This window comes from Acomys russatus, chromosome 13 (assembly GCF_903995435.1).
Source record: "Acomys russatus chromosome 13, mAcoRus1.1, whole genome shotgun sequence".
NCBI lineage: Eukaryota > Metazoa > Chordata > Mammalia > Rodentia > Muridae > Acomys > Acomys russatus.
Genome location: NC_067149.1, coordinates 49,941,858 through 50,013,018, shown reverse-complemented (window position 1 = coordinate 50,013,018; position 71,161 = coordinate 49,941,858). Strand labels below are relative to the sequence as shown.

Genomic DNA, 71,161 nt, shown 5'->3' with positions numbered 1-71,161 from the left:
GCTTGTTCACTTGTACACTCTATGTAAAAGGCCTTCCAATCCAGATATTGTCCAGAGGATAGGCATGCCTTTACTAGGCTCATCCAATCTGAAGGGGTCATGCAATACCTATGTAGACTTTCCAGTTGGGCGGTAACAAAGGCAGCTGTCACTCCATAGGTACCAATCTTTGGACAATTTTAAAGTCCAGGGGCTCATGATATGTATTGCCCTGCGCATACTGAAAAACAGGAAAGCACTGTTGGGGTCCGTGCCTCTCTCCACACCTCTGGGCAAAAGGTACGTCCTGTCCCCGAGCCGTTCTCTTGAATGTAGGGAGGAGGCCGAGGCAACTCAGATAGAGGCGGCCCAGGAGCCGAAGGTTCCACCCCGGATTCTAGCTTCTCCATTTTCTGGATCAGCTTTTCTACTTTCTCTTCTGAGTCTTCCCCCTCTGAATCTGATGATATTACAGATTTTGCAGATTTTGCTCTCAACAAGTCTTTAAGTGTGATAAACACAGGGCTGAATGGTAAATTTCCCATTTTACTTTTGCTTTTGTCCGCTGTCGGGAACTTTATCGCTCGTACTGAGTCTTTATAGTCCTACCTGGAACCTTATTGCCTCCGTACCTGAGAACCTTATTCGTCCCTTGCTTACCAGGGAACTTTATCGCTCGTACCAAGTCTTTATAGTCCTAACCGGAATCTTATAGTCTCTGTATCCGAGAACTTAGCTTGTCCCTCACTTACCAGGGAACTTACTAGTCGACTGCCCTGACCACCAGAAGTTCTGAGCGCTCGTAAATGACAAGGGTCTCCGTACGGGCCACCACTTGTCGCGACCCTTCCGACCAGCGGAAAATAAGGACACGACCCGAGCGTTCTTCTCATGGAGTTTATTCAGGAACCTTTTCAGCAAGCTTCTTCTCCTGCACCCCAGCGCCCCTCTTATATCCTCTGCCTCACCCAATCAGCAGCTCTTACGTCGGTAGCTCCAATTGGTTCCCGACAAGGCGGGGTGCATACATCAGAGCAAAGCACGGCCCACAACCCAAATAAGGACTTGTTTACCAGCCAGGAGCAGAATTGCAAGTCATCTTGCCTGGCAGGTTGCCAGGAGCTTCAGCTTCCCACACCTCACTTTGTAACTCCTGCTGCCTGAAACTTGTAATCCTCCTACCTCAGCTTCCCAAGGGCCTGTTTTACAGATATGAGCCACCTGCCTGGTTGATGGGAAAGACCTCTTTACCTCAGGCATGGACCTCATCTTCACGTGGTGAAATGTGGGCTAGGCATTAAGGCCTGCTGCACTGTCACTTACCCTAGCCTGGAGCACAGCTTCTCCCAGGCATTAGCACCTGTCACCATCTGGCTGTTCACGCCCTGTAATCATTTCAAGGCTTGTTTGCGGCTCTTTTACTTTCTTCCCAGATTGCCTGCAGATGCACACATCCATGCCCATTGCATTCCATCATGTTTCTATTTATTAGCAAAGTATGTTTGTATTGCAGAGGTCTGTATGAGTGTGTGTGTGTGTGTGTGTGTGTGTGTGTGTGTGTGTGTGTGTGTGAATCTACAGCGATTAGAAGCTTAACTTATTCTGATATTTGGCATAGCAGAGTTTATCCACATATCAAACATAAAAGAGATACTATTTTAGATTAATTAAATGTATTTTTACAGTATTCCCCCTCAAACTCCCCACCCCAACTTCAGCTGTCTTACTTGTTCTTTGACAAATACATATGTATACAAAGTATTGCATTGCTCCCCCAACACACACACACACATACACACACACTTATATTTTCCCCTGTCCTGGGGATTAAACACAGGGCCTAGGACACAGTAGGCAAGTGCTCACCACTGATGTACATCACTAGATCTTTTATTACTTTTTATTTTGAGACAAGGTCTTGCTACCTTTCTCAAGTTGGTCTTAAAATTACTCTGTAAGAGGCTGGAAAGACAACTCAGTAGTTAAGAGTTCAGTTCCCAACACCCACTCTGTGTGTGTGTGTGTGTGTGTGTGTGTGTGTGTGTGTGTGTGCGCGCGCGCGCGTGCAGACAAAACTCTTACACATAAAAGAAATAAATCTTTTAAACACCTCACTCTACAGGCCTGGAGAGATGGCTCAGAGGTTAGGAACAGTTTTTGCTTTTGCAGAGGACACTGGATTCCCAGCAACCACTTTCCAGTTCCAAGGGATCTAGCATCCTCCCCTGGCCTCTGTGAGGACACATACAAATGTGGCACATGCGGCTGGGTGTGGTGGTGCACGCTTTTAATCCCAGCACTCAGGAGGCAGAGGCAGGCAGACTACTGTGAGTTCGAGGCCAGCCTGGCCTACAAAGCGAGTCCAGGACAGCCAAGGCTACACAGAGAAACCCTGTCTCGAAAAAAACAAAAACAAAAACAAATGTGGCACATGCATACATAAAAATTAAATAAGTTTCAAAAGAAACAAAACCAACTCAGGCAAGCACAGGCAAGCCTCCGCATTCTAGCGGCTGGGATGACAGGTTCCTGCAAAAGACATCTGCGTTCCAGTCTCTCTCCTCTGACCTTCTGCTTTTCTTATCTGCGTGACTGAGCTTAAGATGTGACTCAGGGAAAGGAGCTTCCTGTGCAGTCAGATAGCTGCCTCACTCCTGAGTTCCCTTTATTCTGGGAAAAGTAAGCGCTCAGCAACTTCATGACTTCATTTCGGCTAAGTGTGGGGACCAGATAGGATTTGTTGGGACCTCGGAGATCAGTTCTGGAGCCTTCTGCTTCCACCTCAGTGGCTTCGGTAAGAAAACAGATGAACCTGATAGTTTGTGCTTGGATTAGCCTGCTGTGCTATTTATGTACAATGGTTTCAAGCTCGCTACCTTCTATTTCCTTCTATTCTTTCCTCACATTTTTATTTTTCAGAGGGTCTTACCATGTAGCCTTGGCTGGTCTGGAACTCACCAGATAGACCAGGTTAGCTTTAAACTCACAGAGACATATCCTTCTGCCTTTGCCTCCTGGGTGCTGGGACTAAAGATATGCACAACCAAACCTGGCACTAAAGGTATGCACAACCGAACCTGGCTCCTTCCCTAAATTTTATTTCCCCTGTCTTAGCCCCATGTCTACTTCTCTCTCTCTCTCTCTCTCTCTCTCTCTCTCTCTCTCTCTCTCTCTCTCTCTCTCCTCTCTCTTTCTCAATACTGTACATTCTATTTGTCTATGCTCTTAATATTTTTATTCTGAAAATGATGAATATTTATGTCATTTATTCCCTTTTATAAAATAACTGTTTCTCCTGACCTCTGATTCTGTTCTTTCCACTAGTTGGGTTTCTTCAACCACTGATCACACATACACACATTTATTTGTATATGTATGTGTACACCTATATGTGGATTCTTGTTCTCCTCTCTCTAAATTTCCCTTCGGCTCTTGGAGCCATTCCTCGACTCGGCAAGTTCTATCATCCCATAATTATTATTTTATTTGGGTATCTACTTTTTGTTCATCATAGATAAATTTTAGTTTCAGGATTTTATATTTTTTTAAGTACTTCTGGCCAACTCAGTCCTGAAATCTTTAAATAAATAAATAGATAACTACTAGCCTTAAACAAAGAAGTTTGGTTTTTCCCCCTCAAAACTTGGAGAAATATAAAATGTTATCTTGCTCTGGATGGCTTTTAATGCCCAACTTGCATGCACACTTTCAAGGCAAATAATTTGTGATATTTAAACTATGACTCATGGAACTCAGTGTGAAAGCCACACAATCTCCAGAATTTCAGCATCAAAACCTTCACAGTGAGGGAGATGTCTGTGTGTTCTTGCGTTCCTGGCAATCTCTGAGTCCCCTGTTCTCTTAATTGCTTACGCGTCCTGCGCACTAAGGTTGGGATGGAGAGTAGATCAACGTTCTAGTCATTTGTGTTAGGGAATGGTAAGATTTGGGGATCTGAGTAGAAAAGACAGATTTTAGGAAGTGAATCATTTCTCCTTTTTTTCATTTTGTTGACTCGTTATTTTAACTTCTGCTTGCCACATAAGACCTAATGGCAAACTTTATTAAGCTCAGTAGAATTACTTCCAAATGCCTGGGCATACGTAAGAAAAAAAAAAGTGTTGTTATATCCAGGAAAAATTGGCAATATACCCAGGCGTGGTGGTGCATGTCTTTAATCCCAGCACTTGGGAGGCAGAGGCAAGCAGATCACTGTGGGTTCCAGGCCAGCCTGGTCTACAAAGTGAGTACAGGACAGCCAAGGCTACACAGAGAAACCCTGTCTCAAAAAAACAAAAACAAAAACAAAAGAACAAAAGCAAAATTTGGGAGTTTAAAAGCAAGAGACAACATAGGGACTAAGGAAGTCATCTGGGTAAAAATAAAAAGTCTAAGCACTAAAAATTTCAATGTAACTGAAAAATTTAAAAGTTAAACCTGAGCGGGGCATGATGCCATAGGCCTTTGATCCCAGCACTCAGGAGGCAGAGGCAGGTGGATCTTCATGAGTTCCAGGACAGCCATGGCTACATAGAGAAACCCTGCCTCAAAAAATAATTAAACCTGAAAAATAAGCATTCTCCTGGTCATGGTGATATATGTATTATAATCCCAACATTTGGTAGACGGAGGCAGAAGGTCTCCAGTTTGAAGCCTGCTTGGGCTATATGATCAGACTTCATCTCAGAAAAAGCAAAAGAAAACAAAAGTGACCATCCATCCATACACTAAATGCTGTGGAACAGGCCTTTATAAACAGGTCTTCCGTTTACCACCAAATAGCTTAGGGCCACTATAAAAAGTACAGCATAAGATAAAAATATGCCACCCCAAAGAGCGTATCAGAACAACACGCTTACATAGGCATGTGCACAAGTGTGTGCACACACAGACAAGTGAGAGACTGAAGAATCAATAGGATATTTTAGATAGAAAGCATGTGTTTTGATGAGGAAAAATTCAGTGTAGAAAAAGGAAGAAGCCGTACAAGGGGTATATCTCTAAATGGAAATCGTTAGCGTCTGCTTAGGAACATAAAGTGACATTGCTCTGAGGGGAGGAGACATGTGGGAGGGTGAGGTACATCGGTCAGTGTTCAGAACTAGGGGAGGACGTCACAGAGAGCAGGAGGACAGGGCTGCTAAGTACTGCATTGTGGACGATAGAGGAATCTGTCTGGGTTTGAGTTCCAGATGCAGTTTGAGCAGAGTAATCGCAGCAAAAGACAAAAGAAACCCAAACTGTGAAGAAGAGAGTTAAGAGTGATGATTGTTCAGCCGGGTGGGGTGATGCACACCTTTAATACCAGAACTGGGGAGACAGAGGTGGGAGGATCTCTGTGAGTTCGAAGCCAGCCTGGTCTACAAATGGAGTCCAGGACAGCCAGGGCTACATGAGAAACCCTGTCTTGAAAAACCAAAAACCAAAACAAAACAAAAGCAAAAATGATTGCTCAAACTGGGCATGGTGGCACATGCCTTTAATCTCAGCCCTCTAGAGGTAGAGACAGGCAGATCCCTGAGTTCCAGGCCAGCCTAGTCTACAAAGTGAGTCCAGGACAGCCTGGAAACCGTGTCTCAAACAAACAAGTAAATAAGAAAGAATGATTGTTCCTAACAATCAGCCCGCAAACAAGCCATCAGCCTTGAAAGAGAAGCTCTGTCAAAATTAAGAACCAGTAACACTCTGGTCACTTATGAAAGATAGAGAGAAAGTTGGAAAATAATTTGATAAAAACTTGGTATTCCTTAAATCAAATTTTGCCAGCTGGGCATGGTGGCGCACGCCTTTAACCCCAGCACTGGGGAGGCAGAGGCAAACGGATCTCTGTGAGTTCAAGTTCTACAAATTGAGTCCAGGATAGCCAGGGCTGTTACACAGAGAAACCCTGTCTTGAAAAAAAATTTTTTTCCCATGTAATGTGGCAGCGTAAAGTGAAACAGTAAGTTTAGAAAGTACTGTGGGTTAAGTCCTTAGCTGCTTTCCTGGGTGGCTTTCTCTCAACTTGATACAAGGCTAGAGTCATCTGAAAAGAGGAACCTTATTTGAGAAAAATGTCTCTGTCAGACTGCTTTGTAGACAAGTCTGAGGGTCATTTGCTTGGTTAACTTTGATGTGGGAAGAGCCCAGCCCTCTGCTGTCTCTGGGCAGTTCCTGGGTTGTGTAAGAAAATGGGGTGAGCTGATTATTACAGCAACCCAGCAAACAGCATTCATTCCCCCTTGGCCTTTGCCACCTCCAGGTGCCTGACTTGGCTTCCCTCATTGGATTTGTGACCTGGAATATGTAAGAAATAAATCCTTTCTTCTCCAAGCTGCTTTTTTGGCCAGTGTTTTATCACAGCAATAGGAAGCAGAAAAATAAAACTGTAATGTTTAATAATTTATTTATTTTTATTTTATGTCTGTGGGTGTCATATTTTGGAGTTACAGACAGTTGTGAAGCACCATGTGGGTCCTGGGAATTGAACGTGGGTCCTTCAGAAGAACAGTCAGTGCTCCCAACCGCTGAGCCATCTCTCTAGCCCAAAACTGTAATATTTAAACGCCCTAAGGGTAGACACAATTCAAATTACTATTGTCCAGATGACTAGATGAATAAAATATGCTACACATACATAATGGAATGCTTGGAGACAGGTTCTTACTATGTATCCCACACTGGCTTTGAACTGGTGGTGATCCTTACGCCTTGTGACTGAGTGCTAGGGCTATAGGCATGCACCCTGAGGTGCTCTCAGCCTTTAAAAGAAAATTCGGACACATCTCATATGTGGTGGACATTATGGTCAGTGAAAGGACACAAAAAGAAAAAGATTGACCTGGATGTCACAGCTCCTGCCTATAGTTCCACTACTTGGGAGCCTTAGGCAGGTTCAAAGCAAGTTCAAAGCAGGCCTGGGTTATGGACCAAGACCCCAAGACACACACTCTCTCTCTCTCTCTCTCTCTCTCTCTCTCTCTCTCTCTCCTCTCCTCCCCTCTCTCTCTCTCCTCCTCTCTCTCCTCTCCCCCTCCTTCTCTCTCCTCCTCTCCCTCTCCCCCTCCTTCTCTCTCTCTGTCTCTGTCTCTCTCTCTCTCTCTCTCAGCTTTTGTATGCTATTGCTGGTGTGCTAAAGTTTTCTAAAATCCATGGATGACTCCAGATTAGAGACAGCCCAGAAGTTTTGTTGTTGGTCTCCTCCCTTAAACATCTGTTCAGTTTGAGCAACAGACCCCAACTGAGTGAAGAAAGAAGCTATGGGAATGAGGAACAGGCCGTACCATAGCAGAGCTTGCTAGCAACGCCCAGCGAGCCAGCACTCAGAAGTCAGTGGCAGGAGGGGCACGGGTTCGAGGCAGTCTGCTCTACAGTATGGTCAGTTGGAAGTCGGCCAGCTTGGGCAACGTGGAGGCCAAAATGCCGCTGGGTGAGTGAGGCCCGGCATGTGCAGGCCCTCGACTCAGTTTCAGCACAGCAAGACACGAACAACAAAAAGCAGGGGAGGCATAACAAAAGAAAGGTAATTTCAGCTGACTTGGACTTCTAAATGAAGTTGCCTTTTTGATTCACAGTTAAATCAATATTCTAGATCTTAAATTGTCTACCAGAGAATGCTGCTGTACGTCTATTCTGAGGAAGGAATGCAACCTGGCTCTGCCAGGGCCTCTGGCTTTGAGAGGGGGCGTCACCATACAAGGACTTGTAAGAGTCCATATTTTTTTTTTTTTTTTACAAAGTTACGATTAGCTTTAACGTTCTCTTCCTCTGTTTGCAGGCTTGGCAATGGAGCCTTTCCTTGCTGACACCAATTCAACTGACCTACACTCGCCACCTTTGCTTAAACCCCAAGACATTCTCTCCGTGGTCATTCTGGCCCTCACATGTTTATTGGGACTGCCAGGCAATGGGCTGGTGCTCTGGGTGGCTGGCCTAAAGATGAGGCGAACCGTGAACACAGTTTGGTTTCTCCATCTCACCCTGGCCGACTTCCTCTGCTGCCTCTCCCTGCCCTTCTCCTTGGCTCACTTGATTCTCCGAGGACACTGGCCCTACGGCTTGTTCCTATGCAAACTTATCCCATCCATCATCGTCCTCAACATGTTTGCCAGTGTCTTTTTACTTACTGCCATTAGCCTGGACCGCTGTCTGATGGTACACAGGCCAATCTGGTGCCAGAACCATCGGAACGTGAGGACAGCCTTCATCATCTGTGGATGTGTTTGGGTGGTGGCCTTCGTGATGTGTGTACCCGTATTTGTATACCGTGATCTGTTTGTTACAGGCAATCATAGCAAATGTAGCTATAACTTTTACTCCCCCGGGTCATTTGATTATTTGGACTACATGTACAATCCAATGCTACCAGAAAGCAATTCTACTGTCAACCCCACTGCTCAGCAAACTGGAAAAATGGATGACAGGTCAGGTCCTTCCTCATTCCCAGCACATGATCTCCATGAGACAGCTACCACTGCCCTCCGGGCACAAACATTCCGAAGATCTCTCGAAGATTCATTCCTTCTATATGCAGGGAGACTACCTAGTCAACAACCCCATTATGGTGTAGAGCCTCCTAGTGTGCTCGAACCTGTCGCACCCAGTGGGTTTCCTGTTGAAGATCGCAAAACCAACACACGCAACGCCGATGCTTTTCTCTCTGTTCATATGCAGCTTTCCTCTACTTCTTCAAGCAGTCATTTATACCACCCTGAGCTGTCATATGATTTCCAGGATGATTACTTGAGCCAATTCATGTATGACAATCATATGTCAGCACCTCTGGTGGCGATAACCATCACAAGGCTGGTGGTGGGCTTCCTGGTGCCCTTCTTCATCATGGTAGCTTGTTACAGCCTCATTGTCTTCCGAATGCGAAAAACCAACTTCACCAAGTCTCGGAGTAAGACCTTTCGGGTTGCCCTAGTGGTGGTGACTGTCTTTTTTGTCTGCTGGACTCCATACCATATCGTTGGAGTCCTGTTTCTGATTCCTGACCCAGACAGTCCGTTGAAGGAAGCTGCGATAACCTGGGACAACATGTCCATTGCTTTAGCATCTGCCAATAGCTGCTTCAACCCCTTCCTTTATGCCCTCTTGGGGAAAGACTTTAGGAAGAAAGCAAGACAGTCCATAAAGGGTGTTCTGGAGGCAGCCTTCAGTGAAGAGCTCACGCACTCTACCAGCTGTACCCAGGACAAGGCTTCTTCAAAAAGATACAATATGAGTACCGATGTGTGAAGATGTGGCCCTGGAGACCTAGGTGGACATTCTCAGGTGAATGCTAGCAAAGGATGACATCTGAGCAGGACACTTTAAACGATCTAGTGACTCTTGGAAAGAAGTCTCTGACTAGCAACATCAGCATCATTTAGAAACATTAAAGACGCAAATTTTCAAGCTCCATCCCAGATGTCTTGACTCAAGAATCCCTGGCCCATGGGGACCAGTGAACTAACAGGATCCTTGTTTCCAATGTTAAGTGCTACAGCCATTTATTTGGCTTAGTCTATTCCTAGCCCCAACTAAGCCACGTGTGATGAATAACCTCCTCATCTGTGTTCAGTATTAATCTTCTTTCCTTAGCAACATCTAAATCGTCTTCTAGTTTGCACGGAGGGTTGCTTTCATTGTCCTGAATGAAGCCTAATCTTGTATTGTACAGCTTTGTGGCGGGGGTAGTGGTTTTTAAGTGCGGAAAAAATAAAAGACACAGAAAGAAAAAGCCTATGAAAGCGAGGAGTGGTGAGTTAGAGACCAGGACAGAATACAGTGCCAATTGCCTGCTATTGGAAGCACTCTGGGTTAATTCCAGTTGTCTGGATTACCCCTAAGTGAGCACAGATACACGTGTACACTCTCCTACTCCTGGGGTGTTTTGGAAGCCGTGGTTTGGAGTACTCGCATCCCCATGTTTTCTGCTTGTTCATAGCGCCATCTATGTCCCATTTCTTTTATTTTTATTTTTTGTTTTGTTTTCATTTTTTCAGGACAGGGTTTCTTTGTGTAGACCAGGCTGTCCTGGAACTCAGAGCTTTGCCTGCCTCTGCCTCTTGAGTGCAGGGATTAAAGGTGTGTACTACCACTGACTGGTAATGTCTCATTTCTTTCTTTTTTGTCTGTTTCTCTTTTTTCTTTTTTTAAATTTTTTTTGGTTTTGGTTTTAGTTTTGGTTTGTTGAGACAGGGGGTTCCTCTTGGTTGTAGACCAGGCTAACCTCAGAGATCCACCTGCCTCTGCCTCCATTGAGCTGGGATTAAAGGCCTGTGCTTCACCGCCCGGCTACAATTTTTTTTTTTTTTCCCACACACAGGGTCTTGCCTCTCCAGCTGAGGTTGAGAGTATGCAGCATGGTGCCTGGCCCCTCTTCTTAGTCTTCTGCATTAGACTATGTGCCTCATACAGAATAAAACAGTGTCCTAAAGATGCCTTTCCCTTCACCCCAAACTCCTGTCAAGCTGAAGAAGGAAAGGGATGATGGGTAGGACCATAATTCTTCAATTCACGCAGCGATCACTACACAGTTGACAGCACTTTCAAAAGATTGTAAACATGAGTCTGGGTATCTTGCATGCCAAAGGTGTCAGGTCACTCTGGGATTTTTTTTTTCCAAATTATTGTTTATAAAGGAACTCATTTTAAAGGACTAATGAATAATGATCTACAAGAGGCCTCTTCTCCAATGCCCAGTAATTCCCATCTTTCTCTCTCACTTCAAAGAGAGAACTTTTGGCCTGGAATGGTGTCGCACGCCTTTAATCCCAGCATTTGGGAGGCAGAGGCAGGCGGATCGCTGAGTTCGAGCAGCCTGATCTACAGAGTGAGTCCAGGACAGCCAGGGCTACACAGAGAAACCCTGCCTCTAAAAACCAAAAAAAGACGGCAGGGGGGGGGACACTTTTGAAAGTATTTTAGCTTTTCTTCTGCTATTTACCATGATGTGCCTAAACCATGTGCTCACACTGCTGTTTGATTGTTTTGAAAGATTTTATCTATTTTATCTACTTCAATATTTCCACCCAACTTTTCAGTGTTGACTAGTGAGTATCATCCATTAATTTCTTCATGACCATCTGTTTTTCATTTGCTTTTGTGGTTGGGTTTTATTGGCTTTTGAGCCAGGGTGTCCCTGTGTAGCGATCTAGCCTCACACTCAAGGGTCTCTTATTACAGTACTAAGATGAGCACCGTCCCCCCAGCTGACTACACAATTTTCTTGTCAATACATTCCAGTACCATACAGTTTTTCTTTTGTCCTTTTGTTTATATTAGCATATATTTGTTTATATTAGCATATATTAATTGTACATCTTAATAAGGTTCAAAGTTACTAATCTACATGTGCACATGGCATTCACACTTCTAGCCCCAGACTCCTCCTAATCATTATTCCACTTTCTGGTTGACTTAAAAAAACAAAAGAACAAGGTCTCAAGAATCCCAGGCTGGGGCTGGAGAGATGGCTCATAGGTTAAGAGCACTGACTGCTCTTCCAGAGGTCCTGGGTTCAATTCCCAGCAACCACATGGTAGCTCACAACGAACTATAATGTGATCTGATGCCCTCTACTGACCTGCAGGTGTGCATGCAGGCAGAGCACTGTATACATAATAAGTAAATACATCTTTTAAAAAATGAAAAGAATCCCAGGCTGAAGCTGAGTGGGTGATGCTCACCTGCAATCCCAGCACTTGGGAGGCACAGGCAAGGGGATTGCTGTGAGTTCGAGGCCAGCCTGGTCTACAAAGAGAGTCCAGAACAGGCTGACCTCAAAATTGCTATGCAACCAAAGATGATTTTGAGATTCAAATCTTCCTGTCTCCACCTCCCATGCACTGAGATCACAGGCAAGGACCACTATACCCAGTCATATGCGGTGCTGGGCTTCATTCATGCTGATTAAGCACCCTACTCACCGAGCTACTCCCCATCCTACAGCACCCCCGTTCCCGCCCACCCCCATGCCACCCCTGCCTGTGCAGGTGACATTTTTGACTCTCATATGTGGTACTCCTGTGTCCATCTGTGTCTTTCTCACACAACGTCCTCCAGTTCCATCTTTTGTGCTGAGAATGCCAGAATTTCACTCATCGTTATGGCTGATTAACACTACATTTTGTGTGTGTGTGTGTGTACCAATGGCCATTATCCACTTAACCACTGACCAACACCAAGGCTTATTCTGAATCTTAGCTATTATGCATAGTACTACACTCAACCTTTAGTTTAAAAAAAAAAAGGCAACTCCCACCATCTTCGAGTCTCATGCATATACTTTCATGTGTTAAATCATTGAAAAGTCAAGCTTGTCTGTACAAACAGGCTTATCTAAGATGAATGAGTCAATCTAATAAGACAGAAAAGGGAACACATTTTAGTCTTTTAAGACATTTGTTCGGTTGTTGAGGGAAGGATCTTAGGCTACAACTGTTTTATAAACTATTGTGTGGAAAAATGTCAAATCACTAAAAAATCTTTTTTGTTGTAAGGTAATTTGAGACATAAGATTGCAGTTCTAGCCTTTAATCCTAGCACTCGGGAGGCAGAGGCAGGTGGATTGCTGTGAGCTCGAGGCCAGGCTGGTCTACAAAGCAAGTCCAGGACAGCCAAGACTACACAGAGAGACCCTGTCTCAGGCGGCCGGGGTGGGGGTGGGGGTAAGATTGCAGTTCTACAGGTGGTCATGGTGACACATACCTTTAATCCCAGCACATGGGAGCCAGAGGCTAGCAGATCACTGTGAGTTCGAGGCCAGCCTGATCTACAAAGCTGTAGAGTCCAGGGAAGCGAAGGCTACACAGGAAAACCTTGTCTTGGAAAACAACAAAACAAAAAAGGGCTGGAAAGATGGCTCAGAGGTTAAGAGCACTGACTGCTCTTCCAAAGGTCCTGAGTTCAACTCCCAGCAACCACATGGTGGCTCACAACCATACATAATGTGATCTGATGCCCTCTTCTGGAGTGCAGGTTACATGCAGGCAGAGTACTGTATACATAATAAATAAGTCTTCAAAAAAAAAAAAAAAAAGATTGTAGTTCTACCTTTCCAATGTAATCTGTTTCTATATTCAATATGAATAAATGTCTTTATCCACAATGCTCAGATCTGTTTAATTCTTCTCTTAGGTTTTAGTTTTTGTAAATGAGCATTTTGCCTGCATGTGTGTCTGCGTACCACCTGCATGCCTGGTGCCAAGGGAGGTCAGAAAAAGGTGTTGAATCCCTTAGAACTGAGCCACTATGTGGGTGCTGAAAACCAAATCCTGGTCCTCTGCAAAAGTAGGACATGCCATTTCCATAGGCTCCATCTGTGGTCTTGTTGGGTGACCCCCCAAACCTGCAGCAAAGAGAATGGGCCTCATGCTGAGTGACTAAAGACTTACTCCGATGGGACTGTCAGTCTTCTGGTGCTCTAAGGCTCTGCGTGTCAGTCCCTGGGTTATTGTAAAGGGCAACAGCGTGAAAAATCTTGGCATGCCAGGCAGTGGTGGCGCACACCTTTAATCCCAGCACTCGGGAGGCAGAGGTCAGCAGCTCTTTGAGTTCAAGTCCAGCCTGGCCTACAGAGTGAGTTCCAGGACAGCCAGGGCTACACAGAGAAACCCTGTCTGAGGGGAGGGGGGGAGAAAAAGAAAGAGAAAAATGCTGGCATAATACTTACACTGAAATACAGTACTTCTGGCAATGGCTGGTTTCTCCCAGAGCTCCCCACACAGTTTGGGATTATACTTTAAAGAGCTTTATATTTTAAAAAAGGAGGGGGAAGCTGGAGAGATGGCTCAGAGGTTAAGAGCACTGTCTGCTCTCCCAGAGGTCCTGGGTTTATTTCCCAGCAACCACATGGTGGCTCACATCCGTGTATAGTGCGATCTGATGCCCTCTTCTGGCGGGCAGGCACACATACAAGCAGAATGCTGTATACAAGCAGAATATGTATATTGTATACATAATAAATAAATAAATCTTTTAAAAAACCAGAGAGATTTACAATTAGATCTTTCACCTCAGATTTTAAGACTCTGATGAGCACTTTTTCCTATTCTATACTCTCATCTCTAGAAGGTCTGAGGTAAAGGCCCAACCTATCCCCTACCATATAGTACCCTGATTCTTTTTTAAATTAATTAATATAATATATACAAAAAGTAAATAAGGCTGAGCATGGTGGCAGATGCCTTTAGTCCCACCACTCAGGAGGCAGAAGCAGGTGGATTGCTGTGAATTCGAGGCCAGCCTGGTCTACAAAGCGTCCAGGACAGCCAAGGCTACACAGAGAAACTCTGTCTCAAAAAAAAAAAAAAAGTAAATAAATAAAAATGTAACAATATATTTTGATCATATTCTCTTTCCTTCCCCAACTCCTCCAAGATCCTCCCTATCCACCCAACTAATTTTGTGTTCTCTCCCCCCGCCTCAAAAAAAGAAAGAAAAAGAAAAAAAAAGACAAAAGTCAAAACCAACACACAAACTAAAAAAGGAAAATTATTGAGACATAAATAAATAAATAAATAAATAACTGGGTGTGGTGGCACACTCCTTTAATCCCAGCACTTGGGAGGCAGAAGCAGGCTGATCACTGTGAGTTCCAGACCAGCCTGGTCTACAAAGCGAGTCCAGGACAATCAAGGCTACATAAAGAAACCCTGTCTCCAAAAAAACAAAACAAACAAACAAACAAAATAAAACATAAAGAAGTGCACATAAAACAAATATGAAGTCTGCTTTCTGTTTGGCAACTACTCCTGGGCGTAGTGCCTGCCCTGCAGTGTGGTTGATACACCTAGTGATACTCCATTAGGAAAAAGTGATTTTTTTTCCTTCTCAGTGGGTACCAATTGCAAATAGCTTCTTGGTTAGGGGTGGGACTTTGTGTCCACTCTGTACAGTAACATGCAAATGAGGTGCACCTGCTCTACCCACCAACCTTCAACAAGATTTAATAGCATTTTAAAGACAAAATGTTAAATACATGTAGAATTTTTTTTTCCTCTATCACCCTTACAAGCTAAGAAAACCCAGTGGTGGGGATGGGTGAGAGGTTGACAGGGTGCTGACAGGAGCCAAATGTTTTCCCATTCCTCTTCTCCCACCCTGACTAAAAGAAGGTAGAGAAAAGTACAAATAAGATTTAAAACAAAACAAAACAAAACAAAAACTAGAAATGTTCTTTTCTTTCTTTTTTTTATTAAGAAAGCATGCCAAAAAAAAAAAAAAAAAAAGCCAAAAAACAAAACAAAATAAAAACAAGTTGTGAGCCCATACACCCCCTTCCCAGCCTGCACCAATGCAAAGCGTTATGGGTGGTATAAAGAACTCGCCAAACCAGAAACATGGGGGTTGAGGAAGGGCAGCCTAGGATAGGTGGACCAATACCAAGTGACCTCTCCTCTTGTCCTTGTCCTCTGCGTTGTCCCTTATTTCCTCTGACAGGCAGGGGCCCCTACAGCTTTGCACATATCACCCAAGACAACAACAACAGCGACTCCATGTCCAGCAACACCGGACCAACGCAATAAAATGGGTTTCTTTCCACTTCACAGAGGGGATGGGAAACTGAGGCCCAGACGGAATCGGGTTTTCCTGGGCCACTCTGCAAGCCTAAGCCTGGAGGAGATCTGGAACCTCAGGGGCCCTGCGGCCACCCTCCCGTCTCCAGCTGCCCACCAGGGAGACTGGTTCTCCAGACAGGGAGGAGCCAGGGGCGTTCAGAAACACAGTGGCCCCTAACACTGCGCAGATCTGACTGGGAAGGTGTTCAGAAAAGAGGAGTGGTACTCTGCAAAGGCAAGATCTTGAGGAAACCGAAAGGAAGAGGTGTAGACTACACCTGACTGGAAAGGATAAGGACGTGATGTCTACATGGGCACTGGGCCCAGCGGGAAATATTGCATCAAACTCAAGCCTGCCACACGCTCTCCAGTACAAATGCACATTGTGGTGGAGAGCGCTTTTTTTTTTTTTTTTTTTAAATATTTCCCTTTTTTTTTTCCCTTTACAAAGGCTTCAAAGAAATAAAGTGCTCTTTAGTGAACTGCCCTATCTTGCCCTTTACTTAGCTTCACTGGACTTCGACAGTCTCATACGTAAACCCCCTTCTAGAGGAACGGAAGGGGCTGCGGGGGGGGGGGGGGGGGGGGAATAAGAACAGGAAGCCCAGTATCTTGGAAATCGCGGGTAAGTAAAAGAATGTGAGCAAAAATTTTAAAACTACCCAGAGATTGGCCTTGTCTACGCTATACATTTTGTCCATTTCAGAAAACTTAGTGAAAATAAAATGGAAGACTGGTCTTCCCTCTCTTAAGTCAAAGTCAATAGACATACTCACTAAGAACTCCACGGCAACGAATCGTGGCCACTTCCTGTTCATGGAGATTGCTCATCCCGATGCCCGGGAGTGCCCGGTGCCCTCGTGGAACTCTGTCTGCACAGTGTTCATTTCCTTCTTACACTTTTCGCTATCTGTCACTGACAGGGATGTCAAGAGAAGCATCTCCCTGTGCAGTTAAACAGAAGCCCCCCTCTTTCCACAGGGCCACGGCAGTCCCTGCCTTCTCGCACCTTCTATGCTACAGGTATGAGTCTGCTGTGACAGGTGGAGAAAGGTTTCTACACCACATCTAGGACAGGAAGACACCAGGAGCGAGAACGGCTTTCTTTTGTCTTTTGAGAATCCCAACAAAGGGAGTTTCGAGAAATCGAGACAGGCGGATGATTTGGACAAACAGCGATAGGAAGACAAAATCGTATTTGCTGAAGGAGAAAAGATGATGGAAGATAATTTAGATATGCAGTGCTAGCCACTGTTAATTCTCAGGAAGAGTTATTTTTCCAAAGCTAAATGCTTTAAATTGAAATTGCTTCCAAGAAGCTGAACCCATGATGAACAGTGGTCCTCACGCCCTACGGTACAAGCTAGGAAGGAAGAAGGCGGCGATGCTCTGGGTAGCAGTGATGGCAAAGCACACCCAGCCTCGTGCTGATCTGTACCCCCACCACGTCCCCATAGCACTCTCCTCAACCCAGCCCTCCAAGGCAACCCTCCATGAGGAGTGAGCACGGCCAGAAAAGGGAAGCCTGGCTCAATAAAGGAAGAGCTCAGAGGACACAATTAGCACCACTGAGTAAAAGTGCAGCATCACGGCTGCCAAGCAGTGTCTTAGACCCCCTCTACTTACTGAGGCCTCTCCAGGCCAGCCCTGGAGACAGACAAGAACAGAACACAATCTGGAGCTGAAAGGTGGGGTCAGCACTGCACTTCTCGGAGAGAAAGGTCAACTAGTATGGGAAGTCTTTCTCTACAGCTGCCACGGCCTCATCGTGCAGCCTGAAGATCTGAAATGGACAAAGGGAGGGCAGAGTCCATGGCGAGAGGGCAGTAGACTGGGCAGTATATAACCAATAATAATAATAATAATATAATTAGAATAATAATAAAAGAACTAGAAGGGAAACAGAAGATCGAGGAGAGGAAGGGGGTCGTCCTCGGCGGCATCCTGCAGTGGCTTCTCTGGCAGAGACAACAGGAAGAAGCTATATATATATCTATATACAGGTTGGGGGAGGATGGGCGGGGACTGTCCTTCCCCCGTGGCCAGAATTCACCGCCAGGCTGTGGGCTGATGTCCACGCTGATTCATTAAGTGATCAAGTCCCAGTCGAAGTCATCGGGAATCTCCTCATTGGCACCAGGGGGGACAGGTGGCCGAGGAACCATGTGGTGCGCTGTCAGGAAGAAAGACAGACCATAAAAGAGGTTGGGTGAGAAGCAGGTCCATCAGTCCAGACGGGGAGTAGGTGCTCCTCTGCCCCAACGGCATCACCAAGGCCCAGGGAGCCTACAGCTCACTTTGTTTTTCCACGTTAAAGAGGTTTTTGTTGTTTTGGTTCGATTTGGTGTTTTTGTTTTGTATTTCTTCCGAGACAATGTTTCTCTGTGCATCCTTGGCTGTCTTGGACTCACTTTGTAGACCAGGCTGGCCTCGAACTCACAGAGATCTGCCTGCCTCTGCCTCCCAGAGTGCTGGGATTACAGGTGTGTGCCACCAGTATGTGAGGGTTTTTTTTTAAATTCTTCTCTCATACACTACATCTTGACTGCAATTTCCCCTCCCTCCATCACTCCTCCCAATCCCTTCCCTCAACTCCCCTCTCCTGGAGAGCAATCCCTCCTCTAGTTTCTTTATTTAAAAAAAAAAAAAAAAAAAAAAACCAGCAGGTCTCCCAGGCATTTTCATCATTTTTGGGCACAAGGTCTGGAAAGATGGTTCAGAAGGTTAGAGCACTGACTGTTCTTCCAAAGGTCCTGAGTTCAATTCCCAAGACCCATATGGTGGCTCCACTCCCAGCACCACAAAGCAAGGCGAATTTAATTAAATAAAAGTGCCTTCCTTAGTCTCACCTGATGCTCATCTCATCCTTCAGCCTTGGGAACCATGACACCTAGCCCATTCTAGCAGGTACAGACAGGACAGAGAGAGGAAAGGAGAGCAACACTGAGCGATGAGCATGTTTGTGTCAGCTCTTACCTGGGCGATTGTATGCTGCTGAGTCCTGGGTGGGGATCGGGTACATTGGTGCTGGGCCAGGATAGAGATGGGAGGCTTGTGGGTGCCCGTAAGAGTTCACTGCCAAAGCAAAACAAGAGTCACGTGACTGCCAGGTGGTGGTGGCTGCGCACAGCTTTAATTCCTGCACTCGGGAAGTCGGCAGATCTCTGTGAGTTCGAGGACAGCCTGGTCTTCAGAGTGAGCTCCAGGACAGCCAGGGCTACACAGAGAAACCCTGTCTCAAAAAAACAAAAAGCGGGGGGGTGGGGGCTGGAGAGATGACTCAGAGGTTGGGGACACTGACTGCTCTTCCAGAGGACCCAGGTTCAAATCCCAGCACCCACATGGCAGCTCACAACTATTTGTAACTCAAAGATCTGACACCCTCACACATACAAGCAAAACACCAATGCACATAAAGATTTAAAAAAAAAAAAAGCTGGGGGGCTGGAGAGATGGCTCAGAGGTTAAGAGCACTGACTGCTCTTCCAGAAGTCCTGAGTTCAATTCCCAGCAACCACATGGTGGCTCACTACCATCTACAGTGTGACCTGACACTCTCTTCTGGCCTGCAGGTGTAATGCAGGCAGAGCACTGTATACATAATAGATAAAAAAAAAAAAAAAAAAAAAAAAAAAAAGCTGAGTGTGGTGGAGCATGCCTGTAATCCCAGCACTCATGAGGCAAAGGCAGGTAGATCGATGTGAGTTCGAGGCCAGCCTGCTTTATAAAGTGAGTCCAGGACAGCCAAGGCTACACAGAGAAACCCTGTCTCAAAAAACCAAAAAACAAAAAACAAACAAATAAATAAATAAAAAGAGAGAGTCACGTGACTAGGGACTACTCTATTCAACAAAGCAGGAAGAAGGGAAAATGTGTTTCCTTGTTCCTCAGTCTCTCTCTTTTCCTGTCTTGTTTTACGGATCCTGTATGCAGGAAGCATTCTGCAAAGCCACCAGTCCTCAGTTCTTAGGGTGAGAAGGGCTGGACCCTAGAACCGTGAACTACCAAAGATATGAGAACTACCAGAAACAGGATCATCACATCTGTTTTCACTGGCTAGACCGCGCTGTGATTCAGGGGATGGTTATTACTGGGACAATTTGGGATAAAGGCTTTCTTGAACAAATTCCCTTCCTGGGGGCTGGAGAGATGGCTCAGAGGTTAAGAGCACTGGCTGCTCTTCCAGAGGTCCTGAGTTCAATTCCCGGGAACCACATGGTGGCTTACAGCCATCTATAATAAGATCTGGTGCCCTCTTCTGGCTGGCAGGCACACATGCAGGCAGAACATTATATACATAAGTAAATAAATCTTTAAAACAACAACAGATGCCCTCCCCTTTTAAAAAGTTATTTGATCTCCTAAAACTAAGGTATACAAGGAACCAGGTCTGCTGCTTCTATAGTTCTTTAGGACCACACCCAGGATGTTATCGATTCAATAGGTGTTCAGTCAACAAACTAGGCCCAGGACTCAGCCTGGGTCACTGCCTAAAAAACTGATTCCTCATTTTTCATTTCCCTTCCCCTCACCCTTCATTTATTTCACAGTCTCCACTTCTCCAGCACCTTTGTGTAGTACCTTGGTTCATGGATGGCTCTGGTTTGCCACTGGTGAGAGCACAGGAGTCAGTGATGCGGGAAGGGGCAGGTGGTCGGTGGGAGCCCCCTTGTGGGGGCATGTGACCAGTCTGGGTGAGGAAGTGGTTGAGGGAGTCACACAGGTTGGCGATGTGATGCTGGTCGAGGGTCCAGTTCTTCTGCTCTGCCTGCCGTAGACTCTCCATCAGCTCTACAAACGAGAATGCCACGTCAACCTTGAGGAGCTGCCAAAACCCCACCCCACCCGCAACCTATCCCTGATGCATACACAGTTCCCTCACATCTTGTACCACCAACATTGTGCACTATCGATAATGACTTATACCTTTTTCTTTTTTTGCTTCTATAATTATTTATAGAAATATGATATGACACCAAGTACCATTGAATATTCAAATATTTAATTTGATTTTGTTTTGTTTTAGTTTTTTTGTTTGTTTGTTTGTTTGCTTTTTGTTTTTTTGAGACAGGGTTTTTTGGGACAGCCCTGGCTTTGTAGACTAGGCTGGCCTCTGCCTCCTGAGTCCTGCCTCAGACTGCCTCTAAGTCCTGGAATTAAAGGTGTGAGCCGGGCATGGCTATTTAAAAAATTTTTTTCTCTAAATCTGCCTACATTCATCTTATTCTATACTGGAAACAAGTTTACTCAAGCTCCACTCTAGGTAAGACGCTTCTTGCAAATTTTAAAATAACTTTCTTTTTTTCTTAAGGAGAATTCTAAAATGACCATCCAGAGGCCATGAGCTACACCTTTTTACAGTTCAACCTTTCAACTTTCCATTCTGTTTGTTCCTTGCAAAAAATCTTATTTTAATTTATATCTCATTGGTGAAAAAAATAATGTTCAGAGTGACTTAATGAGTTCACTATCATCTCTCTGCCAGCAAACAAAACCACAAAACAGTGGTCCTTGTGGTCTTTGAATTCCCAAGAGCCTTTCCTCTTTCCCAAAACTAACGATGAGTAGCATAAAGCATTGTAATACTTGAATAATGGCAATTTTTTTGAGCCAAGTCTGAAAATACTGGTAATGTATCTGTCCTGCGTAACATGCAGAAGTAATGAAAGTTTCAGTCCCGAGCCCACTTGGCCATCCCTGTGGCTTCTAGCACATCCCTTCCTTCCCTCGGGAACTGGTCCTCAAAGCGCTGACCTGAGAATTGCGACTGCTCGATGCTGGACCAGTTGAGCCGGTTCACCATTTTGAAGCTTTCCTTTAAGGAGTCAATATTGGAGCACCAGTCTGAAGGAAAGGCTATGAAAAGAAAGGCAGATCCTGAGACAGAGTGCTTGAGAGCAGTCAGCACAGGCAAGCTTTTCACAGCTTCCTAACGGCTGCATTGCCAAGACAGCTGTGCACACTCCCTCACTGGAGATTCAGGAATGGCAAAGTGACCTGTCCTTTAAACACCAGCAGTTCACAGGCAAATATGCAAAACAATCCTAACTCATCTGTGAGTACGAATGGGAAACAATGAAATCCCCAACCTCAATCCTCCACAGTACTGGGCTTTATGTAGCAACTTCATCAGCTGAGATGAGGTAAGAGGGTAAGAGACTGAACGAACCTAGAAGACCAACTATTAATTTTTTTTTCACCCGTGGTACCTCCAGGTCAGTCAGGAAACAGTTCCCTCCCCTTCCTCCCTCCCCTCCTCCTATCCCTCCTCCTCCTATTCCTCCTCCTCCCAGCCTTCTCTGTACTCTCCTCACTCACCAAAGCCAGGGCTGTTGATGGGTGCCTGGCCCTGTGCCTGTTGCTGCGGCTGCTGGGCAGGGTGGGGGTGGGTATGGTGCTGCTGAGGGTGGTAGCCTCCATGTTGCAGTGGGGGAGGGTGCATGGCCATCACACTTGGGGGGCCGTAGCCTTCAGCTCCTGCTTGCTTTCCCCCTGGTGGAGTACAGCCATCAGGACTTGGGGTGTGTAGTGGAGGGGCACCCCCTACATTTGAGGGGCCCTGAGTGGGTGCCTGCTGCTGTTGTGGTTGTGGTTGCTGGGGTGGTGGCTGAGACTGTGGCTGCTGCTGCTGCTGCTGCTGCTGCTGGTACATGTAGTAATTGTTAGATGGTGGCATGTCTCCCAGGAGTGAGGAAAAGCCTGCAGGGAGAAGAGGAAGCAGGCTAGTGATTTGGGCTAATGGTTTGACTAAAAGACATCTTCTCTCAAGATGAGAGAGCTCGGGCAGAATTGTTGACAAGATAAAAGCACATTCTGTGACCTCAAGGACCCTGTGTCCCTCATAGGAGATAACAGATAGGAAAAAGCAGTTAGATTAGGGGAAGGCTCTGGCCCACTGGTGACCACGGAAATAGTAATAAAAATTTTTTTAAACCTCATTGGTGACATTTCATGCTACTTTTAGGGGATTTGAATGTAGGGATGGAATCAGTCTCAAAGGAACGTACAGAGCAGGTAAAATTTAAAAATTAAATTATGGGCTGTAAAGATGGCTCAGAGGTTAAGAGCACTGACTGCTCTTTCAGAGGTCCTGAGTTCAATTCCCAGCAACCCCATGGTGGCTTACAGCCATCTATAGCGTGATCTGATGCCCTCTTCTGGCCTGCAGGTGTACATGCAGGCAGAGCATTGTATACAACATAAATAAATAAATCTTTTAAGAAATAAAAGTAAATAAAAATTATTAAAATTAAATTATAACTAAAACAAAGCTGTTGAGCAAGCACGATTTGTTCTCCCTGACTGTCTCTGCAGCCCCCTACTGTTCTGCCTGCTTGTAGTCATTACCAGGAAATGCAGCTTGGGCAGGAAGCAGCATAAGGACAGACTAATCTCTCAAGCCAACTGGGCAAGGAAGAGCTAAGTTGCAGGAGTGCCCAACCTGCAGCCCCCAGGCCGAGTGCAGCTATGACAACTATGAACATGGCCAACACGAAAGCATCTCCTCTCAACCACTGTCTCTCAAAACATTACGAGGTGCTTTTCCTACATTTTACCTTCTGTAACTTAATCACACAGTTCTCAGGTGTGAACTTTTCGGCTGACATTACACTGTAATGTCAAAATGTTGGACCAGCCTGCAGCTGGCTACCAGCATACTGCCCTCACCCCGTACAACCTAATATCTTTGTTTCTGGCAATTTCTCCAGGTTCCCTACCTCCAATCAGGCAATAATGTGAGTTGTAGTCATCTCTCAAGCAAATGCAAGGACCTCGGGACACACTCTAGATATGGCTCCCTTAGGTTATAAAAGAAGAGGCCAGTAAGGCTAAAGTGAAAGTATCAAGAGTTTCAAGCCAGCCGGGCACGATGGCGCATGCCTTTAATCCCAGCATTTGGAAGGCAGAGGAAGAGGCAGGCAGATCTCTGTGAGTTCGAAGCCAGCCTGGTCTACAAAGTGAGTCTAGGATAGCCAAAGCTACACAGAGTAGTCCTGTCTCTTAAAAAAAAAAAAAAAAAAAAGAGTCTGAAGCCCAAACCCAGCATCAGGAGGCAGAAGCATGTGGATCTCTGTGAGTTCGAGGCCAGCCTGGTCTACAGAGACCTTGCTAAGAATAACAGAGAAGGGAGGGCCTGGAACAGGAAGGGAGAATGGCGCAAGAGGCCTGGGAGGAGGAGGGAGCAGAGAGGAAAGGAGAGGGGGAGGACCACTCCTGACAGAGCATACCAGGTTCTTCTAGGAGCTCAACCAGTGGTCACATTTTCTCTCAGTTGGAATGACAGACCTCAGGAAGAAGAGTTAATGTGACTGAGACCCTTGTGTCCCTCATCACTCCCTCTGACCCAGGCTGCCTACAATGGACTACCAAACAGACAGCAAGGCCTCACAACAGCTCACTTGAACTCTCAGCCCAACCACAGCTTCTAATTTCTACTTAAGAACACATGAACTGGGGGCTGGAGAGATGGCTCAGTGGTTAAGAGCACTGGCTGCTCTTCCAACTCCCAGCAACCACACAGTGGCTCACAACCATCCATAATGTGATCTGATGCCCTCTTCTGGCATGCAGGTGTACATGCAGATAGAGCACTTACATACATAAAATAAATTTAAGAAAAAGAATACACAAGCTGGGGCTGGAAAGATGGCTCAGTTGGATAAAGTGCTTGCTGTGCAATTGTGAAAACCAGTGTTCGGATCCCCAACACCCCCGTAAATGTTGGGCAGGTGTGCAGCCCACTATAATTCTGGTGTTCAGGGGGCAGAGGCAAGGGGCCTCCAGAGCAAGGTGACTAGCTAGACTTGCCTAATGGGTGAGCCCTGGGTTCAAGTGACCCTGATTCAACACATGATGTGCAAAGCTGAAAACACTTGTGATTGAACTCAGGCCTCCATAGGCTTACATAGTTACGCATTCACACGGACACACAGTCAGAAAGACACACACACACATGCAAAAATATGTTCATATGCATGAATTTATGCATGTGTGTGGTATATGGTTAGTTTTTTGTCAGCTTAACACAAGCAAGGGTCATCTGGAAAGAAGGAACCTCAGGTGTTCAGTTGAGAGAACCCAGACCACTGTGGGCAGGGCCAACCCTGGGCAGGTGGTTAAGAAAGCAGGCTAGCCAGGTGTGGAGGCACACACCTGTAATCCCAGCACTTGAGAGGCAGAGGCAGGCAAATCACTATGAGTTCAAGGTCAGCCTGGTCTTCAAAAAGAGTCTTAGACAGCCAGCGCTATAAGAGCAACCCTGTCTCAGAAAAACAAAAACAAAAAACCAGAAAACAACAAAAAAAGAAAGCAGGCTAAAGTTGGGTATGGTGGCACACGTCTTTAATCCCAGCACACTCAGGAAGTAGAGACAGGCAGACACCTATGAGTTCAAGGCCACCTGATCTACATAGCAACTTCCAAGACAGCCAGGACTACATAAAGAGACCCTGTCTCAAGAAGAAAAGGAAAGAAAGAGGGCTGAGCAACGATAAGAAATAAGGCAACGGGCTGGAGAGATGGCCCTGAGGTTAAGAGCACTGGCTGCTCTTCCAGAGGTCCTGAGTTCAATTCCCAGACAACCACATGGTGGCCACAACCATCTGTAATGTGATCTGGTGCCCTCTTCTGGCCTGCAGGTGTACATGCAGGCAGAACACTGTATACATAAGAATAAATAAATAAATCTTCAAAGACGGCCAAGAGCAGCATTCCCCCATGACCTCCCTCCCCTCTCTGAGGCTTCTTCCTGTCATTACCACAGCAATAGAAAGCCACACAGATAGAACCGTTGCAGAGGGCAGAGCCACACCATCTCTCAGGAGGCTACCCTGGAAGGACTTTAAGTCATTCTCAGTAACTGTGGAAATTTGCAAATGGGCAAGATATCAACTGCTATTGAGAAAGTGCTGTGTACTAGTTGTGTTGGACGTGGTAATGGCGTGGTAGAAAGCTGAAGTCCTCGTCCCTTAGCACTGCACGCTGAAACCGTATTTATAGAGAAGAGTATGATGCCTGGTGACTCACTCAGCTATTTCCTCTTCAAAACGCGCTCAGTGGCAAGTAAAACCAGCTTGGCAAAATAGACTTAAGTGACGGATGCCAGGGGTTTGTTATTTATCCACTCTATTTTGGTATCTGTTTGAAATATTTTACAATAAAAATTAACAAATTTTTTAAAAATTCACTAGCTTTAGGGCTGGAGAGATGGCTCACCTGTTAAGAACACTAAATGCTCTTTCAGAGGACCTGGGTTCAATTCCTAGCATCCGTATGGCAGCTCTGTCTGTAATTCCAAGATTTGACACCCGTACACAGACATACATGCCAACAAAACACCAATGCACATTAAAAAAAATAAATAATTGAAAGACAAAAAAACAAAAAACACAGGCAGGTGTGATGGTACACGCCTATAATCCCAGCACTTTAGGAGGCAGAGGCAGTCAGATCTCTGTGAGTTCGAGGCCAGCCTGGTCTGCAAAGTGAGTCCAGGACAGCTAAGGCGTCACAGAGAAACACTGTCTCTAAATACAAAACAAAACAACAGTACTAGTTTTAATCCCAGCACTCAAGAGGCAGAGACAGGGGATCTCCCTGAGGTCAAGGCCAGGATGCTCTACTTAGTGAGGTTCAGGACAGATAATGCTATATAGTAAGTACTAGATTTAAAGGAAAAAATACAATAAAGCACTAGGGTGCGTGTGAGGATCAGCTGGCAGCTCAGTGCTCGCTCTGAGCGTACCAAGCCCTGGTTCCACGCCCAGCACGTAAGCCAGGTGTAACCGAGCACCCCTGCAATCCCAGCACTCCGGAAGCAAGAGAAGCCCCAGAAGTTCAAAGTCATCCTTGCCTACATAGCCAACTCAAGGCCAGCCTGAGAGCTCTGCAACTCTGTCTAACTTACTAACTTACTAAAAAAGAAAAATAAGTTGTTCTTACAAAGCATAAGGATTCCTGGGGCGAGGGCACTACTGTCCCCTAGTGGTCATACTCTGAATGACTTGCTCACAGCTGTAAAATAACCAGCCCTGAACTAGAGGTGTGGCACCAGTGGTAGAGCACCCACCTAACACATACAGTGCCTGGATCTGATCCCTAGTATTGGGGTGGGGGTACTGGGGAAATCACTGCATTTGGATGCCCCTCCAATCCGTTTTCTGAAGGTAATACACTAGTGGCCTCGGAATCAGCTGCCTGGCACCAAATATTTTAGTCCTTATGTTTCCTCGGGTCAGTGTCCAGTTTACAGTATCAAAACCAGAAACTGGAGACTGGAGAGACGGCGTATAAAGGTTCATACATTTGCTGCCAAACCCAATGCAAGTTCGATCCCCGGGACCTACATGGTGGAAGAAAAAAATTGACTCCCACAAGATGTCTTCTGACCACATATGTGTCATGCCAGGTGCAGTAACCCATGTGCACGCTCTTGCACACTGTCTATCTGTCTGACTCTCTCTCTCACATACACGCATGCATGCATACACACACTCACACACACAAATGCACATACATGCACAAACACACACAAATGTAATTTCAAGAAACTAGAAGGACAGAAAGCAGCGAGAGAAGCCAATGTTAACCACTTATATGACAATATAAGGAACATTTGATCCCAGCACTCAAGAGGGGGAGGCAGGTGGATCTATGAGTTCCAGGTCAGCCTGATCTACCTAGCAAGTTCCAGATCGGGAAGGGTTGCATAGAGAAACTCTGTGTCAATGAAAAACGAGGAAAGAAAGAAGGGAAAATATGAGGGTGCCCACGCCTGCCCTGCGGCAGACTCACCGTGCTGTGAGGAGGACCTCTCCAACATGGACTTGTAGAGGTTGCGGAAGGACCAGCTTAGGTCCTGAAAGTTGATCTCTGAGTAGGAGAATTTGAAGTCATGGTTGGTGTTGTAGAGGGGAGGGCCACCCTCTGTGCCTTCCCGGCCTGGAGGCCCTGCTGCCACTGCTGCACCGTCCACAGACCCTGGGCCCTGCACGAACAGGTAAGAATGGTGATCTAAGTGCCTTCTGAAGCAGAACAACCCACCCAAGGCCACCAGCTCAGGCCTGGCCCTGCCACCCTCTCCAGCTGGCCAACGACAGAACGTCACACGTTCTTCCTCCTTTCTTTGGCTCAGGCCTTGACTGTGACCTCCTTTCTGTCACTCTCCACGTCTTCTCTATGAGCCCTTCCCTACCACATCTCCATGCCGTTCTGTCCTTCCTCCTTTTGCTTTTTCCTTCTTTCCCAGTCTCCCCGCCTAACGTCATAGGTCCTTAATACGTGATTGTGAACTCACTGAACCAGCCAGCCAGTCACCCTGTGCCGTCACCTCAACTTCCTACCTGGCTGTAGCTGGCCATGGAGGAGGGGCTCTGCAGTGACATCTGAGGATTCCCCTCATGAGACAGGGAAGCTTCTCCACTCGCTGGACCACCTCCCCGGGGGCTTTTGCTGGCCTCCTGTTCTGGGGAATCTTGGGATAGCTGAGAATTGTGGAAGAAGAGAACACTTATTATGCAGGGGTGACACACCCACCCGAGGCCCATGCTTTTGCCTCCCCATTGCTGGAATTAATCCACATTTACCAGAGAAATGAATGAAATTCAAGAAGGGATCTCCCAAAGAAGAGAGAACTTACGTCATCATCTGGGGGGTGTCTTCTCTTCCGGGAAATGTCAGGGCAGGTGTCTATTGTCCAATAAGAGCCCTGGAAGGAGATGCCAGAAGAAAAGCATCACCTATCATTACCTAGAGAAGTTCCAGTTCGAAACAGGAACTCGGGAAGAGCTTCTTAGAGCAGCTATGCTGGAAACGGGGTGGTCTGGGGAAGGTGACTCGGTGGCAGAGGGCTTGCCTGGCGTGGACAATCCCTTGTGGTGGATTCCCCAGGACAGAACAGAAGAGAGGAAGAAGGAAATGAGACAAATCAGGAGAGAAGAAGAAAAGGAAAGGGGAGGGAAGGCAAGAGGCAGAGGTGGACATCCAGACAGAGTCCCAAGAGAGCTGAGCACCAGTGAGGAGCACCAGTGAGGAGCACCAGTGAGGAGGCTAGGCCTGTCCTCACCCGGCAATCCAAACACTAGCTTCAAAAGTTCCAAGGGGGCAAAAGAACAATGGTAATCCTGCCAGAGGGTGGAGAGGGCCAGAAAGACCTTTCCTTTCCCTACGACCTGAGGCAAAAGTGCCTCCAGTGTTAGCACCTATCAAATGACGAGTATGCCCACCGTGCGCCCCACCCCCCACCTTCTCCCTTTGGAAAGTAAAACCTGAGGACTTTACAAAGAAACGCTTCCTACAGGCTAGGAAGCAAACTGGGTATGTTGGCACACACACCAAGGATCTAGCACTTGGGAGGTCGGGGCGGGGGAGGGGGGGGTGGAGCAGCTAAGGCCAGATGATGGCAAGTTCAAGGCCAGCCTGGGCTATACAGTGAGACCCTGACTCAAGAAAGAAATAAATAAATAAAAGTGAATAGGCCAGCATTATACATGTAGGAACAAGTGCCACTCAAACAAACAGAGTGAGACTCTCTCTCAAAAAACAAAAATAAAATAAAAGAGGCTGCGCATAGTGGTTTGTGCCTATGTTATTTATTTGGGTTTTTTGGTTGGTTTGTTTGTTTTTAAAATCAGCTCTCTATAAGGCCCTGGCTGTCCTGGAGCTCTCTGTGTAAACCAGGCTGGCCTCATATTCACAGGCATCCACCTGTTTCTGCCTCCTCCATACTGGGATAAAAGATGTGTAATATCACGCCCATCATGGTATATGCCCTTAATCCCACCACTTGAATCTCTGAATTGGGGGCTAGCCCGGTCTACATGGTAAGTTTCAGCCAAGTCCACATAGTGAGGCTGTCTCAAAACATAGAAGGAAATAGGAAGGAAGGAGGGAGGGAGGGGGGAAAAGAGAAAGGGAGGAGGAGACCATTAAAGACAACTCTATTATAAATATTGCTATTAAAAACAGAAAGATTCAGTCTTCCTTAGTCACCCGTTCTAGTGAGGGCTCAGAAGCTTGGCAACCATGCTCTTCCCTTGAGGAAAAAACAATGAAGCTTTTAAAGTTGACATGGCTTCATCTTCTGGGTAATTAGCACAGCCACAGGGCTCTGAGTGTCAACTGTTTCACTGTCCATCCTGTCCCCTTTGATTCCTGTAGCAGCATCTCACCTTCCCAGGGTCATCCCGAGGTCTGGGCACCTTCCGGAAACACTTGTTAAGAGAAAGGTTGTGTCGAATGGAATTCTGGGGAAGCAAGAAAAGTAAGTTAGGTCTGATGACTGGGCAAACATCAATGTTTTCCGAAGGGACACAGAAGAGCACACGACAGGGTTCCAGGGTATACTCAGCGGGAGGGAGTCAGACAAAAGGAAGTCACCAAACATAACCGCTGAGAGTGATGGCAGCTAGGTACTTCTGAAAGTCAAGTTGAGAGTTTGACAGCCTTCCTGCCAAACTGACAACAAGTATACCAATGGCTCAAGCCAGGAGGACCTCTGAATTTGAGCCTGCCCTAGTGCTAGCCAGTTCCAGAACAGCCAGAGTTACATGGTAACCGTTTCATTGTAAAACCCTGTCTCAAAACAACAAGCAACGGGGGCTGAAGAGATGGCTCAGTAGTTAAGAGGACTGGCTCTTCCAGACCTTCCAGAGGTCCTGAGTTCAATTCCCAGCAACCACATGGTGGCTCACAACCATCTATGATGAGATCTGGTGCCCTCTTCTGGGATGCAGGTGTACATGCAGGCAGAATACTCATATACATAAAATTAATAAATAAATATTTTGCCTGTAATCCCAGTACTCTAGGAGGCAGAGGCAGGTGGATCTCTGTGAGTTCCAGGCCAGCCTCGTCTACAAAGAGAGTCCACAACAGCCAAGGCTACAGAGAAAAACCCTGTCTCAAACAAACAAACAATCAACAACTACAATAGCCAGACATGGTGCCCTACACCTATGAGCCACAAACAGGAAAGTGGCCACCAGGTTGGAAGCCAGCCTGGTCTACAGCCACCGTGAGTTCTAGGGCAACCAGGACTACATGAAAAGAGCATCTCTCAAAAAATAAGCCAGGCCTAGTGCACGCCTTTAATAAGCCCAGTTCTCAGGAGGAAGAGGCCAGTGAATCTCTGTAAGGTTGAGGCTACTCTGGTTTATACAGTGAGTTCCTGACAACCAGAGTTACATGGTGAGACCATGTGGAGGGAGGTGGGGAAACTGCTGACGAACTGATGAGATGGTTCAGGGGAAAAAGTGCTTGCCACACAACCCTGGGGGACCTGATCCCTGAAACCCATATACAGATGGAAGGGAGAGAATCAACTTTACAGCGTTATCCTCTGACTTCCACATGCCTATCATGGTGCACACATCTCACACACACACACACACACACACACACACACCACATACACATCACACACACAAACATGCGCATACACATAATAATAATAATAATAATAATAATAATAATAATAAATAGTAATAAATTTTAAGTAGGTACTGGGGAGACGGTTCAGTAGATAAAGAGTTTGGTGCCCAAACAGAACCCACATTGACTAGGTACAGCCACACACACCTGTAACCCCAGAGGTTTTAGGATTACATTTGAGGTAGAGACATAAGAATCCTTGGAAAATTACACTGGCCAGTTTGGCAAAAAGCAGTAACAATAAGAAACCCCACCTCAACCTAGGTGAAAGATGAGGCCCCCAGGCTGGCCTCTAGCCTCGACATGCACACGTGGTGTGCATGTGTTCACACTTGCACATACATCCTAAACACACTCGCCAACAAATAAACACGTCAAAGCTGTATCTACCCCATTTCTCAATCCCCTATGAAAAGCAAAAGAGCAATAGCGTTATCCTGTTTGTATACACTATAACGAGGCAAAAATCCTGAGTGTTCTGTGCAGAGTCAGCTCAGGGAGCAAAGCTCACAAGTGTGAGGACTAGTTGAAATAAGCCACATAAAGCCCAGGAGCAGTGAGGTGGTCCTCACTACCAGTATTACACACTGGGAACACTGTGTTGTCCCACAGCAAATACGAGGCAGAGACAGGCTAGTGCCCAGAAGCTCACAGGCCTACACAGTGGTTAGCAACGAAGAGATCCTGTCTGAAACAACAGAAGGCAAGGGCCACCACCCAGGGTTGTCTTCTGACCGCCACATGTGCGGCGGCATACGTTATAGCATTCTTGCATCCTCACTAACACACACACACACACACACACACACACACACACACACACGCGCGCTAACAGAGCAAAACAAACAAATCCCAGGGGTGAAACAAAAGCACAGACCACCTTCATTTTCTCAATAACACTCAAAACGACCACATCTGGAGGAAAGGAAAGGCTGCCGTGTGCGTGTGCTGTGTGCTGTGTGCATGTGCTGGTGTGTTGAGAGCTGGAGTCCAGAGAGCCACATTTACCTCGGGAAGACTAACTGTTTTCAACAGCCCCAGTCCATTGTGAAGTTTGTAAGGCAACTGGTGATTTATAGAGTGAGAAAACAACGTTCAACTCCCATTCCCAGTCACCAAGTGGCAAGCAAGTTGCTGCCCCAGATGATTACAGCAAAGCCTTTGGTAGTGTATGTCTGCCATCCCAAGTACTGGGGAGGTCAAGACAGGAGAATCAGTAGCTCACGGTCATGAGTTCCAGGCCAGGCCAGCCTGAACCGTATGAGACACCATTTTGTTTGGGTTCTTTTTTCTTCTTTTTCTTTTTTTTTCCCCCCACCTTGGCTACGGGAGGGTCTCACTATGTAGCTCTGGCTAGACTGGAACTTGCTATGTAGACCAGGTTGGCCCTGAACTCAGAGATCCACCTGCCTCTGCTTCCAAAGTACTGGGGTTAAAAGTGTGTGTCACTATACCTGGATAAAAAAATATATATATAGATAGTTTAATATCTATCCTCTTTCTTCTTTTCAGAGACGATTATCTCTGACTAGCAAATTCCATACTTGCTCAGTGAACTAGCTATTTGTTAAGGACCTAATTATTCTTTTTTTTTTTTTTTCTTAGTATACAATGTTTAAACATATGATGACTCTCTGTAAGGGAGCTATAGAAATTTGATGAGTTTCCTACCAAAGCAAGAGTCACCTGGTTGCCTTGCTCAATGACTTGAGCACAGCGAAGTGACAAGAAAGACATGAAATCAAAGACTGCCCTTTTCGAGGAACCGGACAACTAGAGGATGTGGTAACCAACAGCATCCTGCCATCCCATAACTACATTTAGTGGCCTGGCATCACTAGTGTTTCCATGATAAAGCTTAAAAAGTTAATTAACTCTAACATAAATAGAAGTAGGGGTAAAAGATAAGAGATCTTGAGTTTACAAAGCCCTGAGACAGGTCAGAGAGAACCTGACCAAGTTATAGGAAGAAACAAAAGGAGAGAGGGTTGCTGAAGGCTAAGTAGAAGCCCAGTCATACACACAGCCCTACCTTCCACCCGATGCCAGCATTCTTGTAATAGGGGAAGTTATCGCAGATCCAGCGGTAAATCTCACTGAGAGTCATCTTCTTAGCCGGGGAAGAGTTGATAGCATAGGTGATGAGGGTGGCGTAGCTGTACCGCGGCTTGCCATCTTGGTGGACCGCTGCCTCGTCCTTGCTGAGGGTGGCATTAGGATCTGTGGGGGAGCCTGGAGAGCACTTTCGACTGCCCCCTGGAGGCCCAGCCTGAGAAGCGCTCCCAAGCTTCTCAATGGTAGCTCGGAGAGTCAGCTGAGGCAGCCAGTCTATGGAGGTGAGGCTACTCTCCAGGTCGGAGGCCATCGCACTTCCGGGTTCTGCGGAGAGGGGACAAAACCGAGAGTGAGGCAGGTGGATTCCCTTTGTTTCCTGGGGCAAGAACGGCGATGACGCCATTTCTAATGTATAGGGCAAGCAGTCTCCTCGCATTTTAATTCTCACTGGAGAGAGCCCTTGCCTGAGATGACCTCTGATTTCAAGCACAAGTGCCACCAACCACACCCATCATGCGCCAGCCCTCCGAGTGCTTCCTCTTGTTTTATTGTTTTGTTTTGTGTTGAGACAGGGGTTCAAGGCTGTCCTGGCCTCACTTTGTGGACCAGACTGGTCTCAAACTCACAGAAATCTGCCTGCCTCTACCTCCCCAAGTGCTGGGATTACGGGCATGTGTCACTGTGCCCAGCCTTACCCACATCTTAATAAAAGTATGAACCTGGAAACCTCTCCCTTCACACGGAATCAGATACCAAACCCCACAAAAACTGAACAATGCCATTCTCCCTATAGCCCCACAACACAATATTTTTTTAATTCTATATAATAAATAAAAAAGAAAGAAAGAAAAGAATGAAAAAGAAAAGAGAAAGAAAAAGAAAAACGAGTTCCACTTAGACAGCAGGTAAGGTTAGCCGATGTCTACTCTCCAACTACATGACATTTGTATGTTTATATATAGCATCCAGAAGTGCATAGTAATAGCACATAGAAAGACAGCCCAAGCACACACAAGTATGCCCTAATGACGCACACATGCACACTCTTAAAGATGCTTCCTACTACACGTGAGCATTCAGCCTCTTGCCACACGCACGCCTAACGTAAGGCAGGTTAGGCATATCCCATGTGCAGAGTCTAACAAGTGGGCTGGGTCTGGAAGCACAGGTCTGTAATCTCAGGTACTCCAGAGACTGAGGCAGCAGGATCACAAGTTCCAGACCTGCCTGGGCTACCCAGTGAGTTCACAGGCAGCCTGGGCAATTTAGTTGAGACCTTGTCTCAAGATTAAAAAAAAATTTTTTTTTTAAATGGTGGGGAGACGGCTGGGCAGTTTAGGGCACTTGTTGCTCTTGCAGAGGATTAGAGTTTCATTCCCAGCACCCACATGGTGGCTCACAACCATCTACCTATACACTCCAACTCCAGGAGTGGAGTGTATAGGTGGTGTGGAATCCAATTCCAGACCCTCTTCTGGCCTCTTAAACCATAAACACCCACAACATACATACATGTAGGCATTGCACTCATACATATAAAATAAATGACGTTTTAAAAAAAGAAATTAAAAAACAAAAGCCAGGCTACAGGTATAGTTCGGGGTAGAATACTTGCCTGAGGCCCTGGGTTCAGTATCCAGCACCACAATAAATAGACAGACAGACAGACAATGAAATAATGACAACCAGCAACAGCAAGATACAAGACTGGCACACGTACAATGGAGCACACATAGAGATCACAGCGTGCACCCGCATACATTACCAACAGAGCACAAAGTCTCACGGAAAACAAAACAAAACAAAACAAAAAACCCGGTCTTGAGTGCACAACCGCCCTCACACCTTTAAAGCTCCCGCTTGTAGGCTCCTGCCCACAGACACCAGCACCAGGAAGAAGTCATCAGAAAGGCCCTCCCACCTCCCAGGCCTGCTGGGCTTCAGCGAGCCAGGGAGACACCCAGCTGTGTGCACACACCGGCAACAATCAGATAGCCAGACTAAAAATAGCCTCCGTGGGGCTAAGCGTTGGCTCCCCTTCCCCGCCCTTCTCCTCCCTCCTTCCTTCCCAGCCAGGCACGCAGGCTGGCAGCACCTCCATGCAAACTCCTAGAGCTACGATCCGCCCACGCCTGAGGTTTGCCGGCCCTGCCGCCAACCAAACCGCCTAGGCTTTCACCACCGGGGAGGTGTAAGCTAGCGACATGTTGGTGGAGGAAAGTGAAGAATGGAGGGCAGTATCTGTATTCCCGCGCTGGGGTGGGGGTGGGGGTGGGGGCTCTGTCTAGAAAGGCTAACAGGAGCCTCTACATAGCTATGTGGCACTTCCTCGGGGCTGAAGGCCAGCAAGCCCCTAAGCACTTGCTGTCTAACAGGTTTGTGCCTGCACAGCTGCCAGATTCCAGCTAGCAGTTTCTTGCTCAATCCCCACCAGGACGGTCCTGTGCACCAGCCAAGGCTACCTCCTCGGAACTTAGAGGGCTGGTGAGAACCCTGTTCTGGGGATGGTGTGTCTAAATCCATAGCCAAAAGGCACACAAACCAGACCAGACACCTGCAAGAGGCAGACACACACTCGGTAGGCCCAAATTGTTTCCAATCAGACCCCTGCTCGGGTCCTGCTCGAGAGAGGGCTGTCTCTGTCTCTCTCGGTGTCTGCTTGTCTGTCTGTCTGTCTCTCCCCCCCCCCCACCCCCAGCATGCAACATGCCTTCTAGGCTCTCACGTTTTCATCCTAAACTTTAGTTTCACCACAGACACTTGCCCTTTCCCCTACTGGTCAGAACTCTCTTTTCACTCCCCTCCTGAGCAGGTCCTACCCTTGAGGTCAACCTGTGCTCACACAGCGCAGCCAACCTGCAACATATCTAATGTACAAAGTAAAAGAGAGCATCTTCCATGCCTCAAGGGTCTAGGCAGCCAGGGCCCTAACAACACCCCAAGAGTGATCTGAGCAGAGAAAAACAAAGGGGCCACGTTTGTCACTTTCAGCCTTAGCTCTCTTACCAGCGTCAGCCTTTTCACCCTAGCATCACATTACCACCTTGCCCCAAACTATGAGCATGGGAACTTGGAAAACAATAGGGACATGTCATCATTCCGGGAAGCCACACACCTTCTAGCCTTCTGCTGTGTCAAAACAACCCCCCCACCCCCGCCTCTGGACCACAGCAGGGAGCTTGGGCAACGTCAGAGCCATCACTGGGTTCTCAAAGATCAGCAGTGACATACCAATGAGCAAATTCTAAAGGACCCGTTGGCCCCCAGGAAGAGGTGTGGAAAAATGTGTTTGTTACTCGGCTCCCTAGTCAGTCAGCTACTGGCCTCCTCAACTGTCTGCCTCTGTGTGTGTGTGTGTGTGTGTGTGTGTGTGTGTGTGTGTGTGTTGAGTCCATGCTGTCCATGCTGGTCTCAAATTCCTGGGCTCAAGCAATCCTCCTGCATCAGCTTCCCAAATGGCTGGGTCTATAGGCATCAGCCCTAACCCCTGTTATCTCCTGCTAAAGAACTCTGGGAAATCTCATCTTTTGAGTTCTTTCTTTCTTTCTTTTTTTGTTTTTTGTTTGTTTGTTTGTTTTTCGAGACAGTGTCTGTGTAGCCTTGGCTGTCCTGGACTCACTTTTTTGACCAGGCTGGCCTCAAACTCACAGCAACCCGCCTGCCTCTGCCTGGGATTAAAGGCATGCATCACCATGCCCAGCTGGGAAATCTCATCTTTAGGGCCAGATATTTTCAGTTATTTCCTGTGAAAAGCTCTTGACCCTAACCAGAGCATGAGGTGGCCGTGAAGTGTGCAGAAGACTTAGCCCATTTGACACACGCTGACCACCAGGGTTCCTGAAAGGGGAACACGCCCCCCTCACCTCTCAATAGCTGTCCTGCACCCTCGCCTCTTCCCTTGCCCCCACCCTCCCCCCCCCTCGCACAGGACACTGAAGTTAATTAAACACTAACCTTTCTCCACTGCCCCCCTCCCCAACAAGGCAACCCTCTAAATGCAAGCCTCGGCACCCAGAATACATTCCAGCATAACTCCACAAAGCGCACAGGGCCTGGTCCTCCTGGCTTCCCAGCATTCTATTCTTTAGCTTGGCCCACTTCCTTACCCCCTCACTTCCCCATTCGTAAAGGGCAGTGGAGATTGTCGGAGCTTCCTCCGTCCTATCTCCAACCCCAACACTGACTCACTAAGTGCCCCCAAGACATCCCTTGCTCCCTGATGAAGTCTTGATACCTCAGTTTCCCCCTCCAGGAAAAGAAGATGAAGTCATAACCCCTACCAAGTCTTCATCCCCGGAGGGACAGGAAAGGAGCTAATGAGCTCGTAGCTGCCACACACATTCCACGCTCCCCAAAATAATGGCACGAGGCTAATGTCCAGGGTTATTATTAGAAGAGCAAGCAAGAGGTAGCTCCATTTCTCAGGCTGGCCAGCCAACCTAGTTACCCAGACCTCTCTCTCTCCAGGTGGGCCCCATGCCACTGGCCTGGGCAGAACCTGAGTCAGGCCACATTCTTCTCTGCGTGCTGGAAGACTAAAAGGAAATACACAGAATCTGGGAAAGGCAGCCAAAGGGCAGGCTCCATCCCATCCACGGGACAACTAATGAAGACTGCACTGCTGGGGAGAGGCAGGAAACAAACAGAACATCTTCTTGGGGAAGGAACTGCCATTGGGATGGGACCTGTGAGAGCCACAAGAACCTGCACTAGTTTACTGCCCATTTCACCCAAGCAGCTAGAAACTGTTCTCCCCCGTGGTACCCAAGTCAGGTATCCAGGAATGATAACTTCCTGAGTTGTACATAATGCCAAAACTTACAGGCCAGTGGTAGAATGTATCTCGTGATCGGTCACGTTGCCTGGGTTTCAACCGAGCTCTGACAGACAAGACATTTAACTTCTCTATTTAATTTCTATCTCTGTAAAATAAAATAAAAGTTCTAAAAAGTTGGGTTCTCCAAGCACTCTGGGAGGTTGAAGCAGGAGGATTGCCATGAATTTGAGCCAGCCTGAGCTGCCTAATAGTAAGTTCAAGGCTAGCCAATGGCTATATAGTGGGACACACTCTCCCTCCGCCCTCTCTCTCTCTCTCTCTCTCTCTCTCTCTCTCTCTCTCTCTCTCTCTCACACACACACACACACACACACACACACACACACACACACACACACACACACATCTAAAAAGGTTTTTGGATTGTTTGTAGGTTGGTTGGTTTTTCAAGACAGGGTTTCTCTGTGTAGCCCCTGGCTGTCCTGGACTTGCTTTGTAAACCAGGCTGGCCTTGAACTCAGAGATACCCCTGCCTCTGCCTCTGCCTCTGCCTCTGCCTCTGCCTCTGCCTCTGAGTGCTGGGATTAAAAGTGTATGCCACCGGCCAGGGGTTAGGTGACACAACCTGTAATCCTAGCACTCAAAGCAGCAGAGGCAGGTGGATCTCTGTGAGTTCAAGGCCAGCCTAGTCTACACTAGGGGCTGGAGAGATGCTAGCTGCTCTTCCAGAAGACCTGAGTTCAACTCCCAGCACTCATATGGTGGCTCACAACCATCTGTAACTGTAGTCCCATGGGATCTGACATGCTCCTCCAGTATGCACACATGCAGAGAAAACACTCATATACATAATAAGCAAATCTTTCAAGAAAAGAGGCAGCATTTGAAGTACCAAATGTGCAATAATCCTATGGAAAAGTCTAAAGTGGCAGAATCTCAAATGTTACCTTTGAGTTCATCAGTCCAATGCTGATAAACGCAAGATGGGAAAACCTCCAAGGATGAAGGAATGGGGAGACATCACCACCTGTCTTTCAAGGGGACTTAGGTGCAGTCTGGGAAACTGTACGCTCCAAATCATGGTGACTCCAACCTGCCCCATGCTGATGCCCGAGAGGCAAGAGAATTACGGAACCTGTCCCAGCCGAACCAGCTGAATGAGCGGTCCACCTCCAACAGCCACACCACAGGCCACCCTGCGCCGCTCACAAGTTTCATACCCATATCTAGTAAAGCGCTTTGTGAGAAACAGGCCACTGCCATGGCAGAAACATCTCTTTTTCAAAAGTGGGAGAGGCAGTTCTAGACATGCAAGTAAAGGAGACTCTCTTTTTTTCCCTCAAGACAGGGCTTCCCTGTGTAACCTTGGCTGCCATGGAGTCTGTAGACCAGGCTGACCTGGAACTCAGAGATCCATTTGCCTCTGCTGGGATTAAAGCCATGTGACACCACCACCTGGCTAAGCCTGGTGTTTTTTTTAAAGCCTCAAGGTATCCAGGAGGAAGCTCTTCTACCAGTCCTGGAAGAAACCAGGCCCAACCCGAGAAAGGGCTGCCACGCCGCGTGGAATGAATGGTCGCCAAGAAGGAAGGGGTCAACGGGTGGGGGGGGGGGAGGTGAGAGGGATGCGGCTATGCTTTCCTCCCAACTGGTCCTCTGCATCCTGAGCTCTTCTAGGTCCTGGCAGAGAGTGGCTCCTGCATCTACAGGCCTGCCAGAACTGATTCTAAGGGATCAGAGCACAGTGTAAAGACAGCAGCGTAGCCTCCTCCATGGACCTACTCACCACAGAGACGCCGAGCCACGTTCATTTCCATTGAGAAATGTGGGCACCATTCTACACACAGCACTGCTACTGAACCCGTGGACTACAGCCCCGGTTCACACACCACCGCCACAGACTCCTTCCAGGGTCGAGGGGGAACCCACGGAGACTTGCCTATCCACCCACGGCCCATGTAGGGAGCCAGACACTGCAAACCTAAGGGGAGGAAGCCCCATACAGAAGACGAGGCATGGTCCAACGACCAGGCAGGAGAGCAGGTCCACACCTAGTGACCTCTGCTACAGACCCAGCCCAGGCTCTACCAGGAAGATTTCTTAGCACTTTTTCTGCCTGCTTTTTCTAAAGATTCCGGATTTTGATGATTCCCTAAGGTAGGAAGAAAATTGTCAACACAAGGTCCCTGGGACCCAGGACTAAACAAGAGAACAGGAAGAGACGGGTAGATGTTTTCCCAGAAGGAAATTCTAAAAACCTCCTCAGAGGACAGACCGCCCTGACGGGTCAGCCCCCGGAGACGGATGAAAGTGTGGAAAGGAGCTAGGAAACACCCTCTTCTCATCCTCCCTATGGTCTGATTTTTCCTGAGGAACTGTCAGCGGATGACAGGACACGTGTAGGGGGGCTACCTTCAGCGCACCAGTGAGCACGGCCCTAGGCAGTTTTCTTCCCACTTTAGGACACGTGGATTCACATGTCCCTTTGGATTCGCTACAGAGAGGCAGCCAGCCAGCCTGAAGCAGGTGTCAGAAAGGCCTCCTGGTATCCAAGATAGAGTGGGTAGGGACAGGTTGCCAGTCAGGCAACTGTAATAGACTGGAAAGAAGACCTCTGTTGAACAGCAAGCTGACTTAGGTATGGCCTAGACATACAACACAAAACAACACAAGACCCAAGATGCCCCCCTGACTGCAGGTTATTTACCACAGGTCTCCACTCACCAGAGGACAAGGCCCAAAGATGGACAGTGCTGTGGGATTCATGCTGCGCTGGGTCTTGCGTTTCTAACAGAAACCATCTGAAGAAAACGCACCTGTTGTCTGTTCTCCCTACAGGGGCCGCAAATGACCCATCCCTTTGGTCTCCAAAATCTAAAAAGCCCATTTCTCAGAGTCTCTGAAGCAACATGTGGGTCCCACTGCAGTGCAGAAGCTCCATCAGAGGGGACTTGGTTATATCACGCTGCCTTCCCTAGGAAAGAGCCCCAAGAGGCCCCATTTAAGGACTACAGATAAAAAAAGAAAGCACTAACCTGTCTCCGAGGTTCCCCCAGTCACCGGAGGAAACCACCTGGTACACAAGTTTGAGGTGGCAGGGATTCCCCTCTTCAGAGGCAAGTGGCAGGTCGCATCTTCAGTGACTCTTCCAGTGCCTGGCGGAGCCTCCCAAGCTGAAGCAGGGAACTGAGTCCCCTGGGGAAGAGGAGGCCGAGGAGGAGGAGGCCGAGGAGGGGGAGAGGGAGGACCTACCTGGGGAAGGTGGCACACCCCCCACACCCTGCCTGCGGCCCTAGGGAGGAGGGGAGGAGCCTCTCCCAGCCAGGAGTTGTCTCCTCCCCTTTGGGGGAATCCCCGTCTCCCCCAAACGGGATCTTTCAGGGGCTGAGGGCTCTTTCTGTCCGCTGGAGATCTGAGCGCAGGGGCGCTGCCTGGGTCCACTGTCTAGGTGCACGGAAGTTCAGGGACGAGGTCTTCCACTCTCCAGCAAACTGGAACCGATTCCTCACGGTTCCCTGGTAGGTCCAGGCTTGTGCGTGTCAGGACGCCTCGGCGCGGTGAGTCCTGGGTGGGATGCTGGGTGCCTACTCTACAGGCATGGCTCCCTTTCCCTCTGCCTCAAAAGTCCCGAACTGTCTGGAGTGCGTTGAGGCGTGAGGGCGGCTTCACTCTAGGTCCCACTACCCTTCCCGACTTCTGGGGGTCTCCTCCAGAGCCAGCGTGGGAGGCACAGCCGCGTGCCCCGCGGCGATCTCTTCTAGCTGTCCCGGGAGTAGGGAGGGTCCTCCTGCGGGTCCGGGCGCCCGGTGCCCCGAGGGTGGGGTCCTCGCACTCCCGCTCCAAGCCGGCCGGCCTGGGCAAGCAGGGTCCCGGAGGCCGCGGTTCCGGCGTCCGTCACCCGCCGCCGAGCGGCAGTCGCGTCCCCCGGTCCGCCGCGCTTCCCCGCGCGTGGGGCTCCCCGCACTGCCACCTCTGAGGCTCCGGCCGCTCGGGGCTCCCGGGAGCCGGCAGGCGGACGGAGCGCGTCGGGGCTCGGCTCGGCTCGGCTCCGCTGCAGGCCCCGGCTCCTCCCCGGCCTCGGCGCCGCGCTCCGCGCCCCTCCCCCTCCCGCCGCCGCGGCCACCGCCTCCCGGCGCGGGTTAAGGAGGAGCGCGGAGCCCTACAGTCCGCGGGTCGCCGGCCCTCCGTTGCGGGCACTAGCGGTGCCAGCGTCCACGCTAACTGCCGTGCAGACCTCTCATTGTGCTGTGGTCTCCGCCTAGACAAGCATTCCCAGTTTTCTCAGAAACGTATTTGATGGCTTCTCTCTTTCTCTTCCAAACAGCTTAGAAAGGATTATGGAGACCGGCGTGAATAAGTTAAAGTTTACTCTTACCCCGGAGGTCAGTGAAAGCTTGGAACAGTGGGTGTATAAAAAGATACATGAGCTTGTTATAGAGAAATAAGCAGGGGGAGTTGGAGTCTTGTGTTGGTTTCAGTTCTGCAAACTTGTACAAGGCCCTAGCTTCTGGAGTCCTCGTCATCCAAAGAGGGGACTTGGATCCTCCGGCCTGCCTACTAATATGGATGTCGCAGTCACCAAAGGAAATGATTTGTGTGGAGGTGCTTTTAAAAACCTACAGTATGCCAAGGGTTCAATGTATGTTTATTCATTTCCCTTGACATGCCTATAAAATATCATTTTTTACCTTTATGCTAAAAGCAAGAGATATTTCCTTAGAATATTTTATCCTGAGTGTAAGGGGTGCGGGGGGGGGGGGTGGATAGAATGTTTTTAGGCACTCTCTCTATCTCTCTACTTCCTGCAGAATCCCTTCCATCCCAGGACAGGAAATGCCACCAAGGTAACCCATCTCTTACCCCTCCAGTCCTGCTACTCCAGTCACTGTCTGGCTTACTTTTCCCCAATTTTGTTTTTTTTTTTTTTTGTAAGATTTATTTATTTATAACATATACAGCATTCTGCCTACATGTATGCCTGTACACCAGGAGAGGGCACCAGATCTCATCATAGATGGTCATGAGCTACCATGTGGTTGCTGGGAATTGAACTCAGGACCTCTGGAAGAGCAGTCAGTGTGCTCTTAACCACTGAGCCATCTCTCCAGTCCCCCCCCCCCATTGTGGTCTTATATAAAATGTAAAGCAAATGAAATTGTTCTTTTGATGTTTGAATCGCTCAAAAAAAAAATTACAGTTTGATGAATTCCTTTAGATAGTAATGTCATTTGTCTTCTAGCTAGCTATATGCTACTGCAATTTACTTAAGTTCTATGTATGTATGATTACATTACACATATAATGTGCCAGCATTAAGCCTTCACACTTTCCACGCGCTATCATATACGATTCTTCTAGCTCTTCCATGCAGCACTATTATGCCTTTTTTTTTGGGGGGGGGCGGTTGGTTTTTCAAGACAGGGTCTCTCTCTGTGTTAGCCTTGGCTGCCTTGGACTCGCTTTGTAGACCAGGCTGGCCTCGAACTCACAGTGATCCACCTGCCTCTGCCTCCCGAGTGCTGGGATTAAAGGTGTGCGCCACCACGCCCAGCCTTATTATGCCTTTTAGAGTGTACCTACGGCTATTAATATAAAGATATTGCTTGTGTCTGAGTTCCTATAATTCACACCATTACATAATTAGTAGTATTAAGTCAGCTATTAAATCCAAATGGCCTTAGAACCAGGTTGTAAATCTTCATTATATCATTGGCTTGAACTGGGAAAACTTAAGTCATTCTCAAATTGCCAGGCAGAGAATCCTAAGAAAGCTGCATCCCTCCCCACACTTCCAACGTCCAGGTTTAAAGAGGCATTTCCCCCAGCCTGGGGGCACCCATGTGTGATCACAGAGGAGGATCGTGAGTTCAAGGCCAACTAGACTACGTTAGGAGACCCTGCTTCTAATAAGGAAAGAGTGAGCACGGTTATAGCTCAGGTGGTAGCGTGCCATGAGGCCCTGGGTTCCGTCCCGAGCACCACAAAAGCATAAACCCTATATATGGCCTGGAGAGATGGCTCAGAGGCTAAGAGCACTGGCTGCTCTTCCAAAGGTCCTGAGTTCAATTCCCAGCAACCACATGGTCATTCATAACCATCTATAATGAGATCTGTTGCCCTCTTCTGGCCTGCAGGTGTACATGCAGCTAGAGCACTCATACATAAAACAAAAATAAATAAATCATTTAAAAAACAAACAACGCTGGGTATGGTGGCGCACGCCTTTAATCCCAGCACTCGGGAGCCTGATCTACGAAGCGAGTCCAGGACAGCCAAGGCTACACAGAGAAACCCTGTCTTGAAAAACCAAAAAAATAATGAGTTGGAAGAAGGTGACATTGTTATAAGGTAGATCTCATGTAGCAAAGAATGACTTCAAACTTCTGCTCCTGGGCCAAACGGCTCACAGTTCAGAGCACCTGTTCTTCCAGAGGACCCAGGTTCAATTCCCAGCACCCACATGGGAGCTCACAACCATCTGTAATAGTCCCGGGGAAACCAACACCTTCTTCTGACCTGCACAGGTACGAGGCACACAGATGATGCATATACATACATTCAGGCAAAACACACACATAAAATAATAGTAATAAAGTAGCAAAGTGTAAGCATCTGATCTCCTGTCTCCACCTACGCAAGTACTAGGGAGATAAGGCTGTGTGCACAGGTGTTCTGATGGCAGTGGGTTTGCTTGTTTTGTTTCGAGATAACTCATTTTTTAAATTATGTATCTCGTTCTGGGGGGGGGGTGCAAGTGTTGTGTGGGGGGGAGCAGAAGAGGGTGTGGGATCCCCCTGAGCTGGAGTTAGGGGTGGTTGTGAGATGCCTGATTGTGGGTGCTGGGAACCGAACTGGATTCCTTGGCGAGAAGAGCAGCAAGTGCTCTTAGCTGCTGAGCACTTCCCAGCCCCCACATACCCCGTGTTGAGCAGCAGTGAGGCAGACCTCCTCCCAGCCGAGCTAACGAGAAGCTTTCTGAGACAGATCAAGAGCTGGATGCAGTAGCCCACACCTATGATCTCCATCGCTTCTGAGGCTGAGCTAGAAGAACTGCCACAAGTCTGAGGCTAGCCCAAGCTACAGAGTAAATACTAGGCCCAGCCTGGGCTTCTGGGTTAGAATGCACCTACAAATCTTTCTGGGTCTGTTTTGGATGGCTTGTTTAATTTTTCCACACTTTCTGTTGTTTCTGGTGTATGGCATTTGTAGGAAAGCGGGGGTTGGGGTAGGGGGGAAGGAAGGGGCCAGAGATAGAAGTAATATAAAAATGGAAAGGCTAGCACACACCACTCTTACAGAGGCCCAGAGTTGGGTTCCCAGCGCTTATGTCCAGCCCTCACAACTGCCTGTAACTCCAGAGGGATCCAACACCTCTGAGGGCACAGGCACTTACCTGTAAGATGCATACATGTGTACATAATTGAAATTTTAAATAATAATCCTTTTTTTTTTTAATGGAAAAACTAGAGCTGGAGAGGTGGCTCAGAGGTTAAGAGCACTGGATGCTCTTCCAGAGGTTCTGAATTCAACTCCCAGCACCCACATGATGGCTCACAACCATCTATAATGAGTTCTGGTGTGCAGGTATACATGCAGGCAGATTTAAAAAATAAATAAATAAATAAATAAAATGAGAAAACTAAGCTAGCTGGTGGTGATGCACACCTTTAATCCCAGCACTTGGAAGGCAGAGACAGGTGGATCTCTGTAAGTTCGAGGCCAGCCTGGTCTACAGAGCAAGTTCCAGGATAGCCAACACAACACAGAGAAACCCTGTCTCAAAATAAATAAATAAAATAAAAAAGGAAAAACTAATGATTAGAATCTCTCTTCCTAAAAATTTGGAAAAATAAAAATTTTAAATACTGTTTCATATATAAAGGTATTGTCTGTAGTTTTTGTTTTTGGTTTGGTTTGGTTTGGTTTGGTTTGGTTTTTCAAGACAGGTTTTCTCTGTGTAACCTTGACTGAACTGGACTATTCTGTAGACCAGGCTGGACTTGAACTTATAGCAGTCTGCCTGCCTCTGCCTCCAGGGTGCTGGGATTAAAGACATGCGCCACACCCGCCTTTTTTTCCCCCAAGATTGATTTATTTATTTTATGTGTATGATTTTTTGGGGGGTTGTTTGTTTTTTGGTTTTTTGAGACAGAGTTTCTCTGTGTAGCCTTAGCTGTTCTGGACTCAGTGTGTATGAGTGGTCTATCAGCAGTACACCTGCAGGCCAGAAGATGGCATCAGATCACTTTACAGATGGTTGTGAGCCACTATGTGGTTGCTGGGATTTGAACTCAGGACCTCTGGAAGAGTAGATAGTGCTCTTAACCACTGAGCCACCTCTCCATCCCTGGCTGTACCATTTTTATAGAAGCACCCTAGTATCCAAAATAAGGCAAATATAAAAGAAGTTATAGTACAGCTAAATAAAAGAATATTGTTTGGCCTTTAAAAGAATAAGTATATTTAACTCTATGTGAGCCCAGATGAGCCCTTCCAAAAAATAAAGAGTAATTATATTTAACCTGGAAATAGAATAATTAAGTTGTTTTTATTTTTATATGTCATCACTTAGCTCATGGAGGTCTACCTGACTTTGCCTCGCTAGTGCTGGGATTAAAGGCTTGGACCCCCATGTCTAGCTATCATCATTTAAATATTTTAAAATGCACATAATAACTTTAGCCAATCATTTTTATGTGTCTGTATTTGAATAAGAAAATTACATCTCAAGAGCTGGAGAGGTGGCTCAGCAGTTAAGAACGTTTCTCTTGCAAAGGACCTGGGTTTAGATGGCAGCACCCACGTGGCAGCTCACAACCCTCTGGAACCCCAGTTGCAGAAGATCCAACATCCCTCTTCTCTCCTCAGGCCCTGCCCTGTGTGCTTGTGGTGCTGATACATACACACTCAGGCACACACACAGGCACACACACAGGCACACACTCAGGCACACACACAGGCACAAATAGGTGCTTTTTAAAACTATGTATCTGAGCAAAGATGGAACCAATAGACATGCTATTGGAAGGGGCAAAGCTCACAAGGTCTCAACCCTAGACAATAGACTATAAGCAACTAAGGAAAGCTGAGAGCAGAAGAAATGGTCATCCCAGGGAAAAGTACGGCAAGTGCTTATCCAACAGCAAATGGTCAGTCCTGAAAACAGGTACATATGAGCCGGGCGTGGCGGTGCACACCTTTGATCCCAGCACTTGGGAGGCAGAGGCAGGCAGATCACTGTGAGTTTGAGGCCAGCCTGGTCTACAAAGTGAGTCCAGCATAGCCAGGACTACACAGAGAAACCCTGTCTCAAAAAACAAAACAAAACTTTTTAGTTGTGTGTGTGTGTGTGTGTGTGTGTGTGTCCGTGCACTTTTGTCTACAGGCGCTCCCAGAGTCCAGAAGAGAGCATTGGATTCCCGGGGGCTGGAGTTTACAGGTGGTTGTGAGCATCTTTGGATGCTGAGAAGTAGACCTGGATCCTCTGGAAGAGCAGTACTTCCTCGTAACCACAGAGCCATCTCTTCACGGCCTGCGATTCTTCATATGTAATTAATATGTCACAGACCTATTTTAGAAGCCTTTTCTTTTTCTTCTTTTTGAAAAAGAGTTTCCTGTAGCCTGAACTGGCCTTGAATCCATTACGAGGCAGAGGATGCCTTTGAACTTCAGGTCAAATAGTCATTTTTAAAGACCGATATACTGCATGGAACATAGCAAATGAGGTTTGTGTGGTCAAACATTGGCTTTGAAACTTCGTAACTGTGAGTTTGTCACTGCTTTTGTAGCTGCTCCTTGACTCGGTTTCCTCACCAGAAAAATAAGGATAAAAATACTTAATTCATAGTTTTCAGAAGGAGGGGCTCGCATGTGTATAGTGGCTTTCAGGAGGCATGCACGGCTGTGTGCGTGGAGTGCCCTCAGTTAAGCGGAATGGGCTAGAGAGGAAAGGGAGCTGAAGAGACCCATCAACCAGCCGCAATAGTGTGGACCAAGCAAGAGGCACGTCCATAAATTAACCTTTAGGGAGAACTGTAGGCAATCCTGATTGAAATAGGACAACTAGAAAGAAAACTATGAGAAAAAAATGATAAACTTTCAATATTGACTTGATAATATCAAGAATTCAAATCTCTTTTTAAGTCTCATTCTGTAGCCCTGGCTGGCCCTGAACCCACAGGCAACTGCCTGTGTCTGCCCCCCAAATGCAGCTGGTAGATGTGTACCATTATACACCTGCTAGCATCAAGATTTCTTACGTTTTAAACGTGTTAAGAGAGCCAGGCATGGTAGCAAATACTTGTAACCCTAGCACTCAGGAGGACCAAGAGTTTAAGATTATTGTCAGCAGGCCTGCCAGTGGTGGCTCACGCCTTTAATCCCAGCACCCGGGAGGCAGAGGCAGGTGGATCACTGGGAGTTAGAGACCAGCCTGGTCTACAAAGCGAGTCCAGGACAGCCAAGGCTACACAGAGAAACCCTGTCTCAAAAAAACAAAAAACAATTATTGTTAGCTATGTAGACAGCAAATTTGGTGACTTTGTCTCAAAATACAAAACAAAAATGTAGATAAGTAATTATTTGTGGGGTACCAGGCTGTAATCCCAGCACTCAAGGAGGCACAGACAGTGGATCTCTGAGAGTTTAAGGCCAGCCTGGTCTACAAAGAGATTCCAGGACAGCCAAGGCTACACAGAGAAAACCTGTCTCAAAAAAACAAAACAAAGCAAAAATAAAATTATAATTATTCCTGGAGCTGGGGAGATGGCTCAGCAGTTACAAGCACATGCTTTTCCAGCGGAACTGAACTCCATTCCCTGTACCCATGGTGGACACACCTGTTAGAGTAGCTCCGGGGGATCTGACACTTCCGGACACCTGCACTCTACATACACGTATCCACACACAAACACATAATTTAAAATAAAATAGGTCTTAAAAATAAGTAATGAGCCGGGCAGTGGTGGCGCATGCCTTAAATCCCAGCACTCAGGAGGTAGAGGCAGGTGGATCGCTGTGAGTTCTAGGCCAGCCTGGTCTACAAAGCGAGTCCAGGACAGCCAAGGCTAACACAGAGAGATCCTATCTCGAAGGAGGAAAAAAAAAATTTTTTTAAAGCCCAGCACTCAAGAGAGAGAGGCAAGCCGGTCTCTGAGTTACAGGCCAGCCTGGTCTACAGAGTGAGTTTCAGGACAGCCAAGGCTACACAGAGAAACCCTCTTTCAAACATAAGTAAATAAATTCGTAACTCCCTGTTCTGACTGCAGTTGGCTCCTGCATGCGGATATATACACAATAAATACAGAGAAATAAAAATAAAAATTTAAGATGTCATTCTTTGTATTTGAAATTTTACAAGGGAGCTTTTAAAAAGTACTGCAAAAAATGCGGAAAACATAAGGTGTTTACTATCATGTTTTGTGTATATATGATTGCCTATTATCAGTACCTTTCATATCCATTACATCTCTTAATAAACCAAATGCAGAAAACAGCAGATTTTCAACCATTTTACAAAGGCCTCGAGATATTAACATCTCGGCTCTTTAGCTCCCTCTAGGAAGCCTTGGCCAACCACAAGGGGTAGCCGGGTGACTGTCTTCCGTGGTGATGGTGGGGGAGATACTAAACCAACATATAAATGACTCATGTGTGTGTTTATCCTGCAAAATGTCAGTTCCTGTTTGAACATCAGAAAGAGAGAAGAAAAAAAACTTGCCACTTAAAGATAGTAATCCCTGTAATAAAGAACACAACTGATTAAATCATCAAAAGTTCTCTGCGTGGCTTACATCGCCTTGACTTATGCACTCATTCTACGTCCTAGCGGGGACCTGAGCAAGCACGTGGAGCGAAGCTGGAGGTGGGAGCGCACAGCCAGGGAGGCCCAGGCACGGGTCTGTTCCACCTTAAGAGGCGCCAGCCTCTCCCCGCTCCGTGCGAGCTCTCGGCTCCGCCCACCCCGGTGTCAGCCCGGCCCGGAAAGCGAAGGAGTGGAGGGGAGGAGTGCTGCGGCGGGTGGAAAGATCCGCGCCCCCGGCTGCGGGCCGCGCGTCCCGGGATGATGGGAGCGGAGCGCGGGCTCGACGATGGATCCCAGTGCTAGGCGGGCTGGGACAGGGGCCGCGGGGCCACCCGGGGTGGGCGCCAAGGGGCCCGAACTGGATCCGAGATAGACCCCGAGGCGGGCAGCACGGGCTGTAAAAAAGTTGTAACTTCCCAGGTCCCGGACGCACTGCGTCAAGGCATCTCCAAAAGGGGTGCTGCGGGTGTCGGGGGGTGGAAGCTGGAGAAGAGGTCCCTGCCTCGCCTTCGTTATGATTGGTGGGGTTGAGGATGGGCTGGGCCCTAGGATGCTCGAGGATTGGCCACCTCGGTAGTCCATTACAGGATGACGCAGACCAAGGGTAGACTTTTGGGGAGGAAGTGAAGATTATTTTGGTACCTCCTCCCCCAGCTACTGATTGGTGAAGATTTGCAGTGATGTAAAACAGGGCATTAAAATGCCCACTAAAGATTCGAGCCTATTGGCCGGGTTCTCAAAGAGGAATTCTAGGGTGGGCTATGAAGAGCCAGCGGTTGCTGTTTTTGTAGAAAAGGACCAAATGGGTTGACACCCGGAAATGAGTTTGGAAGGGAACGCGGGGAAAGCGAGGGAAACCCGCTCACCTACTTTGCCCTCACGCAAGGTCATTTCCTGCACGGGATCGATAGTTTCCTGCTTATTTACTCCTCCGGAGGGAGCGGGTACGCTAGCTTCCTGGAACTATAGCCGATATCCACTCTTAACTCTTGAGCCCTGACTCACGGTAGCGAGGAAAATGAATGAGGAGGAAAGAAAACGCATGGGATTTATCTTTATATAGAGAAAGAAGGAAAGTAGAGAGGCTGGGGATGAGTGCCGGCAGGGCAAGAAGACCTGAGATGGATTCCCCCACAAAACTAGCCGTGGTAGTTCACACCTGTGATCCCGGCATTTGCAGAGGTTCAAAATCATCTTTGACAACATAGTAGATGTAGTTGGAAGCAAGTCTGGACCAGATTTGACGCTGGGTGATTGATGGATGAAAGTGAAAAGAACTGGAAATAACCTAGCTTGGTGACTCACGCCTTTAATCCTGGCGCTTGGGAGACAAGCAGGCGACTCTGAATTTGAGGCCAGCCTGCTCTACATAACGAGTTCCAGGACTGCCACCAAAAAAAAAACCAAAAAACAAAAACAAAAACAAAAACAAAACAAAAAACATTGGTTTGGAAAAAGGGATACTCAGAAACTTTTCTGCATAGGCAGGCACTTCACTTACTCTCTGTGTCCATGGCGGGCAGTAAATACATTGTATGTATTAACCAGCGGCTGAAGTACGAAGGCACAGTATGAGGGGGGTAAATATTATTTTTAAAGTTGTCATTGCATATCTTATTACACACACATCCCTTAAATCCTAATTTAACCACCTGGATTAGTCAGCCGTAACTTCTGAAATCGGTCTCCTTCCCAAGCCTTCCGTGGAAGCTGTCCACCTAGGAAAATGCTACTGGCTTGGTTTTGTAGAGGCTCTGTTGTCACGGTGCCACCTCCCTAGTCCTGGGATTACAGGCCTGTACCACTACATCTGGTTTACGAAGTGCTGGGCCTGAGACTCGAGGCTTCAAGCATGCTAGGCGGCCACTTTAGCAGGTCCAGTCTGTCCCGGTTTGGGTTTTGGTTTTCCTTAATACCCAGAGGCCTTCAAAAATATCTGAAGCAAGGTTGCCCCTCAGGCTACTTTCCTGAAAAAACTGGAAGTCCCAATATTAGGAAAAGGCTGACCTCTACAGCCAGTAAGTGAAAAATAAACATGTCTAACCTACAGCCTGAGCAAGGATAGAAGGCAGAAAACTTACTGGGACTATTTAGAAGAGTATCCCTGTTGTGTTAATATGGAGTCATTTGCCTCCCAAAAAAAAGTCCACTTTTTTTTGTTGTTGTTTGGTTTGGTTTGGTTTCGTTTCGTTTTTCAAGACAGGGTTTCTCTATGTTATCTTGGCTATCCTGGACTCACTTTGTAGACCAGGCTGGCCTCGAACTCACAGCAATCCACCTGCCTCTGCCTCTGCCTCTGCCTCCAGAGTGCTGGGATTAAAGGCGTGTACCACGCCCAGTGCACAGCTTTCTTAGAACTAAATTTCAGAGCATGTTTTTTTTTTAAGATTTATTTTTTATTATATATACAATGTTCTACCTGCATGTATGCCTGTATACCAGAAGAGGGCACCAAATCTCGTTATAGACGGTTGTGAGCCACCATGTGGTTGCTGGGAATTGAACTCATGACCTCTAGAAGAGCAGACAGTGCTCTTAACCGCTGAACCATCTCTCCACCCTCAGAGCATGTTTTAACATTGTCTGAAAACCTGCACTGTTCAAAATAGAACTAGGGGTGTAGCTCGGTGGTACAGTGTTTGCCCAAACACAGCAAACTAACAGTAATAAGGAGTGAATGGCCACATGTCCCAGAACCATGCGTCATCCTTCCTCTCACCGTAGGACACTGCCAGAGCTGTCAGTCAAGTGCCTACAGTTGACATTTTCTGCGTATCCCAAGGGATTCCGTATTTACACGATTCTTGTAGACTCTTCTAAGTCCAGGTGGTTACAAGCCTGTATACAAAGACTGGGGAGTGCTTCCATACCTGGAACCCACAGAATGCTTGCCGTCTCAGGGAGGCAAAGGAAAGGGGGTACCTGCCATTCACTGGCCATCCAGTCTAGCCTGATTGGTGAGCTTCAGACCAGCCGGAGGTCACATGTCAAATGAGGGGAGGTGGATGGCATTTCTGAGGATGACACCCAAGGGTATTTTCTGGCCTCACATGCACACTTGTGTACCTGCACACAAGTGCACCCTCACAAACAAACACACACACATGCACTACTAAACAACTAGAGTATAGACCACACTTTTCTTTGCATCATTACGAAAGTAGTTTAGAGGCATGGTTTGTCGTTTGTGAAAGCAGAACTATCATGGGGAAATAATTATGAGTCTAAAGGTAATTACAGCGCAGGTTTATACCAAAAGGAGACAAAGATCTTAGATTTTCCAAGAAGTTTAAGAAGAGTTTTTGCTGGAGGGATGGCTCAGAGGTTAAGGGCACCGATTGTTCCTTCAGAGGTCCTGAGTTCAATTCCCAGCAACCACATGGTGGCTCACAACCATCTATATAATGTGATCTGATGCCCTCTTCTGGCCTGCAGGTGTACATGCAGGCAGAGCACTGTAAACATGATAATAAATAAATAATACATCTTTAAAAAAAATATGTACTTTCTTTTTTAGTGATGTTAAATAAACCATGCAAAAACAAAAGCCTGTTTTGGTTAATTAAAAATACACTTAGCAGCTGGGCGTAGTGGCACACGCCTTTAATCCCAGCACTTGGGAGGCAGAGGCAGGTGGATTTCTGGGAGTTCAAGACCAGCATGATCTACAAAGCGAGTACAGGACAGACAAGGCTACACAGAGAAACCCTGTCTTGAAAAACAAAATAAATAAATAAATAAATAAAAATACACTTAGCAGCAGGTCAAGGTGCCACATGCCTTTAATCCCAGCACTTGGGAGGCAGAGGCAGATAGATCTCGGTGAGTTCTAACCAGCGTGGTCTACAGAGTGAGACCAGGACAGCCAAGGCTACACAGAGAAACCCTGTCTTAAAAAAACAAAATGAGGGCTGGAGAGATGGCTCAGAGGTTAAGAGCACTTCTCCTCTTCCAGAGGTCCTGAGTTCAGTTCCTAGCAATCACATAGTGGCTCACAACCATCTATAATCAGATCTGGTGCCCTCTTCTGTTGTGCAGGTGTATATGCAGATAGAACACTCATATACATAAAATAAATAAAATATTTTTTCTTTAAAGATTTATTATTTATACAGTATTCTGCCCACATGTGTGCCTGCCCACCACAAGAAGATACCAGATCTCATGTGGTTGCTGGGAATTGAACTCAGGACCTTCAGGAAGAGCAAACAGTGCTCTTAACCTCTGAGCCATCTCTCCAACGCAAATAAGATATTTTTTAAAAAGCCAGGCGTGGTGGCACATGCCTTTAATCCCAACATTTGGAATGCAGAGGCTGGCGGATCACTGTGAGTTCGAGGCCAGCCTAGTAAACAAAGCAAGTCTACAACTGCCAAGGCTACACAGAGAAACCATTTAGGCAAAAAAAAAAATAAAAATAAAAACAAAAAATAAAAACCTAAATAAGCCAGGTGTGGTGGCACAGGCCTTTAATCCCAGCACTCAGAAGGCAGAGGCAGGTGGATCACTGTGAGTTCGAGGCCAACTTGGTCTACAAAGTGGGTCCAGGGCAGCCAAGGCAACACAGAAAAACTTTCTCAAAAAACAAACAACAACAACAACAACAACAACAAAAAACCTAAATAAGTAAGCTTAGCATGATCACTTTCCTTTTGATTATACCAAATAAGCCAAAGTAGGAAATTTTGGAAATGTCACAGGGGCAGAAGAAGAACGAAGTCTAAGAGGATTGTTCCTAATCACAAGTCCAAGTCTGCTGGCAGTGTTGTTCCATCCCCTGTGGAACTAGGAAGCTAGCCCCAGTGTCTTGAACTTGCTAGACAAGCATTCTACCACTGAGCTACACCCACAGACAGTAAGTACCTTGACTTACTTGGGCAGGCTACTGAGAGACTTCACTGATTCAGAAAAAGACCTGGGTTCAGTTCCCAGCACCCACATGACAATTTACAACTGTCTGTAACTCCAGTTCCAGAGGATTTGACCCTCTCTTACGGCCTGTGTGGGCATTCATGTGGTGCACAGACATGCATGCAAGCAAAAGCCCCAAACACATAAGAATAATTAAATTTAGATGGGCAGTGGTGGTGCACACCTTTAATCTCAAGGCTCGAGAGGCAGAGGCAGGCAGATCACTGGGAGTTCGAAGCCAGCCTGGTCTACAAAATGAGTCCAGGACAGGGACAACCAAGGCTACACAGAGAAACCCTGTCTCCAAAAAAAAAAAAAAAAAAAAAAAAAAGACTAATTAAATTGTAAAAAGAAGACAAAGAATTTGAGATTTCGAGTCAGTTAGAACCTTGCACTCTAGCAAAATCCTTGGTCACCTGAAGCCTGGCTCCCTCTTCTTCTGAAACAAGAATAATAGCTAATTCCTTATATATCTGGAGACCAAAACCCAGCTACAGGCCTCAAAAGAAAAAAATAAATAAAATCCAGGCAGTGGTGACTCACACTTTTAATCCATTACATAAGGGGCAGTGGCAGAAAAATCTCTTGTGTTTGAGGCCAGCCTGGTCTACTTGAGTTCCAGGAAAGCCAGGACTACACAGAGAAAACCTATTTCAAAATACAAACAAAGCCAGGAGGTGGTGGTACACGCCTTTAATCCCACCACTTGGGAGGCAGAGGCAGGTGCATTTCTGGGAGTTCAAGACCAGCCTGGTCTACAAAGCGAGTACAGGACAAACAAGGCTACACAGAGAAACCCTGTCTCAAAAAAAAACAAAAAACCAACAAAAACGAAAAAACAAAACAAAAACCGACTTGATAGCACATGTCTTTAATCCCAGCACTCGGGGATGCAGAGGCAATCTGATCTCTATGAGTTCGACACCAGCCTGGTCTACAAAGCCAAGTCCAGGATGCAAAGGCTACGCAGAGAAACCCTGTCTGAGAAAGCAAAAAAAAGTGAACAAATCAAACCAAAAACAAAACAAGAAAAAGCGTCACTGCACTGGGTGTTTAAGGTGAGCGAGGATGCTTGACTGTGTGTTTTATTTGGCAGAGTAGGTTGCAGTGACCAGAAAGCGCCTTATGTCATCGAGACAGGGTTTCTCTGTGTAGTCTTGGCTGGCCTGGAGCTTGGCTGTGCCACTAGACCCAGCCTAGAAAAGGTTTAATATGGAGACTCAGGTGTTATAAAATTGTTAGAAGTGCTGCAGCGTTCTTAGAAATGGCTCTAAGAACTCAACAACTACAGTATCTACCAGGGAAGCCTGGGAAGCGAAACGAATCAGCGCAGTATGGCTGACACTGTTAGACTGATAAACTCACTGAGCTGCGCTGTGATCCAGGGACCAAAGAGCTACAGCTGTTGCTAACAACTGCCTTGACAGTCAGCTGTGCCCACAGAGTAATAGTTAGTGATTAGTTCCTGGAGTGTTAGACAAAAGGCAGCACTTTCTGGCTAACCACAAGTGCCCTATTTTCAGTTCTATGTCTGTTACATATACTGATTATGGGCAGATGATAATTTGTAGCAAAAAGCCCTACCCTCCATTATAATTTTCCCCATATAAATCAATAAGTACTTTTTTCAGTGCCTGCTTTTTTGTTTTGTTTTGGTGACAGGTTTTCTCTGTGTAGCCTTGGCTATTCTGGACTTGCTTTGTAGACCAGGCTGGCCTCAAACTCACAGAGATCTGCCTGCCTTGCCTATCTGCCTGCCTGTGCTTTCCAAGTGCTGGAATTAAAGGCGTGCGCCACCATGCCCAGCCAAGCAATGACTTATGTTTAGATCATCTCGCCTCCTAATCTATACACTCCCCAAAGTCAGAGAAATATGTTTCAAAGTACCCACGGTATTTACTACAAGTACCTTATAGCACTGATTCTTTTTTTAATGATTTAATTTTATTCTATGTGTATTGGTATGGAGGTGTCAGAAGCTCTGGAACTGAAGTTATAGACAGTTGTGGGCTGCCATGTGGGTGCTCTGAATTGAACCCAGGTCCTTTGGAAGAGCAGACATGTGCTCTTAACCATTGAGCCATCTCTCCAGCCCCTAGTAGTGATCCTAAAATGGGTGTCTATGGAACTGAAATTGAGAGGAGCATATCTAAATTAATAACTCAGCTTTTTCTCACCTTAATAAAAGCAAAACAAAACAAAACAGCTGGGCAGTGGTGGCACACATTTTTAATCCCAGCACTTTAGAGGCAAAGGCAGGCAGATCTCTGTGAGTTCGAGGCCAGGCTGGTCTACAGAGTGAGTTCCAGAATAGCCAGAGCTATACAGAGAAACCCTGCCTTAAAAAGATAAAACCAAACAAACAAACAAAACTTTACTTATTATTTCTTTATTTTGAAATAGGGTCTCACTGTGCAGCCCTGGCTGGCCTGGAGATTGTTATATAGACCAGGCTGGCTTTGAACTCACAGAGATCTGCCTGTCTTTACCTCCCAAGTGCACATGAGTGTAGGTACCTACGGAGGCCAGAAACACTGGAGCCATCGGAACCTTCTGGAGCTGGAGCTAAACACAGGTTTGAACCACACAACGTGGGTGTTGGGAATCAAACTTGGGTCCTCCACAAGAGCAGGGCACACTGCTAGTCACTGAACCATCTCTCCAATTTCTCTAAAAAACTTGGGAAGCACTAGAGAGCAACAGAAAGGAAAGGAAGGAAAGGGGAAGGGGGCCCAAGGAAGGGTGGATGAAGAGCGTAAATATAAGCAAGGCATAATGATGTGTATGTTTAAAAATGTCCAGAAGAAGCCGGGCATGGTGGCGCACGCCTGTAGTCCCAGCACTCTGGGAGACAGAGGCAGGTGGATCTCTGTGAGTTCAAGGCCAGCCTGGTCTAGAAAGCAAGTGCAGGATGGCCAAAGCTAACACAGAGAGAGAGTCTGTCTTGAAAAAACCAAAAACAAACAAATAATAAACAAATGGGGCTGGAGAGATGACTGTCCGTTAAGAGCACTGTCTGCTCTTCCAGAGGTCCTGAGTTCAATTCCCAGCAACCACATGGTGGCTCACAACCCTCTATACCCTCTAATGCCCTCTTCTGGCCTGCAGGTGTATATGCAGATACAGCACTCAAATATAAAATCATTTTTTAAAAACTAAAACAAAACAAAAAAAAAAAACCAATAACAGGGCTCATTAAGCCTGACAACCTAAGTTTAGTGCCCAGGATCCATACAGCATGACAAAAGTGACTCCTGCAAGTCCTTCTCTGGCCTCGCTACCCACATTATGACACCTATGCACACATACACTCACACACATATAAATGTAATTTTTTGTTGTTATTTTGTTTCGTTGTTGTTGTTTTGTTTTTTCAAGACAGGGTTTCTCTGTGTAACAGCCTTGCTTTGTAGACCAGGCTGGCCTCAAACTCACATCGATCCTCTGGCCTCTGCCTCCAGAGTGCTAGGATTACAGGAGTGCGCCGCCACACCTGGCTAAATGTAATTTCCTAAAAAAGAAAAATTAGGAGAGCCACCTATAGTTGCTCATGCTTTCAACCCCAGCACTTGGGAAGCAGAGGCAGGCAGATCTCTGAGTTTAAGGCTAGCGTAGTCTACATAGATAGTTCCTGGCCAGCCAGGTCCATATAGAGAGACCTTGTTTCAAAAATAATTAAGGGGCTGCAGAGATGACTGGGGTTGACAGCATTTGCTGCTTTTGCAGCAGACAGGACAGTGACCAGACCCCGTACAGTAGTGCATAACAAGCTGTGACTCCAGTGCCAGGTCTTGATGCTCTCTTCTGGCTTTCTTGGACACAGACATGTATGTGGTATATGAACACACAGGCAAACAAACATGCCAGCGCCTGCTCTGGACAATATCGAACAGGTCCTAGACCAGGGAGTGAGGCTGAGAACTAAAAGATCAGAAATAAGACTCTGAGGCAAGAAATAGTCAGAAACACAGGGTAGACATGGGAAGGCCTGCAGTCAGTACCACAGGACACCTCAGCTTTACTCACCAGTTCAAAGTATACACATCTCAGGCACGGGGAATCAAAGCAGAAGGTCGCTCTCAGGAGATTATGCAGACATTCTCAGGGGAAAAACGGTGTAATCTCAACCGACTCTCGGCCTTGAGGCCACAGTGTACTTTTCCTGATAGTCTAAAACCCTTGAGTGCGTACCTGGCAGAGCATCTTGCTGCATCACGGTCTCAGCAATGTGTGTGATTCTTACGCTGGAGCGGAGAGCAGGAGAGCAATGCTTACGGACAAACGACTCCCAACACAAACACTCATACAAATCTTTAAAGAAAAAAAAAAAAAAAGGCCCAGACAGTGATAGCACTGCAGAGGCAGAGGCAGAGGCAAGGCTACACAGAAAAATCTCAGGCGGATCCATGTGAGTTTGAGGCCAGCCTGGTCTACAAATCAAGTCCGGGACAACCAAGGCTGTTACACAGAGAAACCTTGTCTTGAAAAAACAAGGCAAAAACAACAACAAAAAAGAATATTACATTTATATGTGTGTGAGTGTATGTGTGTATAGGTGTCATAATGTGGGTAGTGAGGCCAGAGAAGGACTTGCAGGAGTCACTTCTGTCATGCTGAATGGATCCTGGGCACTAAACTTAGGGTGTCTGGCTTAATGGGCAAGCTCCTTCACATAATGAGTCCTGTTATTGGTTTTTTTGTTTTGGTTTGGTTTTTGTTTTAGTTTTTTTTAATGATTTTATATTTGAGTGCTGTATCTGCATATACACCTGCAGGCCAGAAGAGGGCGTTAGAGGGTATAGAGGGTTTGTGAGCCACCATGTGGTTGCTGGGAATTGCCTGTAATACCTGCACCTGGGAGGCGGAGGCGGAGTTCCAGGCCAGCCTGGTCTACCGCTACACAGGGAAACCCTATCTCCAAAAACCAAAACCAAAACCAAACAAAAAAGCCGAGAATCCTGTAACATTCTAAACCTATATTTTGGATTGTATATGATATGTCAGACAGAATCACTGAGCGGCATAGTGTAGACTTATATTCTGTTTAGATAAATACTGCCAGTTTTTCAAAGGGTTTTGTTTGTTTGTTTGTTTGTTTCTTTTGGTGGAGGTGTAAGGCTCTCTTGTCACTCTTGCCTGTCAAGAAACCAGGAACACAGGACTATAGACCAGTACAGGACCTCCGAGAAGTAAACAAAAGGGTGGTGGACATCCATCCCACGGTGCCTAACCCTTATAATCTTCTAAGTACCTTGAGGCCAGATTTTACCTGGTATACTGTCTTAGATTTAAAGGACGCTTTCTTTTGCTTGCCTTTGGCCCCTCAGAGCCAACCATACTTTGCCTTTAAATAAAATAAAAAAAACCCAAGGGCGACAAGTTCTGCCCTTTGGGCCGAGGTCCCTTGAGGAAGGGCCTGTGTCCAGATGACTTTCTGTCCATCTACCACAGTCACCCCAGCCCTTCTGGTACCTGAATCTGGGAAGCTGCTGCCATCAGTATACCAAGTATGATCAGCCTCTGGGATAGGACAATCTTGTAGGTCTTTTCGTGTACCATGCGTCTCTGTCATCACCTGGTGACAGTCATGCGGAGTCTCTTGTGCCTGGTCTGGGGCTGGCAACAAGGTAGCTGGGTTGAGAGTCGCTCTTGTCTGCAGAGTTGTGTCTTTTTAGCTGAGGCCCGATAGCCCTTGTTACCCAGTTCCTGGAGTAGGTGTTGAGTAGCTTCAATACAGGCCTTCTGGGTGGGGGCGGCCAATAAGAGGTCATCTACATATTGTAAGAGAGTTATTTCTGGGTGCATGATACGGAAATCAGTCAAATCCTGGCGGAGCGCTTCATCAAAAAGAGTAGGTGAGTTTTTGAAACCTTGGGGAAAGCGTGTCCAGGTAACTTGCCCCGAGAGCCCCAGCTCGGGTTGTTTGTTTGTTTTTCCGAGACAGGGTTTCTCTGTGTAGCCTTGGCCATCCTGGACTCACTTTGTAGACCAGGCTGGCCTCGAACTCACAGCGATCCACCTGCCTCTGCCTTCCGAGTGCTGAATTAAAGGTGTGCGCCACCATGCCCGGCTAAGACCCTCGTCTTAAAGGGAGAAAAAAAAAAAGCCAAAATAATGTATGAAGTTCTATTCTCTTTTGCTGCTCGTCGCTCCCTTCTTTCCCTTCCCTGGTCCCTTGTCCCTTGTTTCAGCCTTCTGATGCGTGCCTGTTGGCATATATGGCTTTAATTTGAAGTTGCACACCTTGGCTCGTGTGGGCTTGTTCACTGCAATACCCGTTTTGAGAAATGCAATTCCTGTGTGTGTGTGTGTGTGTGTGTGTGTGTGTGTGTGTGTGTGTGTGTTCGTGTGTGCATATACACAAAACCCTGCCAGCCCCAGCTCCACACTCTCCTCAAAGCCATGCTATCTTTCTGACTTGGTCCCCTCTATCACTCCAAGCCTGGTCTTCTGGTGATCTGTTGAGTATCTGCTCCCCCTCGCCGCCCCTCACCCCCACCCCCGCACACCAACAGGGTAGCCGACCTTTAATGACACCGAAGTGCCAAACCCACCCAATCCTTTTGGAACACTTGGGGTGTGCTGCTTCCACGAAGACTGCTCTGCGCCTCCCCGGGGCCATAGAGGCGCGAGGGGGGGGGGGGGGCGGGGGGGCGGGGGGCGGTATCTCTTAAAGCAGCAATGGCAATTGCTGTGCTGAGGATGGTTGGGCCCAGGACGGTTACCCCACGAAAGCTCGGGACGCTGGCACGTTCAGGGACCCCAGAGTGCAGCTGGTCCGTTGGTGGCCAGGTGGGGAGCAGTGTGCGGGCAACCCCCCGGCTCGGAAGGGGAGCCTTGCCTTCCCCAGTAAGTGGAGCGTGCAGGGCAGACGCATCAAGCAGCGGGCGCCGGGCACGTTTTCCTCCGTCAACGGACCCTTCCGAACGGAAAGCCGGCTGGCGACGGCGCGGGGCTAACGGCTGCGACGGTGGCGGTGGCGGTGGCGGTGGCGGTGGTGCTGTCACTCTGGCGCGGCGCCCAGGACAGAGCCGGGCCGCGACGCGGGCGGTTGGGCGGAGTCCGGCGCCGGGCCGCAGCGGGGATGGTGGGTGAGAGGCTGGAGGTAGGTGGAGGGTGGAGGGTGTTCCGGTTCTCTCCGATGTTCACTGAGCACCTAACTGCGTCGGTCCGGGGACGCTCAGCCAAGCACATAGCCAAACGCCTCGCCCTCCTGGACCTCACATCCTACACAGATGGTTAGACAATATGATCATAGTGGGGATGGAAACTACAGCTTTGGTCATGCCAAGAAGAAGCTTCACCGCTGAGCTATATCCCCAGCCTTGTTAGTTTTTGAGGCAGGGGCTCTCTATGGCCTTGAACTCCCCTTTGTAGCCCAGGCTGGACTGGAACTTTTTAGATCCTCTTGCACCAGCTGCCAGGGTACCCAGAATTACAGGCCCGTGCCATTGGGCCTATCAAGCTCCTCCAGGGGATTATAATCCTGTCGAGGAATCAGGACAGGACTGTGTGTTAAGCCAAGTGCTGAGTTTATTGACTTATTCATCATCAAGTGACTTATTCCCTAATAAGTGGTCAAGAAAGATGAAAGGCCAACTGCCTTAGGCAAAATAGTATTAGTTTTTCCCAGTTTAGTACCTAGGCAGAGCCGGGTGCTGTGGCGCGTGCCTTTAATCCCAGCAGTCAGGAGGCAGAGGCAGGCAGATTGATGTCAGTTCGAGGCCAGCCTAGACTACAAAGCGAGTCCAGGACAGCCAAGGCTACACAGAGAAACCTGTCTCGAAAAACAAAACACACACACACACACAAAACAAAAAAACAAACATAGGCCAGAAGAGTTATTCTGCCAGGCGGTGGTGGCACATGCCCTAATCCCAGCCCTCAGGAGGCAGAGGCAGGCCGATCACTGTGAGTTCGAGGCCAGCCTGGTCTACAAAGCGAGTCCAGGACAGCCAAGGCTACACAGAGAAACCCTGTCTCGGAAAAAAAAAAAGTTATTCTGAGTTAATCATTTTAATATTTTTCTTTTTACTAAGTACTGTGACTTGAACACATACTAGGCCAATGTTCCTCTGCTCAGCTATAACTCTACCTCCCCGTGCTTTTCTGCTTTTTTTCCCTTTTCTTCCTTTCTTTCTTTCCTTCTTCCTTCCTTTCTTTTTCTTTTAATTGAGACAAAAATCTCACTACATTGCACAGGCTGGCCTTAACCTGACTTTCCTTTTAAATTTTTTTTAAAGATTTATTTATTATTTATTTGTTTGTTTGTTTGTTTGTTTGTTTATTATGTATACAGAGCTCTGCTTGCATGCACACCTGCAGGCCAGAAGAGGGCATCAGTTCACTTTATAGATGGTTGTGAGTCACCATGCGGTTGCTGGGAATTGAACTCAGGACTTCCAGAGGAGCAATCAGTGTGTGGTTTTTTTGTTTTTTGTTTTTGTTTTTTTAAGATTTATTTATTTATTATTTATACAGTTTTCTGCCTGCAGGCCAGAAAAGGGCACCAGATATAATTATATAGACGGTTGTGAGCCACCATGTGGTTGCTGGGAATTGAACTCAGGATCTTTGGAAGAGCAGCCAGTGCTCTTAACCTCTGAGCCATCTCTCCAGCCCACAATCAGTGTGTTTAACCTCTGAACCATCTCTCCAGGCCACCTTTAAATTTTCATTTTTCACATCTCGGGTGTTATTTATTATCTGTCTCTGCCTCTGCCCCCCCCCCCCCCCCCCCCCCGTGTGTGTGTGTCTGTGTTTGTGCATGCGTGAATGTCTGTCACTTGTAAGATTTAGTTTCTTCCTTCCACTATTGGGTTCCAGGGATTGAATTCAGGTTGTCAGGCTTGGCTGCAAGCACCCTTACCCACTGCACTATCTTCATGGTCCCAGCATGTCACTTTTAAAGAAAGGTATATTTATTTGAGTTAAAAGAACAAAGGCTGGAGCTGGAGAGATGGCTCAGAGGTTAAGAGCACTGGCTGCTCTTCCAGAGGTCCTGAGTTCAATTCCCAGCAACCACATGGTGGCTCACAACCATCTATAATGTCATCTGATGCCCTCTTCTTGCAAACAGATGTGTACATAGGCAGAGAACTGTGTAAATAACAAATATTTAAAAGAAAAATTAAAAGAGCAGGATTAGGTTTGGTTTGGTTTTGCTTTTCCAAAATGAAAGTGACACAGATGATAAGAGTTTTCAGAGGAAAGAGATGAGCATGACATGAGGAAGGCATAAGAAGATAAGAAAGGGCAAAAAGATGTGTGTCACCGAGTGTGGTGACATATGCCTTTGGTGCATAACTCGTCATACACACCTCCTAAGCAAAGGAAGGAAGAAGGGGAGGAATGGAGAGGGCAACACAGTCAAAGGGACAGTGTTCCCTAAGTTCACAACCAAACTATTATTTTTACTTACCACCCCTCAGCTGACCTTCGGAGCCAGCCACCCAGAGCGGGAGAAGGAAGGTAGAGGAAACAGATTTGGTTGTGTTGACAGCTGGGTAAACAGAGTCATAATTTATGACTGTTTGCGACTCAGATGGTCTGAGTGAAAGTGAAGGTAAAAGGCAGATGTTTCCAATATTTTTGTTGTCACTGTTTTGGAGACAGAGTCTCGCTGTGTAGTCCTGGCCATCCTGAAACTCTCTGTGTAGACCAGGCTGACCCCGAATTCACAGAGATCTACCTTCCCAGTGGTGAGACACTGGCTATTTCAAATATTTTAAATCTGTTGTCATTGCTCATAGTTTTATTTGCAATGGTTGGAAACTGGAAGCAACTCAAATGCTCATCAACAAAAAAGTGAATGGACAAACAGCACATATTGCATCCATGTGTCAGACTATTATAGAAGCGTTCCATCCCGTGCTGTAGAGGCATCTACACAAGAGAAGAGGCTATTGAAGCAGTGTCTTTCTTTTTTTGTTGTTTGGTGTTTTTTTTTTTTGTTTGTTTGTTTGTTTTGGGTTTTTTTTTTTTTTTTTTTTTTTTTTGGTTTTTTGAGACAGGTTTCTCTGTGTAGCCTTGGCTGTCCCGGACTTACTTTGTAGACCCCAAACTCACAGGGATCCACCTGCCTCTGCCCCCCAGAATGCTAGAATCACAGGGGTGCTCGACCATGCCTGCCTTCAATATAACTTTTAAGAGAAAGAAGACATACCTGAGAGTGTGAGTGTGGGCTTCTCAGGGGAGAAGCTGCCAACCACAAACTGTTGATCGTATCACACGCAGCCGAAGCTCTAAGCATTCCAGGAGCTGCAGATGTGGGTCTTCAACTACTGTAACACTTAGATGACTAAAGAAGCAGAGCTAAATCGCTGAATTTATGAGAGTTGGAAAGATGACTCAGCAGTTAAGAGCATTTCCTGCTTTTGCAGAGGACCTGGGTTCAGTTCCCAGCACCACGTAGTGGCTCACAGCCATCCATGACTCCAGTTCTAGGAGATCTGACACTTTCTTGTGACCTCCATGGGCACCAGACATGCACACAGTAAACATATATACATGTAAGCAAGACACTTATATACTCAAAAAGTAACACAAATCTTTAAAAACAAAACAGAATTTGTGTCAGCAAAATCACCTAACTCACTTCCTGCCCATTTTGCAGATGGGGAAACTGCTAGTTGGTGACACAGTAATGGCTCCAAATCTAGAGGTTTTTTACCATATTCAACTTCTTTTTCTTTCCTCCAACCATTGAACAAGGATCCCAGAATCGAGTTAATCTAAGAACCCATGACAATGTTTGTCCACTCATCTCCGCCTATCGTGGTGCCCGCTGGTCCGGGTGCTGGCTGACTCGCAGGCTATCCTCTCAGGGAAGCTAATTAAATAAGAAGAAGAACTAACGAACCAATTACACTTCACAGGAAGCTGTGCCTTGAAGAGAGTTTTGAAGAAGAGTCCAGTCGTACTACGTTAGAGAGATGGAGCAGGAGAAACAAAATGTGAGTATCCAAGATTCATGTCAGATTAGTGTCAAGATGGCATGTTAGGGTGATAATCTCGTTGCTTTCCATTCTCTGAGTTTCTCTTGTCTTGCTAATAATGTAAGATATAAGTGCTAACAGGAGAGACCATTACTACCACAGCCAATAGGCTCAACATGTTCCCACATTTTTCTTCTTTTTGAGGTTGCAGGGGTCAAGGTCTCTTTATGTAGCTGTGGCTAGCCTGGAACTTCCCAATGTAGACCAGGTTGACCTCAAACGCACAAAGACTGACCTGCCTCTGCCTCCCGAGTACTGGAATTAAAGGCACATGCCACCACACCCAGCTCAGTGTGTTTACTTTTTTAAAAAAATGTTTCTCTGTTTATTATGTATACATTGCTCTGCCTTCTTGTACCCCTGAAGGCCAGAAGAGGGCATCAGATCTCATTATAGATGGTTGTGAGCCACCATGTAGTGGCTGGGAATTGAACTCAGGACCTCTGGAAGAGCAGTCAGTGTTCTTAACCACTGAGCCATCTCTCCAGCCCAGTGCTTTTACTTTTCAAAAGTATATTTGTGCTGGGCGTGGTGGCGCACGCCTTTAATCCCAGCACTCGGGAGGCAGAGGCAGGAGGATCACTGTGATTTCGAGGCCGGCTTGGTCTACAAAGTGAGTCCAGGATGGCCAAGGCTACACAGAGAAACCTTGTCTCGAAAAACCAAAAAAAAAACTCAACCAAACAAAAAAGTATATTTGTGTGTGTGTGCGCCCGCGTGCAAGCTCACATATGTACCATGGTGCCCGTGTGGAGGTGGGAGAACTACCCGGAGTCTCCTCTCTCCTTCTACTGATTGGGTTTTGGGGATCGAACCTGGATCACCTGACAGCAGCAGTTGCCTTTACCTTCTGAGCCACCGTGCTGGCCCACTTCGTACTTTCAGTATGTGTTACTCAAAGTAACAAGAATGATAAAATACTGGAGTGCCGCACTGTAACTACAACTGTAACCCTCATTAAAGGTTGTCACTGTGGTCTTGAAATCTTGAACAGAGCCATGGTGCAGGAGATGTGAAAAGCGGTGCAGAAAGCTTCCAGAACCAAGCCTGCTGTGTAACTCAGGCTTGCTGCTTGCAAGGCATTGTGATAAAATAAGTCAGGCTCAGGCTTTGGAGACACTCTGATGGCTACAGTCAGGAAGCACTGGCCATATCTGGAAGGGGCTTTGCGGGAAGCTGCTCTCTGAGAATTTGCTGGCTTATATGTATGTTTGTTTTGAGACAGGGTCTCTCTACATAGCCCTGGTTGTCCTGGAACTCACACTGTAGACCAGGCTGGCCTCGAACTCACAGAGATCCACCTGCCTCTGCCTCCTCGGTGCTGAGATTGAAGGTGTGTGCCACCACGCTGGGTACTCTTCTGGCATCTTGTTTTGGCTCGCATCCAAGAGCCTCAGTGTTTTCCTGAACATTTTAAAGGTCATCCTTAGGGGAAAAGTCGGCTCCTTTGGCATGCTTTTCAAACTAAGATGAGGAAATCAGTCACCCATCCCTTTTGTATCATTGTTAGCATACACTACTTGTTTGTTTGTTTGGTTGGTTGGTTTGGTTTTTCGAGACAGGGTTTCTTTGTGTAGCCTTGGCCATCCTGGACTCACTTTGTAGACCAGGCTGGCCTCGAACTCACAGCGATCCGCCTGCCTCTGCCTCCGGAGTGCTGGGATTAAAGGCGTGCGCCACCACACCCGGCTTGTTTTGGGTTTTTTGTTTGTTTGTTTATGTATATCTGTGTGGAGGTTCAAGCTGCCCTGGAACTGGAGTTACAGACAGTTGTGGGCCACTGGTTGTGGTTGCTGGGAATTGAACTCAGGACCTCTGGAAGAGCAGCTAGTGCTCTTAACCTCTGAGCCATCTCTCCAGCCCCTGTTTGTTTGTCCTTTGAGACTGGTTTTCTCTGTGTAGCCTTGGCTGGCCTGGGCTCGCTTTGTAGAACAAGCTGGCCTCGAACTCACAGCGATCCGCCTGCTTCTGCCTCCCAAGTGCTGGGATTAAAGGCGTGTGCCACCACCGCCCAGCAGCACATACTACTTGTAGAGAAAAAAAAGAATTTGCTATGTTTCCATATGTGTATATACTGTTCTTAAATAATCCTCTAATATTCATCCCCCTCATCCTTTGCCTTCCTCTGTCCCTCCAAGTCTCCCTTTAATTTTCATGTCTTTTTCAAATATGGGATACGTCACAGATTCACATGTTGTCCTTGCTTAGAGACTAACCTCAGCCAAATTACTATATAAACTACAGAAGTAAGATAAGTGATCCTTTTTTTTCCCCTACCATGCTTTTTGTTTCTTTGCTTGTTTGCTTTGTGTTTATGTTTTTTCAAGACAGAGTTCCCCTGTGTAGTTTTGGCTGTCCTGGACTCATTTTGTAGACCAGGCTGGCCTCGAACTCACATCAGTCCTCCTGCCTCTGCCTCCCGAGTGCTGGGATTGCGCCACCACACCCGGCTCCTACCACACCTTTGTTGAATACATTGTGTGACTTTTCTTAGAAGGCCGTGAGCAAATATCTATTCACCCCAGATAGGGTACCAATGACATACCAAAGAATTGATTTCTCTCAGACCTAGCTTGGTGAGCAGGGAGTTTATCGAAGTAACTTAACGAGAGTATGGATAGGAAGTGACTTATCCGCCCATGAGTGACTCAAAGGCAGTAGCTGTGTGCGTCATCAAAAGAAGCGCACCAGCTCGGGTGAGGACTCGAGGAAGATGCGTCATTGGAGTTCCCTGTACAATTTGCTAGCAGCTCTCCTCCCCTTACCTACCCTCCCGCTCCCCGCCCCACCCCCACCCTGACAGCAACTGCTTGGGTGACCTCAGTCAGGAAGGCTTCCTTAACCCACTGGCGAGCTTTCAGCGCCCTCTCTCCTCTCAGAGAAGAATGCCTCAAACTGGAAGCAACCGCTGGACAGCCACTCCCAGGTGAATTTACGCTACAACCAGTGTTCCCCTACGAGCAGACGGTGCCCATTTACAGGCTTTGAGAGGTAAAAAGAGTGTAAGTCTATTCAAAGGGACTGAGAAGCCACGGGCAGGAGGAAAAATCAATGCCCGGAATTTATGGCACAAGCAGTACATCAATTCCCCTGGCGACAGAAACCAGGTTCGTCTGTGCCACTGAGGTTCTGAAGAGCTGGCAGGACACGTGTTGGTGATTAAGTCTCGGTTCCACAGCAAGCCGGGCGTCGTGCAATAGGGAAGAGTATTTTACGGACTAGTCAGGCAGTAGCAAGTGGCAAGGAGATGAACAGATGTTCAGTGACCGTTAGCCTATTCTACCAGGGCAGATAGGCCAGGGGGGCAGTGCCAGGCATTTAGTATGAAATCCTTACCTGTCCCACCCCACCCCCACCACCAAGATAGGGTTTCTCTGGGTAGCCTTGGCTGTCGTTGACTCTCTTTGTAGACCAGGCTGGCCTTGAACTCACAGCAATCAGCCTGCCTCTGCCTCCCTGAGTGCTGAGATTAGAGATCCCTTTTTTTTTAAACGGGTTTCTTTTCTTCACTAACCAAAAGCATGACTGCTCTGTACTCTGCCCACCCCACCTCCCCTCTGCAGATCCTGGCTGTGCCTCACCCTTGCCCTGTTTGAAACAAGGAGTTACTCTGTTTTCCGTTCCAAGAATTTTAGACTACCATGGGGGTACAAAGCAAGTCCAAGGCTAGCCTATGCTTCCCAGTCTCAAAAAGAAGAAGAAATGAGATTAGCTACCCTGTTATTTGTATTTCTAGGCTTCCTGATTATGCCAACCTTATTGTATTAAGGTAACAAACACCATTGTGTGTGTGAGTGTGTGTGTGTGTGTGTCCATGCCTCCCTGCCCTCCTCGTTCTTGTTTTATTTTAAAGAAATAAATATCTGTTAAGGTTATAGTAATATGGACCTTGGACATTAAGGGAAAACGTCCCCTAAAATTTGGTGGGAGTTGAGGTTAAGTAAAGGTTAAAATGTTTGTTGGTGGTTCTTACTAGCAATTAAAAACAGCATTTATTTGCAACTGCATGGACAGAGGGGCACATGTACCATGTGAACATGTGGAGGTCAGAGGGTAATTTTCAGAAGTCAGTTCTCTTTTTTTACCACCTGGGTTCCAGGGATTAAACCCGGGTCATCAGGCTTAATAATAAGGTGTCTTTACCAAATGGGCCACCTCACTTGCCCTGGCTTTCCTTTTGACAAGGTGATTTTGACCAAGCCCGATACTACCTGAAAGCGTGTCCAGTAGCATACTAGCATAAAGGGCAAAACCTCAAGCGTTCAAGATGAATCAAGAGAGGCCGGGCATCAGGAGGCAGAGGCAGGTGGATCCCTGTGAGTTCCAGGCCAGCCTGGTCTACACTTTGAGTCTAGGACAGGCAAGGCTACACAGAGAAGCTCTGTCTGAGAGAGAGAGAAAGAGAGAGAGAGAGAGAGAGAGAGAGAGAGAGAGAGAGAGAGAGAGAGAGAGAGAGGCTGGGCAGTGGTGGCACAGGCATTTAATCCCAGCACTCAGGAGGCAGAGGCAGGTTGATCTCTGTGAGTTAGAGGCCAGCCGGATCTACAAAGCAAGTCCAGGACAGCCAGGGCTACACAGAGAGACCCTGTCTCGAAAAACAAAAAAAGAAGAAAGAAGAAAGAAAGAAAGAAAGAAAAGAAAAAGAGAGAGAGAGGGAGAGAAAGAGAGAGAGAATAGAAATCATCTATACTGGAATCTGATGCCCTCTTCTGGCATCATGCAGACAGAGCACTCATATGTAAAATAAATAAATAAATCTTTAAAAAAAAAAAAAAAAAAAAAAGAAGCAGCTCACGGGCTGGAGAGTTGGCTCATAGGTTAAGAGTACAGGTTGGTTTTCCAAAGGTCCTGAGTTCAATTCCCGACGACCACATACATGGTGGCTCACAACCATCTATAATAAGATATGGTGTCCTCTTCTGGCAGGCAGGTGTACATGCAGGCAGAATACTGTGTACCTAATAAATAAATAAATCTTTTTTAAAAAAGATGCAGTGGCAGGCATGGTGGTGTATGCCTGTAATCCCAGCACTCGGGAGGCAGAGGCAGGCAGATCATCGAGTCCGAGGCCAACCTGGTCTACAAAGCGAGTCCAGGACAGCCAAGATAGCACAGAGAAACCCTGTCTTGAAAAACTAAACAAATGAAAAGATGCAGCTCACAGACCATACAAAGTGCATAGCGCAGGGGGTTTTTAGTATACTCAGAGCAGTACAGCCACCTTTCTGGTTTTTTAAGCATTTGTTTGTGTTCTGTGTTCAAGAGCCTCAGCACACATGCGGAAGTCAGAGGAAAGCTTTTTGGAATTGGTTCTTTTCTTCTACCATGTGGGCTCCGGGGGATTGTCAACAAGTGTCCTATATGCTGTTGTGCTTACTTTGGGGGCACAACCTTTATTTTCTTTTGTCTTTAAAAAAAAAAAGCCAGAGCTGGGTGGTGGTGGCGTATGCCTCTCTGAGTTCGAGGCCAGCCTGGTCTATGAAGGGACTCCAGGCCAGCCAGGGCTGTTACACAGAGAAACCCTGTCTCAAAAAAGAAAAATAAGAAAGAAAGAAAAAGAAAAGCTAGGTGTGATGGCACCTACCTATAATGCCAGCAGGAGGATCTGCTGGCTTATCTTCTATTTTCTCAGTGGGATAATAAGTTATTAGCTGAGAGTCAAAAAAGAAGAAACCTTGGAGAT

General features: G+C 47.0%; 2 protein-coding genes across 2 annotated transcripts; one reads left to right on the top strand and one right to left on the bottom strand.

Annotated features, from left to right (window-relative positions):
- Positions 1-2,577: 2,577 nt before the first annotated feature.
- C3ar1 (complement C3a receptor 1) lies at positions 2,578-9,328 on the top strand. The gene is made up of 2 exons (XM_051155305.1): positions 2,578-2,773; positions 7,736-9,328. Exon 2 carries the CDS (start codon positions 7,744-7,746, stop codon positions 9,196-9,198), a length of 1,455 nt encoding a protein of 484 aa, XP_051011262.1. The 5' UTR covers positions 2,578-2,773; positions 7,736-7,743; the 3' UTR covers positions 9,199-9,328.
- Positions 9,329-16,961: 7,633 nt separating this feature from the next.
- Foxj2 (forkhead box J2) lies at positions 16,962-41,832 on the bottom strand. The gene is made up of 11 exons (XM_051155304.1): positions 40,803-41,832; positions 32,968-33,314; positions 29,675-29,749; positions 28,144-28,212; positions 27,848-27,988; positions 27,300-27,492; positions 21,825-22,205; positions 21,261-21,362; positions 20,088-20,297; positions 18,483-18,581; positions 16,962-17,679 (listed from the first exon to the last, which is right to left on the bottom strand). Exons 2-11 carry the CDS (start codon positions 33,298-33,300, stop codon positions 17,594-17,596), a joined length of 1,689 nt encoding a protein of 562 aa, XP_051011261.1. The 5' UTR covers positions 33,301-33,314; positions 40,803-41,832; the 3' UTR covers positions 16,962-17,593.
- Between the last annotated feature and the right edge of the window lie 29,329 nt (positions 41,833-71,161).

What these genes read in the sequence shown, in the direction of transcription:
- C3ar1 (XM_051155305.1), top strand. Translation starts at nt 7,744, where the DNA reads ATGGAGCCTTTCCTTGCTGACACCAATTCAACTGACCTACACTCGCCA.
- Foxj2 (XM_051155304.1), bottom strand. Translation starts at nt 33,300, where the DNA reads ATGGCCTCCGACCTGGAGAGTAGCCTCACCTCCATAGACTGGCTGCCT. An exon ending in CTCGGGATGACCCTGGGAAG is followed by an intron (nt 28,213 to 29,674) that starts GTGAGATGCTGC and finishes ATCTCCTTCCAG; the next exon opens with GGCTCTTATTGGACAATAGA. An exon ending in AGCAGCATACAATCGCCCAG is followed by an intron (nt 17,680 to 18,482) that starts GTAAGAGCTGAC and finishes TCTTCCTGACAG; the next exon opens with CGCACCACATGGTTCCTCGG.